Source organism: Heterocephalus glaber, unplaced genomic scaffold (genome assembly GCF_053883595.1).
Source record: "Heterocephalus glaber isolate CG9 unplaced genomic scaffold, H.glaber_assembly_v1.0 deba00001292, whole genome shotgun sequence".
In the NCBI taxonomy this organism is placed as follows: Eukaryota; Metazoa; Chordata; class Mammalia; order Rodentia; family Bathyergidae; genus Heterocephalus; species Heterocephalus glaber.
The window spans coordinates 37297-109385 of NW_028258242.1; the positions used below are offsets into that span (position 1 = coordinate 37297).

Sequence of the window (72089 nt, forward strand, 5' to 3'; positions counted from 1 at the left end):
TGATTTTTTGTATGTGGTATCAGATATGAATCCTGTTTACTTCTTCTAGTTGTGAATATAAAAGTTTTCAATATCATTCTCTGTTCTGTTTGTGGTACTTTGTAATAGTTCAGTTGATCTTGAATGAGGATTTATTTCTGGGCTCTCTCTTGAATTATGAGTCAATGTGAGGGAGGAGATTACAGCATGGCAAAGCATTTGGGCATTTGGGCATAGTCTGTTTTATGGCTTGCGTCTAGATGTCCACTCAAAGCCTTAAGTGGTTCCCTGGGTGTTATTTCTTGATACTCAGCTATCCTGGTGGCCAGAGGCTCCTGAATTCATTCATGATCCAGGAGGCTTGGTATTTCTCAAGATGGCAACAGACCATGGTGTCCACACGCTGCTGGTTTTGTAGAATGTAGAATGCAGGATTATGGGACCAGAAGTCTTTAAACCAGACACTAGGCATGAAGCTCTGTAGAGGTGATTTTATGAAGCTGTGGAAATGAAGCCAAAGGTGCAATGGAGAACACAGGAAGTCAGAGAGGCCAAGAACTTAAATATTTGCCAAGAAAAGTTCCCAGGAGTAAGCAGCATCAGTCCAAAGGAGAGGCTGTGTGGGCTGCAATGGGCAAAGTCATAGTGGTGGGGCTGCCTGAGCCTGATGGACCTCACTAACACCATGTGTGCTGTGTACAAAATCAGAGTGATAGGCCCTAATGAATTTGCATATGATCATAATATATATTTAAAGAGTAAGTTGTGATAGACTAAAATGAAAAATTGAAATGTGTTAAAGTTAAAACAGTTACAAAGACAAAAAGTGGGAGAAAATATCTGCAATGCATATGTTGCAAAGAAAATATGGTTTGCTGGGTCATTTCAACAAATATGCAATTAAAAGTTGGAAAACCAATGGTACATATTTCATAAAATACAGCAGTAAGTTCCTCTGCTGCAAAACAAAGAAGTAGCTGAATAAATTTTAAACATTGAGTGAGAGCTCTCCATATCAAAATCTCTAGCACTCTGGAAAAGAAGATCAAAGACAATATCAGAAAATAGAAAAATTTCTTCAGTTGCTATATAAGCTCAAACAATATTATCAAAATGGCCATATTTCCAAAATTGATGCACAGATTTAAAACCATCCCAATGAATAAAACCAAATATCATTCCTCACTAAAAAGGAGAACACAATTCTAAAATATTTATAGAATCAGAAATGACCCAGAGTAGCAAAGTCAATCCTGGGTAACAAGAGCAAAGCAAGAGGCAGGCATCCCAATCCAGGACTTCAAGTTATACTACAAAGCTCTTATGGTAAAAACAACATGGTATTGGAATAAAAACAGACATGTGGCTCCATGAAAGAAAATACAGGCTGTAGAAACAACCTCAGGGACTTTCAGCTATCTGATGTTTGACTAAGGAAACAAGAGCATACTCTGGAGGAAAGATATCCTCTGTAATAAGTGTAATGGGTAGCCTTGTTATCCATATGCAGAAGGTCAAGTCTGGACCCATATCTCACACAATGCACCAAATGAAAATTAAAATGGAGAAAAGATCTAAATGTTAAAACAGATGCACATAATCTGCTGGAAGATAAAATATATAAACTTCTTGAAAACATGAAAATAGGTAAGTACTTTCTGAATACAACATCAATTGCACATGATACAATACAAAGAAAAAAAACAATGAAATCATCTCAAAATTAAATCCTTCTGAATAGTAAAGGAAGCAACAAGTGGACTGAAGAGAAAACCTTCAGAGTGGGAAAATGTTTTGGCAGCTAATCTTTAGACAAAGGACTAATATCTAGAATATATGAAGAACTAAAAAAAAAAATTAGACCATCCCCAAGTAAGACCCAATCCAAAAATGAGAAAGTGAAATGAATAGCCACTTATCTGAAGAATTACAAGTGGCCAATAAATATGTGAAAAATGTTCAACATGTCTGGCCATTAAAAATGCAAATTAAAACAATGCTGTGATTCCATGTCATATCGGAGTGATTAGGTATTATCAAGAAATAAAATACTAACTTTTGGTGGGAATGTCAACTAGCACAACCACAATCAAAATCAGTATGGAGATTACTAAAAAAAATTTAAATTCCATTTAACCTAGCTATTACCCTTCTAGAAATCTTCCTGAAATAGCTAACCACATCCTATTACAGATGATATGTGCATATGTGTGTTTATAGCAGCAGGGTTCATAATAGTTAAATCTTGGAAGCAACCTACATGTCCATCAATAGATGAATGGATAAAGAGTTTGTGACCTGTGTACTCATGGAGTAGAGCACCCTGCCATAAAGAAAGATAACCCCAAATCATTTAAAGGAAAATGAATGGACCTTGAGTTAAGTGAAGACATCAGAATCACAGTCTAAATATCACATGGTTTCTCTTATGTGAGAAATCCAAAAGACACACGAAAAAAGATAAAAACTGACACTTGCAAATAGGGAGATGGGTGTTTTGCTTAGAATGGGACTAAGATGGAGGGATGAGAAAGGAGTTCAGGGAAAGTGAATTAAAAGAAAAATAAATATATTTTATGTACATGTATCTACTTAACAAGAAAAATGCAATCATTATATACTGCAAACACACCATTGAAAATAAAAAGCAAAACACGATAACATAGGAAATGAATAATTTGACAGAACAGAGTGAAGGGCAAGTGCTTACAGCAAGGGTCACAGACTCAGGAATCTTTGTGGTCTGCAATGAGATGCTTATGACCTAATTCTGTCCCAGAAATATTAATGGATCAGAGTGGACTTCATGCAGGGTAGTCAGGATATGGTCCCTGTGTGGACAGCAGAATAACCCAGCCTCCCAGCTCATGAGTTCCCTGCTGCCTGTGTGCACAGCCCTAAGTTCACAGTCAGTCCTAGTACAGAGGGGGCAAAGGACAACAGAGCAGGTGTAGGACAAAAGCACAGGAAAAAAAGAACACATTGGATCTAAAGAAGATAAATAGAAAAGTTTGAGTGCCACATGCTGGAAGAGAAATCTATTTGCTTTGCGTCAGACAATTCATGGTTGATTTGAGAACACTAACACAAATGTAACCAAAATTTATGAGTGAAGATCTCTGCATAAAGAAGTACATTGGAAAGTGTGGTCTCGGGTTCATCACAATGGCAGAAATGATCAGCAGATGCCTGGCGGGAGCTTCCACATAGTGCACTAAGAACATTGGACCAGGTGAGATGTGGAGCTACTAGGAGCTTGCAATGTCCAGGAGGGGGAATTCTGTGAAGATCGTGAGGCTGTCCATGTCTGCAGCCTGCTATGTGACCTGTAGCCAATGGGCAAAGTAATAAGACATTATCACAGATGAATAAAGCAATTTGTTTTGAGATATTTTCCAATTGGTCTTTTGATTTCTTACTTGGTTCAATGGAACACAAAATATGTGGTGTCTGAGAGTTTAAGTAGCAGACAGAGAAAGGACGGGAACATGTGTCTGTCACTTCTCGTCATTTGGTTTCTCAGCATCACCCCTTAGCTCTAACTCACCCTCCTTTGAACTGATGTGTAACAACCAAGGTGGATTCAGTGAATGTTTGTCCTCTCTCACCTGAAATCATGTCTCACCTTGTTAGCAGTGGTTGTTAATGGGTCCATGCAAGAGACCTCTTTTTTGCTGCAGCAGTGACTACCTCATGGTAACTTTCACAGTGGGTAGGCAGAGGGTTGCATTGGAGACTCCACAGGGGCTTCCATGGGTTGTCTCTCCATGTAAAAGAGGAGACAGTTCTCTTGGATCACCAGGGCCATGGACAAAGCCCTCCATGGAGGTCTGAGGCTCAGCTTTCAGAAGAAACTTTTTCTAACCCTGTACTCCACATCTGCTAGATATGCTCCATGTAATAGTCTCTCACTGTCTACACTAACATGCACAAGACAAAGAGACTCTCATAGCCATACTTTGGTTCTATGTTATGCTACAGGGTTTTTTTGCCTTTAAGTACCAAAGATCTTTATTCTCAATTCTGAAATTGATTCAGTTATGAAATAGCAGATAATACTCACTGTGAGAGTAAAAGTTCCACAAACTCTATTCAAGCCTTTAGTTAGTATTATATCCCACTCTTATTGTATGAGATACATTAATCAATTGGAAATATACAAAAGATGAAAGCAAAAAGGGGAAAAACATTTTTACAGGCAGATGATCCAGCTACCTTAACAGTAAATTTTCAAATTTACATAGTCATGGAACTGTCTAATTCCAGTGAAAAGCAAAAGATCAATTCAGAAATACTAAGTCAGCCAAGCATGCAAAATTGAGAATATTTTAAAAATGCAAGTCCAGGTTGCCCAAATACATTCCTCTGGTGAAGGTAAATTTGAAGATGCTGAACAGAACCAAAAGCATGAGAAGCTAAAAGAGACACATCAAAAATCATCAGTGATTCCCTGGTTTTATAAATGAGGAGAGTGAGCAGACATGAACTAGTGAAGATCATATGGGGAGATTAGGTACATGTTATTGAATTCCCAGGACGATTTGTAGTTATACTTAAGATACAAGGAAATAAATACCCAGAAACATTAAGTACATTGATTTAAATAAAATAGCTCAAGACTGATGAAGAGGGAAGAGGTGGAGCCATTAGTACAGCACAGCAACACACCACATATATTTAAGAGTAAATGGAAAGAAAGAATCTTTCATTTTAACACTCCATTCAAAAACACAATCAGTATCTAACTCTCACTTATAAGAAAATGTGCTACCTTTAAAAACATTCATTCACCACTCTCCTACACTTTTTCACTGTTTTCCTTTTTCGTGGTGCTGGGGCCAAACCTAAGGCCTCATGCACATTTGACAAGTTCTCTATACTCAGCTACAATCCCAGCCCTTTTGCTTATCTTTTAAAACTGAGCACTGGGTTTTTTAATGTTGTATGTACATTTCAACTGTAGGTCTAAGGAATAAAGAAAATCTGTATTTTGGTAACAGTGTTTTTATAAAATGAAAGGCTCTCTATTAAAATATGCTTTTCACAGGGAAAAACAAATAAAAAGACAAATGGATCTACACAAAGTAAATGTTAACTTTGGCAGATTTCAGTGTAGGACAGTCCTTAAACAAGCATATTTGCCCTTATTCCCCCACAGCTGTTCAACTTCCATGCTAAGAATTTAAAAAATATTCCTGAGATTTTATTATGTTCAGATTTGTTTTTCATTCCACATCATCTTCAGCCAAGCTGTGAGCTCTTACAGTTCTCTAATTGTTGAGAGCTTAGTGAGAACCATCTGGAGCACTGGTGGTGGAAGAGTTTGCTGTAACACCTGCAGGAACTGCTGTGGCTGTCCACACACAGCAGCTGCATTTGTCAGATGGTCCACACCCTTCTCATATTCACCTTGAGCTAGTAAAGCTTCACCAAGCTGTATTTCTTCAAGGAAGAATTTTTGAACAGCTTCATCATCTTTAAGGTCAGGTAACTTGGAAAGCCCAGCTTCCTCTGGCAAGTTTCTGTTTCTTTCTTCGTTCAAGATGCCTGTTCCAGAAGTTGGGATCACTTCGCCTCTCTGGTCAAAGTAGATGCAGTACCCGGTGAAGAGGGCCCCCGCACTGCCCGGCCTCGATAGTGCTGTTCCAACCCACCATGTTCTCTCGAATTCAGCGTGTGGCACCGCGGCGGACTCGCACAGGAGCTCTAGCCCACAAACCTGGAGAGGAAATCATGCCACCTGCAGCCAAAGCCCTTTGAAGAGCGCACTATCGTTTTTGAAGAAGAAAAATCGGGAATTTATTCACCTGATACAGCACTAGTTACTATGATTGGACACATGACTATCAGTTACCTCTGTGGTGTCCTGAGTGTGTGGTTAGAAAATTTGGATCATCCTATCAACATTCTAGAATCACATATGCTTAATAAAAACAAAATACTTGCTGAGAATACCATAGTTGATAATTGTAGCACTGCTGATTCTATGTGCGTGACAAATAGGGAGATGAACTTTATATTCTCTTTTACATCTCTATTCTTCATTTACAGAAAATTTGCTGGTTAAAGACTCTGTCTTACTTCAGTCAAGTCACTAATACTTTCACTGTGGTAAAATGTAGCTCAGAATATTAATAAACCTATGCAATTTAAAAATATTAATTTAAAAATTTTATTAGTACATGTTTGCAGTAGGTATGATTGCACTTGCATAGGGAGTTGTTACAGCAGCATAATATATTTTAATTCAGTTCACTGGCCCCCCCTCCATTTTCCTTGCCTTAGCAAGAATTCCATTGGACTTGTATAACAAGACTGCACCAAAAATCCTAAAGGCAGACTTCCAGTCTGACCTTGTGAGTAAATTCAATGAACAGCAGAACTTACATGGGATGTATGGGCAATGGGTGATGAATTCAGAATATTTCTTTATTAGAGACAATTTAGGTTTATTAAAGAAGCCACAGCATAACTAGAAATTCATGAAATGCATACATTGAGGTGAGCACATCTAACATGGAAGGAATTATACTATACTTACAAGAGAGCTTGAAATATGGTTACATGATTAGGTATTTAAACTCTGTCAATCATGAAATGATTGGGATATTCACTTCTAAGGTGCTCTGGAGTTGCAAATGACATTCTGATTGTTCAAGATTCTAGGATCACGACCATTTCCTCTCAGACCATATGTGCCTTTATACCTTTTGTATATTGAGATCTCAAGTGATATTTTAAGTAACTGCTTCACAGTAAAGTATAGAAACCTACTTTAATATTTACTTTCTCAAATTACAATATACAAGTTCTGGTCAAAATATACTGTGAATTTCTAATTTTAAAAAATTACAGTAAAAGTCACATTGCCATTCCTTCTCATCAAAACACTTCAACTGGATTCCAACACACTGATCCCATCATACCTGCATCTTTCTGAAGCAGTTTCCGAAGTCTACTTTTGTGAATGTCTTTAGTTGTAATGTCACATCTACCTGATGACTTGAATCTATTCAACATGCTTTCCATTCATGGTTGTTTTGATTTGGGACCAGAGCTAGAAGTCACAGAGGACAGATAAGTTATCAGGTGGATAAAGATGTACCATCATATTTCTATGAGCCTGCCTTTCCATTGGATAATGTCCATCAGGAGCATTCACTGTGTATTTGATCACATCATAAAGACACAAAAGAGGAATTGCAGATCTACTTATGGAAGTGACAAGAATGACGGGATCATATTTCAAATGAGTGGTGTATTCTGAGGGTATTAATGGCAATATGTCTTTCTCTGTGAGAATTTTTAAATTAAGAATTCACCATATATTTTGATCATTTCATGTTTTTAATAAATTCATGGTATATTTAGCATGAGTTTAATGAATATCTTAGTTGGGACAAAAGGCAGTGGAAATTGCTCCCCCCCAAAAAGAATTGCTAATCATTATGCTTGGAAGTGATATTTAAATTCTTTACTATTCCTATTATAAATAGTATCTATGGCTAGTATTTTAATTAATGAGGGTCTCAAGATTTTTCTTGGTAAAACAAAGGGTTGCACATGGGTCTTGTGAAATTTCCTCCAATGTATTTTTTCCTAAATCTGAAATGCTGCATCCAACACATGTAAACTATTACATGGGCCTGAAGTAACAGTTTGTGATGGAGAATTGCAACAGATATACAGGCAGGAAAAATTGAAGGATTTCTTCAGAGCATAGCAATTTTTTTTGTTGGTTTTTTTTGGTGCTTTGTATTTCACTGAACAAAAACTATTCTAATATTATATAAATAAATGATTAATTAAGCCATTGATTGAATCAATCTATTCCAAAAATTTTGCCTTTGGGAAAGTGAATTTTTGTAGATCTACAGTAAAAGAACTTCCCTAGACACAAGATATTGCTAGCTAACTGACACTGTTAATTTGTAACAAATACTGTTGATCATGGCATCCTGCAGAGGTTGGTGACAAACACTCCTGTGTTGTGTGTATACAAATTTCTTGGCCATATTATTCCACAATGCCATGATAGTTTTACAGACAGTTTCTTTTTGACCAAAGAAGCTAGAATAAGAATTGTATAAGGAAATTTGAATTTTCATGTTGGTACTGAACTTCAGTAACAAAATTGCCTAAAAGACCCTGCATTGTCCTTAATCTTAGTTATTTAAAAGCTAAAATAAGAATAATACATATTTTTCCAAATTTGAAAGATCCTTGAAGAAACTTTTTTAAAGTGTTTATAAAATTACTCCTTTAAAAATGGGTGTTACTATTTATAAGAGAGCAACAGTAGAATAGAAAAGTATTCTGAATTTTACCCAAAACAAACAAATTACAGCACTTCAGAAATTGCTGCATGTATTTCAGTGAATTCCTGTGTTTGAGCACTAATCTGTGTACTGATGTTTTGCTTAGGGAGATTTCCTTATTGTCCACAATCCACTAAGAGATAATTTGATAAACAATATTCTTATTTATATGAACTATAACATTTAATAAATAGAAATGTTAGACATTAATAAATTAACATGTTAATCATTTACTCTAATAATGGAGAGAAGAATGGGAAGTTAGTTTTTACTGAATAGAGTATGTTCATTTGAAATGAGAAAGTTTATGAATGAAGGGAATGTAAGCACGTCTCTGACACAAATCCTAAAATTTTCTAAAGTGAATATTTTAATATAATTTCTCATAACCTACAATAAGATTCCTTAATGTAATGATGTGATACATCAGGCATTCAATGATATGTTGTTATATGGATTCTATAAAATTTATTTTTTCATGAATACAAATTGGAAAAATAAAATATCACTTTGAGCTATGTGCTTTGACTTTCATAGTTCCTAGGTCCTCTGCCACACCAGGCCATCCACTCTCTTCCTGTCTCCTAGGACCAATCAGACCAGAGCTTGTATACAGTGTTCATTTGTAATAATTTTTTTTCTCATAGAAACCTTGTAAGAAGGGAGAACAAATTCTCAAGAGGTGGATTGGTCAACTTTCCCATTGCTGGAACAAAATACTCACCACCCACAACATAGAGCAAGAGAACTTTAGTTTGCCCTTAGATTTTAGATGATTCAGTCCATGGTTCGCTGGCTCCAAGCAAAAATGGTGATGCAGAAGTGATCTCAGAGGAGAAGTGCTCACCCCATGGCACCCAGGAAACAGAGAGGAGGCTCTGGGACAAGTTTTTCTGCAGTGAGCACCTCCAACCCAGCCCTACCTCCCATCAGGACAGTCAGATATTGAACTCCCCAGGATGAACACACTGATGAGCACAGCACACATGGTCCAGTCAAGATCCAAACATATGAGGATCTAGAGGGACAGCTTAGATCTAAACTATAAAATGGTTTTTGATGTGGTCATAAAACTATGAGTAGGAGCCACTGAAAGTATGACCAAGGTGGCATTTAATGCATCATGTGTTTGTTTGTTTGTATATGTCTGTCACTGAAGGTTACACACACGCATGTTAGGTGTCTCAGATATATTTACAAATCTCATTGTTTTATGTAAAAATACACTTATTAGTTTTTTAAATGATGGAATTAGGCAAAAAAGAGTTCATTTAAGTGCAGTTTTCATAGAGAACATATTTCTTCTCTAGAACAAAGGAGGAAAATCTTCAGATGAACTCTTCAACAGATCACTGAGTTCGGTTCTGGAAGGCAGCATCCAAGGAGGCAAGACAGCCCCCGGTGGCACAGGGCTTTCCTGTGAGTGAGATCATCAGTCCACCACCATGACCCAGCCCCGTCAGAGACCCCCAGATTTGTTAACATGGAAGCAACCTAGGTATTCCTCATCACATAATGGGAGAAAAACCAAGCACATACACTAGCAGAATGGAAATATACAGTCTTAAAAATAAGGAAATCATGGCATTTGCACCAACATGACTGAACTCTGAGGGCATTATGCTATGTGAAACATGCCAAGCTTAATCATTTCTGTGTGGAATCTTATGAAGTTGAATTCTTATATCTAGAGAGTAAAACGATTGTTACTAGATCCTGGGAGAGGGGGTTCAGTGGGTAACAGGGAAATATTGATCAAAATGTACAAAATTTCAACTACACAGAAAGATTAGGCTTTAGTGATCTATTGCATGGAATGCTGAATATCCAGTTGTAGTAATGCATGACATATTTTCAATACCTGAGAAAAAGTAGACTTTGAAAATTCACCCTTTAAAATGATAAGTAGAATAGATGATAGATTTGTTAATTAGTCCCATTTCAACCTTCCACTTTGGAAACTTTAAGGAATGACAATGCATCTTCAAATGTCTATGATCATTGTCTATGAATAAGTAAATGCATAAAATTAATCAAAACAAAAAACTAAAAATAAAAATTTGCTAGTGTAAAATACTTCAGTAGTATAATTGAAGAAGTCTAACATTATTATATTTATTGAAAATGCTAAAAAAACCTAAACCCATAAATTAACTATGGAAATTAGAAATCAATCTTTTTGTTCATTCAACTCTTTGGAGGAGAATAAATATAGACAGAAAAATATACATAAATCTAAAAAAAGACCAAAATGTGGCAAAATAAATTCATATTCAAAATTCAGAATTGTTAAAACTCAACCTTTGCAACAATGTCATTAAAATAAAAATTAGAGGGGGATTTTTTTCCTTGAAACCAGCTATGCAAATGACCCAGATAACATTTTTTTGTTGTTGTTAAATTCTTTTATTGGTACATTTTAGGTGTACAACACAATTACATTTCTCATTGGGAATTGTACCTTTACATAATGCATCTTGGTTCTTATTTTTCCCCATTCCTAGCCCTCCCTTCACCCCCTCCACCCTTCCCTATTTACAAAGACTTTATTTCCATTTTTTCCATTTCTCAGCATTTTTTCTTTCCCATCTTTCCTTTCCCCTGCCCCTCCCACTACCCCTACCCCTTTGGACCTTTTCTTCCTATTTTGCATTATCGATTATTCATTCTATTCATTGGTACATTTTAGGTATACAATATAATGACATTCATCATTGGAAATTTGCACCTTTACATAATCTCTCTTGGTTCTTATTTTTCACCCTTGCCCAGCCCTCCTTCAACCCCTCCATTCCTTCCTATTTACAAAGATTTTGTTCCTATTTTCCCATTTTCTCATATTAATCCCATTTCCTTCTATCCTTTCCCCTACCCTTCCCACTTCCTTCCCCTTTGCCCCTTTTCTTCCTATTTCACAGTACCTGTTATACATTTTAGTATGTTAAAAAGAAATGTGGATATGTTAGTCATCTTGGTTGGAGCAAATATTTGATGACAAATACAGAAATTAAATCAGATTTGCACCTTATATAAATATGTAATTGTCACCTATACCTACATAAAGATAGAGAGCAGATGCAGACTCCTCAGTGATGAAACATTGAAAGTTGAGGCATCTCAGGCATCAGAAGAGGGTGAGCTACATCCAGATGTTCACCAGGATGTGAGCTCTGGATGACAGGAGGTCCACGGTGCCAAGCAACACTTGCTTCTGTGAGGAACAAACAGTAAGTACGGAGACTCAGGGAGCCTGATGTGCCTGTTGTTCCAGTGGTGGATTGGAGTTAAGCGGGCAGCAGTGCCTCAATGCTGAGGTTTTCTGAGACAAGGCATTTAAACAAAAATCTAGATAAATTTGGGATTTAGTTATAAGAGACAAAATTGCCAATGATGTAATTATTTTAATGACTAGGTTGGAGGACAGGCTCTTAGTAATCAGAAAAAAATTTTTTCTACTTGCAATCAATTCATTTGTATGCACTGTTTCATTAGAAAAATAGTACCACACATGCAAGCATTTCCTGTCACTCCCCAGGTAAGTCCCAGGAACAGTTATCTTTTCATCTGTCTCCACACTACAATCTGATAACTATTTCTTTTTATGCACAAATTTCAGTAAATAAAGCTTGAGGTTCATCTATAAATCAAGAGCACAGGGAGAAACCAAAGCTCCCAAAATAAAATTTTTGAAGGTCAGTTGTTTTGTATTCTAATTTTCACGGAGCTAATGAAAAGATATTTAGCAGATGTAGCAAAGGGATCTGTGAGGATCTCAGTGCTGATAGACCCATTGTGTCCTAAACTCCTTGTCACTTATCCCAGCCTGAGTAGAACAGAAAGTGCAAAGAGCACAGTGCAGACAGCAGGGTCTTCTCACAGGTCCACTCAGTGCGCTTCTCCAGGTTGGTCAGATCCATCACCTGAGGTTCTCTCAACAGCACAGGAGACTGCTAAGTTGGAGCACATAACTCATGTCTTTTTTTCATCTTAACTTATCCCAAATATTTTCAAAACATTTTGTCAATATAGACCAAAGTTCTTGTTTTTAATGAAAGGGATATAAAATATAAAAAGTACTGAGCAAGAAAATTGGATATACATTTGTACTTCACCATAACAAACATATACAGAGACATATACAGACAACAAAAACACACAGAGGTATCTAAAAATACACAGTTCACAGGTGTTGGTCACAATTTGAGAAAATACGTCATTAGTGAATAAAACTACTTTCCCATGATAGATGAGATTTTTGTTTTGGTCAAGAAATTTTTCACTGAAAGCTCAGGGAATCTCTTGAACATTCTTCACAGAGCGGTATTGATCCCCCTGTTGTGTATACAGTAGATGATGTGGCTCACAAATGGGGTCACCATGGTGTAGAACATGGCAGTTGGAAGGAATTGGCTCCCAGTGAGCAGCCAATGGCAGAAAGTATCACATGGAGGGAAGGAGGGGGGGGAGAATAATGTGACTAAAGGTAAAGGAATTGAGTGGAGTGGAGAAGGTGGGTATAAAGGAATTGAGCAGAGTGCAGAAGGTGGGCCCTGGTCCCAAGAGATTGGTCTTTTGAATGAACCTCCTGTTTTTCTAAACAGTTCATTGTGGTGAGAAGTATATTAAACTTTTCTGAGAATTTTACTCCATAATTCCCTTACATCTCCATAGGCTGAACTTCTTAAAGATTCTATCATCTCCTTACCCCTACATTGGGGAACCTGCCACCAGGTTGTGAATCTCTCAATCACAGCATCTTATTTGTCCAAAGCGTTTTCATATTAAGCTTTCTATTATTTATCTTTAAACAAATTTCATTGATGTATCAAGTATATTATTTGATCCTCTAGGGTTAGACATTTATGTTCACACTTTCAGATGGTTAGTTTTAACTTGCCACTAGGCAAATAAGGATTTTAAAATTAAATTATGGCAGAAATTAAATAAGAAAACAAAATGGAAGATAATGGGACCTTAAAAAAATTCATAATCCTGATCTTGTAGTCTTCAGTAGCATTTAAGTTTAACATTTGCTTTAATAAATGAGCTTCAGACAGGTATATAACTAGGGCTTCCCTAATGTTGGAAACAAATGCCCTAAGTTGCCCACAGTAGACTCTCTACTATGGATCTCCAGGATACATTTGAACTGTGAATTATTTAATGATCCACCATATATGTGGGCAAGTTCATATTGCAATAAGTGGAAAGATATTTGATTAGTACTATTTTCTCCATATCTCTAATTGAAAGAGAACGTTAGTCTATAACTCTTAAATTACACTAGAGGATGAAGAAAAATTTGGCTTCAGACATAAGCTTATCTAAATGGGCATCTTAATGCAAAATGCTCCTAAGATGGCTTTGCATAAATATAAATAAAGTTATAATAAGAAATCTATCTTAAGCATTGGATAGTACAGCTTATCAACCTTTTGCAGAGCCTACAGTTGCCCAGAAAACTCCAATTCTCTTGCTAAATTTGTTTCAGATAACAGAAATTTTTTGTGCTATCTTTTGGGTGAACAGGGCAGAATGAAGTGGTAGAGAACACCTCCCGCTGTTGAATAAATACATCCGGTGTGGTGGAATCTCTGCTTAAAGAAACCCCTAGCTACTTTTGTCAATAATGCAAGTACTTCTTCTGGCTCATTTAGTGTGTATTTCTATTTTCTTGGTTGATATATGATGCTCTTGATGAGTTTGCTCAGTCGCTTAATTATGACCTTCTCCCCAGGCATTCTAATTTTCTGCTTTGTATGCTGTGTCACTCTAAGCTATCTGTTACATGTCAGATGGTCTCACTATGTTTATAATAAAGATGAAAATAAGAATATAAAGAATTATCCAACTAATTTGACATGATCAATTGTAAATTCCAAACTAGGACAAAATACATAAATTATAATGAGGATAGAAAGTGGCACCAATGCTCACATACTTGGACAATCTTTCCAAAGTGAGAAACTGAGAATCATTAAGCTTGTGTCAACTTTACTTGGATGAGAACCATCTGTGTGATTAGTTAATCTTACTTCTGTGCATCTGGCTGGGTCTTAGATGTGTTCCCTTACAGTACACATATGGTCCCTGGTTCCTTCCTTTCTGAAGCTATTTCCCTGCTATGTTTTCTGGCTTTGTCATAGTCATTTGCTATGAGTTCCTTCCTTAAAACCAGATGAGCAAGAAATGAATCCTGTAAAACCAAGAGCCAAATTAAACCTCTATTCTTTTAAATTTGTGGGTGTCATGTTTTGTCCCAGAGATAGGACCTTACAGGAAATAGTTACTGCAAGTGGAGTTTTTCTGTGGGTATGCCTCACCATAAGGTTTAGAATTGAATTGATGGAGGAGTTTAGAAAGATTTGAAGATGAAGGCTAGGGAAGCTCTAGAATGCTGTAAGCAGGGCTTGATAGTGATTCTTGTCAAAGTTCAGAAGATCAGAGTGCTGGTGAGAATGTGGACAGTAAAGACTAGGCTTAGGAGGTTTCACTGGGAGTGAAGATAATACGAAGAATTATACTAGAGGACATTCATATTGTACACTGTCATGCTCTTATAAGCTTGCATTTTTGCTGGATGGCACTTGGAAGCAGCAGTCACCATATTTTGGTCAGACTTCATACAGACACTATGGAAAGGGGAGTTCCAGAACAGCTTCAGAAAGTAGGAGAATGATGGCATTAGGGTGTTAGAAGTGAGGAGGAGGATTCTGAGAGTAATTAATGGTGATGTGATTTTATTATAGTCAGTCTTAAAACTTTTCAACTCCCATTGTATGTTTAGATCATACCTTATCTATAGCATAATTTCATCTATCATGTAGAGATAGAACTTTGTTACTTCTGCAACTTATATCTACTGTGAGGAAAATTGCTATAAACAGTACTTTACAAGTTTTTTGTGTTGAGGTATGTTTCTTTTTCTCTGGAGAGTGGAATTCTTCACTTGAAATAGAATTCCTGAGTTATAAGATCATGCTATACTTAATCATGTGAGGAACTGCCACAGTTCGACAGTGTCTGCAAGTTTTCATTACTATTGTGAGGTGAAGAAGGTTCCAATTTCTGCATGTCTTCCCTACCACACGTTATCATCTCCACAGAAATAGGCATTTCTCAGGGTGTGGAGAGTTACCTCATTCTGGCTTTAGCTTAAACTTTCAGATTGAGAAATCATTTGAAGCATCTTTTTATGCACTCTTAGACATTTATAAATCTTCCTTGGAAAATATGTACTTAGATCTTCATTTACTTTAATTGAATGCTTTGATTTTCATAATTTAATTATAGGAGGTTTTATATATTCTAATTTTCAATTTCTTGTCATTCATTTATTTGCCAATATTTTCTCCCATTATGTGGATAGTGTTTTCAGCTTTCTTTAATTTTTAGAATTTTTAAAATTGAAATTAAACATCCCTAAAATAAAATCTCCCATGCTAATCATGTGTAAGTGTAGAGCTCACGAGTGATATGTGCATTCACATTGGAAAGTCTTCTTCAGAATTCTCTTTGTCTTGCCAAACTGAAAGTCTATAACTATTTAACCATGCTCTTTTGCTGCCTTTGTCAACCTTCTTTCAACCACCGTTCTATAGTATTTTATGTCTGTTTTAATTTGAGTGTGGTAGATTATTCATATGAGTGGGATTGTACAATACTTGTTCTATTCCACTTGATTAAAGGAGGTGGACATGCCTCATGTAGCAAATGACCTCATTCCTTCTTTTTTCCCCTGACCAAAACTCTTCCATAAATGATTTTATTCTAAATCTTTGTTTTCACATCCTTGAGTTGCAAACATAAGACCAAGAGCTTCTCAGTTTAGCACTGATTTCCTGAGACTTTCTCATGCTGATAGATCTCAGTAAAGTGGTCCCACTGAGCCTCTTCGATTTTAAGCTGAACTTCAACTCTGAGAAATCTTTTATCTTCTATACTACCATGGTCACACACTGCAACAAGTGGTGCCTGATATGAGGAAAACATTTTAGAAAGAAAAAGTGAGTATAAAATAACAAGGCAATCTACTGCTGTTCATCAGCATAGACAACTGACACCCCTAAGCCTGGAAAGGAACAAAGACATCCAAATCTTCACCTTAATCTTAGTGAGGGGACATACATGAACAAAGACTATCCTGGCAATTCTACAGTGAGGTCTATGGCTACACTTTTCAATACAGTGTTCTTTTAACTGCCCAGTTGCTATGTGAGTGGGGGCAGTTGTTTGTTTTCCTTTTTGGTCTTTTACTTTTGTTTCCTCTACTTTGCCTATATAATGGATCAAACTTTATCTAAAGAGAAAAAACAATTTAAGCAGCATTTACAATACCGCTCAAAAATCTAAATGTAAAGCTTCTGAAACTCAATTTATTGAATTCTTATTTGTTATCCATCATAAATGCCCTTCGTGTCCTTTGGAGGGAAGTCTAGAGGTGGAGGATGGCAAACCTGTGGGACAAAAATTAAGCTAGTCTTTAGATCCTGTAAAAGTTGTGCATTGTTGTGTATGGCACCTCTGCAGGATCGCTATTTGCTCTATTAAAATAAAGAAAGCCTCATTTACAGAGCTTCTTCCTCTTCCCTAAGCTAACTTTGAAAGCCACCTTTTACCTCCAACCCGCTAGGGGACCAAAAGAGGTGGTCAAAAGGGGGTACTCTAAATTACAATACTGTATGCCACTTAAAACTGTTTTTCCTAAAAAATACTAGAGATAACAAAAGTCAAGCCAGTAAATTATGCTAAATTAGTGTAAATTCATCAGGAAAGAGGAAACTTCATCATTGTTTTTACAAAGGCTAAAGGACGTCATGATCAATATGTCTGAGTGTGCACATTGACTTAAATGCAACTGCGTTGTGTGTTTATGTGTTGTGTGTGTTTGTCCATCTGTCTGTTCAATCTGTGCTAATAACTGTTTTCAACACCTGCAGCTGCTTTGTTTGAGCTCAACAATTTTTCTTTTTTTGACTCTTGAGATTTCCATGGGAAATGGTTTATGTAAGATTTCAAACAAGATCTTATTCAAATGCTTGTGTGTCACATAGGTTAATAATGGGCAAACTAGATCAATTAATATAGGTAAAATGTCTTTAAGATCAATGGCATGTTTTCACTCAAGGTAGCCTATCAAACATATTAAAATGGGTTTATAAATACAATCTTTATTTATTATCTGCATACAATAATTTGTTTTCTCCTGGATATTCAAGACATAAACATGAAAATGAATCCAAATTTGTACAATAGAGAAGGGACTTTTATGAATTTAAAGTAACAACCTACAGTTTCTCAACTCCATCATGCCCATCAGCATGTATGGGCAGAACTCTTGTAAGAGTATAAAGTCTCACTTTTGCTGCCTCTGGAGTCCAGTTTGGATCTGAATAAGTAAGTTTATTTCTCCCAATATTTTGTAACTGCATGGAGTGGGAACTAGGAAATTTACTTCTCACGATTCTCCCCCATTTTGGGGTGGCTCGCTCTCCCTACAGATTCTTTCACCACACAGAACCTGTAGAGCAACAAAAGTTTTGTTCTAAAGAGCACAAAACTGATGCAATGGGAGATACGACTGACACCTGAAGTGATAGACAATGTCATGAAGGAACCAAAGTAGAAAATTGAGCTGTAAGTACTGCCATTTGGAGATTTGAACATTTTTGGGAGTCAAATATATGAATGAGTTATAAGGTTACACAGAGGAAGAACTGAAGATTAAAGGGCATTATGAGAAACACAAAAGTGGAAATCAACTGAAAATAAAAAAACAAAATTTAAAAAAACAAGTATAGGGAGGGAAAAAGTTGTTCCTGGGATATTGCTCCAGATGTTCTCCTGGACATAAATACCAGTTTCTACATTTGCTAGAGCCCATTGTTTCAAATCTTAGCTAATTGATAAATTCAATGTTGAATTCCAATTTGAGTTAGCATTTTTATTTCACTGACATGCTTAAAATATTTCATGTTCATTGTAAATTCTTAGACTACAATTACAGGTTTAATTCACTCTTTTGATGTTTTAATGAATATAAGAAAAGTACTCAAGCTTGCTTAGATAATTTTTACATTCAGCCAAATTTAAAATACAACAATCTGAGACCAAAAAGCGGGGAAGCAAACAACATTTTAAATTTTATAAGGCCTTTGCAAGGTTTTTCATAGATAGATTATGGTAAATAGGATAAAAAAGAAAATATGGAGAGAGATAAAAATAGATATTTTTTTATGTGAGATGATTTAATATGATAAAGTTTATTTTTCCTTCCAGGAAAGGAAGCCAGGAATTCCAACAAACCTAGAAGGTTCAATATGTTGAGAAAAAGTTCATAGAGGAGTCAGTTTATAGAAAGAATATGTCTTCTTGGTTATTTTGAACTTTTGATCTTTTTGGTTTTGTTTCTTTTAAAAGCTCTTTGTTACTCAAGGATGATTAGGAAGCTAAAACCCTGACTCTCATCAGTTATTTCCTTCCTTGTCTGGTGCTTTCAGACAAAGGCTATAATTCTTATTTCTGGGACACATACTAAATATGAGCTTTTCTCCATGAATAGCACAGGTGCCTGGACTGGTCAATGACAGAAGCAGGGCAAAACTGTCTCCTTGGGCAGTTCTGATCTGGCTTGTGGCACTCATTATTGCTGACTTCAGAGTATATTAAATATATTTACATTCCCCAAATGCACATATCTTCAAAGATATAAAACTAAAACCTTCTCATCATACTGGTGACTTCCATACTATCACTAATTATGGTGGTAAATGTTTAGGCTCAAATGTCTGGCTTACCCTTGTGTTCCATTTATTTGTGATAAAATACATATGTCAATCCAACATGAGACAGCCAGCAAGAAGATGCTAACACTTTTTCAGGGTTATGCTTATGTGATTGTTATGTGATTATGCATATGGCACACACAGGTTACATACAGGCTTAAGCACTGTATAGTCCAAACAATGTCACATGAAATGTCTATAGACAGGTAGGTTCATCTTATATTATATTATATTATATTACAAATAACAAAGTTAGATAAAAATGTTATGTATTATAATGATATAATCAGGATTGTAATGCTTATATGTTTTGTTGACCTTAATATTAACTTTGCTGTATAAAACTTTATAATTTTTATCCATTAACATTCTATAGGAATCTAACTTCTAAGACAACCACGATTGTTCAAAGTTAATAATCAAGTATTCTGTATAAAATTTTATAATTGCTGTATGTTAATATTCTATAGGGATTCAACTTGTAAGACAATCATGATTGTGAAAAATTAACGGTTCACTAATTAACCCCTCAATATTTTCACTGACTCAGTATATGTCGTGGAGACTGTACAAGTGCATAATGGAATGATGATACCCTCTTTCATATGTTTAACATTTACAAGGACTTGTCAAGCAAAACACTATCCTCTTTTATGTTGTATATATATCCTGTCACTCTAACCTTCCTGGCCCTCTAGAGGAAGGCAATGCTCTGGATGGTGCTCTTGTTTCTCATCAATTCTTTCATCAAGGGGCTGAATTCCTTGTCCAATCCTTACACATCACTGGTAATCAAGTTAAAATAAATGGTTCATATATGTACCAACTGTCAGAAAGAGTTAAGATCTATTCCTCAAACAGGAGACCACACAGATTGAAAGACAATAAAATTTAACAAATAAACATAACTCATCATAACCCTCCTGATAAATTTAAATCTATTCATGTTTCTATAGATAGCTGCTCTGATTACATATATGCTTCCTTACAGTATGCTGAAAGTATAAAAATGTGAAACATCTTTACTTTCATGTCTTTCTGTAATAGCACTACCCACACTAATCAAAACAAAATGTGGCCCTGCATATACTTCCAATTCCCTATTCACATCCCTGCAACTCTGGCATGTTATATCCTTTGTCAGTATATCCACAATACCACACAAGACAAGCTACTATAGAGCAAGACAATGAGCTCCTCAAACCCCAGTTATTAAAACAAAAATATGGAATATAGTAGAAAGACTCCTCCAGAAAGAAAAATTACACAAAGCACATTGTATTTTCAAGTTTTAAAAATTGTGATTCAGAGGGTTTCACAGCAGTATGGAAGCATAACTCACCCCTGAAGCTGAGTAGACACTGCAAAGCATGAGAATTCTCTTCACTTCTAAAAATGCATTTCTTTCAAGGCTCACATAAATCACTTACAATTCCAAAATTACAAAGATAAATAGACCCCTTATATTTCTGAGGTTGCTGAGATATACACTTCATGTAAGTGGTGATTTTTGGGCTCATCCTCTCACCTCACCTGTCTTTGACATAGTTACATAGGGAGATCCAAAACCACCTTTTTTCTTTAATGACATATCTAATACAGTCAGAGCTTAGCCTCCACCTCCTGGCCACTTAAGGGACTGTGGGAGGGACTATGGCCAGTGTGCCTATTCCAATGGTCATCATCTGTTACCCCACACATGGTATATCCTAGCATAAAAAGTTTCCATTATGTATAGCCATGAATACTACCAACAGTGGTTATTGTATTCATTTCTAGCCCCAACAGCATATGAATAATTTTAATATCTCTGAATTAAACATTCTTCATATGATGGTACATAGAATATAAGCCCAAGCTTGGCACCCCACCAATCTCATCCAGGAGTGGATGGGAAATTTCATACTGAAATACATCACCTGGGTGCTTGAACATGTCAGACAAATTAACTTTCTAGGCATTTTGATTGCAACTATTATTGCTGCCTCTACATTAACGGCTAATATGGCTATGGCATCAGTCACCTTGATTCATTCTATCTGAACTGCTCAGAAAATGAATGGCTATTTAAAAATATTACCTCAGAATTACTGACTCCGACTAGTACTGACAAAGAAATTCTGCAAAGTCTTGGTGTCCTTGAGGCACCTGCCATCTGTTTCAGTGAACACCAACAAGCCCTATGGACAGGTAGTTGACTTAGTTGTGAGGCTGGGTTGTGCTCAATGTGCATTACTACTGCTGTTTTTAATCATTCTGAATCTTGGGAGGAGTTCCAGTACCACCATGGTGCTTTCTTACAAATCAGGAAAGAGACATTACTATTCTCCATGGCTGAACACAACTTCAATTTCAGAAGCTTCAAATGGAGTCTTGCAACCTTACTTTAGATCATTGCAACAATATTACCTACCAGTTTAACACTGGAAAGTGTTTCTCTGGCCTCAACATTCACATTGGGGTTCTTATTACTATTGGAATAATCTTATTTTCTACTCTTTCTTGAAGTCCTAAGAGTGTTCTGAAATGTGTCCCAATGGACGCGCTATGCAGAAGCCCTGATCGCCTTGCTACAAGAAGCCCAATATTGCTCTGCTCTGTAAACCCTCTCCTCTGCTCAATCAGAGTTATAAACAAGGGGGAAATATGTGGAGACACTGGCTGGAGGAGTGATGGAAATGAATGTAAAGATGAAAGGACCCTTGGATAAATATCACAAGGCTCCTGGAGTGCACGATTAAAAATTACAGCAAATCTGCAGGGCAGCAGGTAAGCAGCATTAACAAATTGTTCTTAGAGATTTTCCCAGTATTGTGCTTCTTGGATCCTAATAAGCTTGCTCAACCTATATCCACATGCATCACATAACAGACCATACTGTTCCTTCCCTTTTTCCTGACTGAAACTCCTACATGGATGTTTTTCTTCTGTACCTTTGTTCTCACATCCTTGGGTTGCAAATAAAAGACCAGGAGTTTCTCAGCTTGGCACTGATTTTCTGAGACTGTCTCATGCTGATGTGTTTTAGTAAAGCAGTCCTTTTTGGCCTCTCAGAATATAAGGTGATCTTCAACTCTGAGTAATCTTTCATCCTCTGTGATGGCATAGTCACACAGTGCAAGAGGCAAAGTGCAAAGCTCACTGAAAAGGAGACAAGTGAATAAGAAAGAGAAAGAAAGCAAATACCAGGAAAAACCCAAATATAGGAATTTATGCATCTCTTTTAATAATATCAATATATGTTATCTCAGCTCTGCAATTAAAATACATGCATTGGAAGTCTGGATAAAAATTACTCATCCTTATGTGGTCTGGAAGAAATACACCTCATTGTAAAGACATACAGAGGCTCAAAGTGTTAGGATAAAAAATACTATAAGCAAATAGAGCACTAAAGCATGCAAAAATATCTACATTCATATCTAGCAAGGTAGACTTCAGCTGAAAACTCGTCAGAAGAGACAAAGAAGGCCATCAAATACTGGCAAATGTAAGAAGTCTTCAAGAAGGGATAAAAATCATAAATATATATGCATTTAGCATTTACACACCCACTTCATAAAGCAAATATTATTTGACATTAACGTTGAGTACATCCACAGTTCCTTATCACAAATACATAGATCACATAGGCAAAAAATATGAAATAACCATCCAAATTAAACTATACCAAGGATCAAATGTACTTGCTAATAGCTACAGAACTTGTTGTTCAATGTTAGAAGAGTGCACTTTCACTTCAGTATGCCATATAACCTTCTACAATAGACAGCATATTTTTGGCCATTAAGTCTCAAAATTAAAAAAGAAAATACATTGAAAGAATCTCATTCATCCTGTCAGAATGAAACTCCACATCAACAGTAAAAGAAACTATAGCAACTGCACAAACATAAGAGGATTAACTATGCATTCTTAAAAGATTAAAGGTGTTTTGAAGAAAATGGAAAAATTACAAAAATGCTTCCATTAAGTGATACTAGAATAATTATTTATCAAAATCTAGAAGACACAAAATCAGTACTAAGAGAAAAGTTTATAGCTGTGTATGTGCACATGAGAGAAATGGAGCAGACCCAAGTAAATGACAAAGTGATGCAACTTTCAAGGTCCTAAAAACAAGTAAAGGTGAAATCCTTGCTCATATATTCCACATGCCATTTATGGCCACACACCAACTCCAAGACCAGCCTGTATTTATTTCTCTTGACATTGGGCAGCGGAGGTGCCAATCAACCAACTGACATGATTGTGGATAATTTCAATGCCCCAGAAAGTCAGCAACTCCAGAGAGAAATAATGCCCTGGAGCAGTAGTGCTCACCTTAAGAGAAGCCCACAGCTATTATAGACTACAAAAACATTGTGGAGTTTTACAGCAAAAGTGACTCCTTCATGGCAGGCTAGAGTTGGAGAAAAGATTCAGTGCAGTGTCCACCACTTTGCCAGAGTGTATTTAATTAAATATTATTTTGGAAGGAGTTAATTAAGCCACAGAACAACTATAAAACAACTTCACTTCATGGTTTTCATGGGTACCTTTCCACAGTGACTGAGTGAATGAAATTCAGGAACTTGAGACTGTTAAAAAGTTTAAGAATCTTTATATAATTAGGTAACTCTATTATGGCTATGGCATGCTGTCCTATTGTTAGTGTAGTTACAGTTGTTCAACTTAGCAACTATTTACTGTGTGCCAATATTTGGATTGTCTTGGTGTTTAGTATGATTATAAATATTTTTTATAATTAGCAGTACATTACTTGTTCTTAGGGTATGTCAATCTACAGTTTGTCTTTGCTGCTATTGTTGTTGCTGATTGCATTGTTGTTGTTAAGGTTGCATAGTTTTCAATATTAATTAGGTTTTTTATGACACAATCCTACTCCTTTTTGTAGCAATATCAATACTGTGACCTGTAAAATTAGGTGCTGGGACAAATACATGCAGCTTCCCACCAAATAAATTCAGGCAATCAAATCTAGTGTGATTCACAGGCCTACAGTTAGCCACTATCAGAGTGCCTCACTGAAAAGCAGATACTAACTGAAGAGGTGTCTGTACTAGTAATGCTGTATTCCAAAATGATCAACCCACAAACCTGAACACACACACACACACACACAACAACACTTGCCCCCCATCCCCACAAACCCACAGAAACCCTATCCCCAATAAATATTATGAACATGAGAAGACATGGCAACAAATGCCTCCAACTGGCCTGAACCCAATGGATAGGTCACTGAGGGTTGAAAATCAAAGCCACAGGCAAATTTGTATAAAAGGTACAGAGGTGATAAAAATATAAATATCATTACAAAGCTCAAAGAGTTCATAACTAAACAAATAAGGGATGTAATATGTAAAATGATAAATGTGTTTACAGAAGACACCAATAAAAGCTAGCTGATTTAAACAAAAAGACAAAACATGAATGGCCACTATAGCAAAGAATTATAGTCCATGAAGATGTACCAAAGGGAAATTCAGGAAACTTAAATGCTATTGAAAGCATTGGCAGCAGAAGTGACCACTGTGAGGACTAAGGGTGAGGACTATAAAAGTTGTCTGTTGTTGGGAAGCAATTGTTCAGAGACACCTTAAAATCAAAAGAACATGAAAACTGGATACAGCAACTGCTACATGATGCAAATAGGATTAACCTAGGATTAATTTGAATAGTAAAACATCAGAAGACAGCACAAAAACATAGAAAACCTACTTACAAAAATAATAGCAGAACACTTTCCAAATATGGGAAAAAATTGAGCATACATATACATAAAGCTTGTATCACCCAAAATAGCTGCAATCAAAAAGGACCTCCTGAAGACACATCATAGAAGACACATGTTGGAATCACTGAATTCCAACATAAGTACTGAATCTTAAAAGCTGTTAAAGAATACCAGCAAGTCACCTATAAAGTTAATATTATAGCTGGCTTATCAACAAATACTTTAAAGGCCAGGAAATATTGAAGTAAAGGGTTTTAATCCCTTAAAATACACCTTCTAACCTATTATGGTATATCCCACAAAATATCTTTCAAAATTCATGGAGAAATAAGGTATTTCCTTGACAGAGACCATCTTAAATCTTCATGACCACCAAACAAGTACTACAAAAATTTTCAAAGATGCCCAGCTACAGACCTCGGTGTCTGAGCCTGCCCATGACGTTCACCTCGGGAGTCGGCCTGTGAGAGTATCACCTCGATTCCACTGCACCTAGGACAGAGTAGGTGAGCCAATACCAGCATCCAGGAGAAGGCTCCCTGCCACCATTCCACCACTGCTATGGTAGAGGAGGTGAACCAATCCTGCACCCAGGAGGAGGCTCCCCTGCTGCCACTCCACAGCTCCTAGGGCTGAGGAGGTGAGCCAATCCCAGTGCCAAGGAGGAGGTTCCCCTGCCACCATTCCACCTCTCCTAAGGCAGAGGAGGTGAGCTGCGCAGGCGGCAGCAGCAGCACACCCCACCCCCATGGAAATGAGGAGACATGTAAACAAGCCTCAAAAGCAGACTTCCAGATCACCTATATCAACCCCAAAGGGAAATGAGATAGATCAATCTAATACTGAACCCCCTGGACCCCATGAACTGGCAACAAAAGAGGATCTGGAAAAAAAGAAACTAGAAATAATTTCTCAGGTAACAGCAAAGATTGTGCCCATACTGCAAGGCATGATTAATAAATCTAGAGAGGACACAGATTAAAAAAAATAGGGGATCTGAGGAGCATGATGAAGTCCCAACATAGGATACAAATGGAATTTATAAAACAGATGCAAACAGATTTCCAGGAGATTAAAAACTCCATGGAAAGTCTATGCAGCAAAATGAACCAATGTGAGGATAGAATTTCAGATATAGAAGATAAGATTGCAATTAGTGACCAGGAAAAGAAAATTTGCTTCAAAATTGTAAGGGAACATGAGAAATCAATCCAGCAGCTGCTAGATGATGCAAAGAAGAATAACATAAGACTGATTGGAGTCAACGAAGAAACAGGAGAGAGTACAGATGACATAAAAAAACTGTTCACAGAAGTGATGGCAGAAAACTTCCCAAGGAGGGGGAAAGAACTTGACATACAGATAAGTGAGGCATATAGGACTCCAATTAGCCTTGATCAAAAAAATCTACATATAGGCATATAATAATTAGGATTCCAGAAACACCACAGAAGAACAAAATTCTACAATCAGTGAGAGAAAAGAAGCAAATCACATACAAATGAAAGCCCATCAGAATCACAGCAGACTTCTCAATGCAAACCCTCAAGGCAAGAAGAGCTTGGAGTGATGCATTGCAAGCCCTAAAGGAAAACAGCCTCCAACCCAGATTGATGTACCCTGCAAAACTATCTTTCAAAATTGATGGAGAAATAAGATACTTTCATGATAAAGAGAACCTTAGGAACTTAATGAATACCAAACCAGTACTCCAAAAAATTTTAGACAATATCCTAGGAAAAGACAATGAGGATCACAACCCCAGGAAGCCCAGCAGAATGAATCTGTTGGGCATGACAAATTAAATGCAAAGGGGGAGAATCCAACAAAAAGAAAAGGTCATGACAAGGCTTTTCAAACTTTTAACTTTGCCGAGGATTTAGCTCAGTGGTTCTGGCGCCTGCCTCGCAAGTGCAAGGTCCCGAGTTTGATCCCCAGTACCAAAAAAACCCAAAAAAATGCATGTATAATTTAATCTTGTTATCGTACTGATTAGTATTTTTATGATTCTAGTGTTGCATACATTTCCTGGTATTGTACTGGCTATTTATCATTTTCTTATGTCTACTTTTTAATTGGGTTTTTCTATTAATGAGCTACAAGAGTTCTTTATATATTCAGGTCATAGGTTATATGCATTGTAAATATGGTCTGTTTAATGACTATTCATTTTAACGATGTCATTTAAAGTTCTCCATTTTGATGGTATCTCATTTATCAATGTTTTTCTTTTATACATCATGTTTTTTGTATCCTAGGAAGTTCATGCCTACCCTGAATTCAGAAATATTTTCCCTTATAATTTCTTTTTAAAGTTTTATAGTTTTAGTCTTTCATATGTAGGTTCATAGATCCTTTCAAGTTATTTTTATGTATGGAAATAAAGGGTTGAGGTTAATTTTTTATATATGGATACCAAATGTTCTAGTGCCATTTGCTGGAAACACTAGCTTTTCCTTGGCTCTTGAATTGAGTTTATGTTGTATAAAATGTAACTGTTAAATAATCTTTCAAAACTCAGTGGACCATAGATGTGTGGTTCTATTTCTAGATTCTCTGTTTTATTCCAATGATCTATATGTCTTTCCTTACACCAGCACTGCTTTGATTACTGTAGCTTTAGAAGAAGTCTTAAAATTAGGTACTAAACATCTTCCAACACTGTTGTTTTTTTATTTTTATTTTTCTAGGTCCTTTGTACTCCATAACTTTTAAATTTCAATATCCAATTCTTTTTTTATACCAAGTATACATAGACCTGAATTTTTATATATACCTTGTGTTTTCTAATCCTGCTATATTCAAATACAAGTTCTAGGGGCTCCAAGAGATTTCTTAGTATTTTCTCTGTGGATGATCACTTCATCTACATATAAAGATTTTGCTTCTACCTTGCCAGTCCTATCCTAATTATGTCATTTTATTGCCAGACTATTTCGGTTAAGGCCTCTGTTTCAAAGTTTAATGGACAGATGAAGAGTAGGCATATCTGCCCTTGTTCTCCACCTTAAGGACATTGTATCTTCTCCATTCATATAGGACATTTTTGCTGGAAGTATGGAGTACATGTCTTTAATCTGTTGAGGAGTTTCTGTTCTACTTCTAGTCTCCTGATAGCTTTTACCATGAACAGCTGTAGAAGTTAGTCCAATACTTTTTCTCCAACTAGTGACAGGATCATATGGCTTTTTTCTTTCTTGTCTTAAAATGATGACTTCTGGGGGTGGATCTTCCAATGCTGAACCATCACTGCCATCCCTATAATAAAAGCAGTTTCTACATACTGCCAGATCTGACTTCTAATAGTTTGTATTGTTAAACAAATTTCTATCTATCTTCATGTTTTTTCTTTTATTATCTTTATCCAGTTTTAGGATAAGCACAATGTTGATTTCCTACAATGAGTGGAGAAGTGTTCCTTTTTTTCTCTGCTTTAAATGTTTGATATAATTTATCAGTTAAAATGTATATGAGCCTGTTGTCATATAGGTAGGTTTTCAAGCTAGGAATATACTTTCTTAACAGGTGCTATTCAAATTTTATATTTTCTCTAGAGTCAGTTTCATTAATTTGTCTTCCAAGGTACTTCTCATAAGTTGTCAAGTTTATTTCAAAACAGATTTTTGTAGTATCCTTTCTATATCCTTTTAAATTCTGTAAAATCTCTGATAATGTCTCCTAGATCTTCATATTGTAATTTTTAAAATGTATTATTTATATTGTGTAATAGGAAGTAAAGGTATAAAGGAGCAGGGGAAGTGGGAGGGATTGTGGAAAGGGAAGAAGGGAAAAAGAAAAAATATGAGAAAAAAATGGAAACAAAGTCTTTGCAAATAGGGAAGGGTGGAGGAGGTGAAGGAAGGGTAAGGGAAGGGGAAAAATATAAGAACCAAGATACTCATGTAATGGTACAAGATCCCAATGATGTATTTAACTGTATTTTATACCTAAAAGGAGCAATAAACTTAATGGGGGGAAAATTTTTCAAAGGTATCCTGGAAAGAGAATATAAAGCTGCTGAGGACAGAAATGTCTAATAGAATGAAAATAAAAAAGCAAAGCATGATCAGCAGTTATGTTAAATGGTGAGGGTGATTTCAGAAACAAAAAACAAAGGAATGACAACAATAACTCAACAGCTTTCAATAATAACTCTCAATGCAAATTGGCTTACTTCCCCTATTGAAAGACATATTGACAGAATGGATCAAAAAATGAATCCAATTTAATGCTGCATACAAGAAACCCAAAATAAATTCATATATTAAAAATCAAATGATGGAGAACAATATCCTATGGCAAGCAAACCCCCAAACCAGTAGGAGTACCTGTTTTATTTTCAGAGGAAGTGGACTTAAAGCCAAAACTGGTCAGAAGAGATGAAGAAGGTCAGTATACATTAGTTAAAGGAACAATTCAAAATAAAGAGATAACAACTGAAACTACATATATATCAAACAACAGTGCACCCAACTTCATGAAATAAACACTACTGGATGTGAAAGATCAGATAAGCATCAATAGAACTATGGTGGGGAACCTCAACATACCATTGTCACAATCAGACAGATCTAGTAGAGAAAAAAACATCAACGGATACCAAAGTTCAACCAACCCTTTGAACAAATGGACTTAATTGATATATACAGAGTGTTGCAATCAACAACAGAATAGACATTGTTCTCAACAGCATATGTAATGTTCTACAAAATAGACCACATAAACCAAGGAAGCATTAATAAATTAATGTAAAATAATCAAATTATTTCATGCATATCATCAGATCATAGTGCCATGAACCTGAAATTAATAGCAAAAACAAACACAGAATTCATACAAATGGATGAAAATTAAACAACATGCTCATCATGAATCAACTGGTTAGTAAGGAAATAAAAATTAGTCACATAAGAAAAACAGACTACATAACCTAATGATGCACCTCCAGTCTCTAGAAAAACAAGAACAATCCAATCAAAAGTAGTGCATGAAGGTAGTTGAAAAGACAAGAGCAGACATTAATAATATTCAGACTATAAAAATAGGACAGAATCATTGAAATGAAGATCTGGTCCTTTGAAAGAATAAAAATATTAAACTCGGCCAATTGTCTTGTTACTTTTCTTGTTGTTGAGGCAAAATACACAAGACTCAAAGTTTAAGGAGGAAAGGTTTATTTGGTGTAATACGTAGAGGTTTCATTCCATAGTCAGCTGGGTCCAATGCAGGATGGCATGGCAGAGGATAAATATTCCACAGCAAGGAGGCAGGTGAGAGCACATTGGCCCTTTTCTATCCTTTATATTTTATGCAGGCTACCAGCTCTCTGCCAGGTGTAATACTCACACCCTTAATCCTAGCCAGAAGTTTGTCAAATCAATCAGTGGAGTGATTTAGTAATCACACATCCTTGATCCCAGCATCACACACTCTAGATACAGCCACCTCTGAAAAGCAACTCTCCTTGACTGCAAGAGGCTTGTGTGTGTGTGTGTGTGGGGGGGGATGTAGGCACAAACCATGACAGGAATCTTTAAAAAATGACAGAAAAGGCATAAATCTATTTAAATAAAAATGAAAAAATGAAAGCCTGGCAGACTTTGCCAAAATCCATTATATTATTAGTGACTACTTTGAAATCCTGTACTCCAATAAATTGAAGAATCCAGAAGAAATGGACAGATTCCTGGATGTATATGAATTATCAAATCTCAACCAAGAGGATATAAAACTCTGAATAATCAAAGAGTAGGCTATGAATTTGAAAGAGTAGTAAAAAAATACTACCATCTCAGCAAAGCCCAGGTCCAGATAGATTCAGTATTGAATTATATAATAATTTTAATTAGTTCTAATTCTGATATTCCTCAAAATCTTCAATGGAGACATGGAAGGAGTACTGCCAAATTTATTTCTGGAAACTAGTATTATCCTAACTCCAAAATCAAACCAGGATCCAACCAACCAATGAACCAAACAAACAAACAACTAAACAATCAAACAAAAACCTACAGGCCAAGCTCTTCAATGAACATGGAAAAAAAATCTTCAACAAGATTTTGGAAAACAGAATGCAAGATATTATCAAACATATCATATGACATGACCAAGTAAGCTTCATCCCAAGGATGAAGGGATGGTTTCCACATACACAAATCAATAAATGTCATATATCACATAAACAAGCTAGGACAAAAAATCATATGATCATTTCAATAGACTGTGAATATGCCTTTGACAAAATTGAAAATCCATTCATCATAAGAAAATACCCTGAGGAAAGCAGGTATAGAACGATCTTATCTCAATTTGATAAAAGTCATTTCTGGCAAACATACTGTCAAAGTTGTATTAAATGGGAATAAACTTAAAGCTTTCCCTCTAAAATTTCCTTCTAAAATGACCTCCATTATCACTTCTCCTATTCAATACAGTATTTAAACTATGAGCCAGAGAAATTAGGCAAGATAAAGAAATAAATGGGATATAGAGGAAAGAAGAAATCAAGTTATCTTTATTTGCAGATGACATAATTCTGTCTACATTCAAGGCCCAAAATATATCATTAAAAGTCACTTAGAAATAAAAAACCAAATATAGCAATGTACATAGATCAAAAATTAAAACACAAAAATCAATATCATTTTTATACAACAATAATGAAGTCACTGAGAAAGAAATCAGGAAAACAATGCCATTCACAATAGGATCAAATAAAATTTCATACTCAGGAAATAACCTAATTAAGGAAGTGAAACACCTCTACAACAAAACATACAGTACTGTGAAAATGGATGTCAAAAACATCAGAAAATGGATAGCTATTACCTTTTCAAAGATAGGCATTTTTACCAAATATGGTAAAATGGTGACACTTCCAAAACTGTAGTAAAAATTTAATGAAATTTTAATCAATACACCAACAGCTTTTTTCCCTGAGCTAGAAAACACTTCTATATAGCACAGGAATCAACAGAGTATGGAGATATCACACTCAATGGGAGAAAATCTTTGCTCTCTGCTCTTGTGACAGAAGATTAATATCTAGAACATATAAAGAACTTAAAATCAATCCCCATAATGTTATTACTCCAATGTTTAGTAGACAAATGAGCTGGCTACATAGATACTTTTCAAAAGAAGTTAAAGTAGGGAAAAAGCATGTGAAAACACTTTTAACATCTCTAATCATCAGAATTGTAAATGAAAATAAATTGAGATTCTACCTCATCCTAGTTAAAACAGCTATCATTAAAATTACAAACAACTGAATGCTGGGAAGAATGAGGGGAAAAAAGAATCCTTCTACACTGTTGATTAGAATGTAAACTATTACAACCAATATGAAAACCAGTATGGAGATTCCTCAGCGACTAAGAGGGACACCACTGGATACAGCTAAAGCACTCTTGGGCTTATTCTTGAAAGGACTAAGGACTGTATACTATAGTAATGCATGCATACTCATGTGAATAGCAGTACAATTTTCAATGGCCAAACTGTGGAAAAAGCATAGATGTCCATGAACAGAATAATGGATAAAGATAATGTATTATATATACACATTAGCCAAAAAAAGAATGAAAACATGAAATTTCCAGATAAATGGATGGAACTAGAAACTATCATGTGAGTGAAATTAGCCTGATGCAGACAGTTAAATACCATATGTTCTCTTTGTCAGGTAAAAGTGCCGAAGACCAAGACCAGACCAGGCCACAACAAGCCTTTATTAGGGGAATAGATCTGCTGGGCTGTCTCTGAACAAAGGAGAGACAAAAAGCAATATGGCTGCGGCAGGGAGAGTCTTTTATAGAGACTGGGGTGGGGCTTGTAGGGGCTGAGGTGGGGTTGAGTGAGGTAGTGATCAGGGAGTGGAGGAGCCGGTGACGTCACTAGGTGGTAGGGGGTGAGCGAGTATTAGGTTACTCTCTAGGTGGGACCAGGGGCATGCTGGGAGGAAGGGTTTATTCTTTGGTGGGAGCAACCATCTTGGCATGACATCACCCAGGGGAGGGGCAAGGCACCATAGGAAGAGGGCAGCTACTATACATAATAGCTGCTGAGGTAGTGGAAGACCTATCACTCTTATGTGAATGAATGAATTAACAAATAAAATAAAGTAGGGAGGAGATGAAACCAGAATATAGGCTGCTGGAAATTATAAGGGGATGGGGGATGGATACAGGGGCAAGGGATTGGAACTGATTAAGATACATTTCATGTATGTATCAACTTCCCAAAATAAACCTCATCATTATGTCATATCAAGGTATACCAATAAAATCTAATAAGAGGGTACAGACTGAAAGAAAATATTTGCAAACCATGTTCTGAGAAAGGTCTAAGTCCAGAATCTATTTTTAGCAGTGAAATTCAAGAGGAATGAAAACAACACATACAAAAAAAGGGCAAATCAATAGGATAAATGGACAGTAAATGAACAAGGGAAGTTGCTTCAACATGAATGGTGTTCTGCAAATGTAGATTTAAACTATCATGAGGTAGTGTGACTCAAAAAAAATATGTTAGCAATACCATGTGTTGGTGAGGATGTTAATGGATTGGAACTCTCACACACAGCTGAAGAGAATGTCTGATGGTGCCACTACTCTGGGAAATGTAATCTATTTCTTATTCAGTCATGCACATGCTCCTTAAATGACTCAATAACCCTACCACTGTCAACTCGACTTTACATGTAGCTGAATTGGCTAAAGGTGGCTGTGAGTCACAGTGACTGGCCTGGAATTTGCAGGAGCTGATAAGATTTGCATGGGAGCATGATGACACCATCCACATGGCTATAGTGAAAACAAGATGAGTAATAGTGAATGAGTCCCATTTAATTTGCCAGAACACCAATTCAGAGCTAGAGGAGGTTGGAATGTATTTTCTAACTCTGATGTTTTTCAAATACATCAGCCTGGATATAGATTTACATATAGTTTAAAGAAAATTAGTTATAAGTATCATGTTATGCTACACATATAATTAACCAGCATAAAAACTCAAAATATATGCAGTGCCTGACAGTGCACATGTTTTCCTAAGAACTGTGTCAAGCAAAAACTTTCTAAACCTCCCTGTTATCTGAGGTTGATCAGAAAACATTTTTAATCATGGAGGTGTTGGGAGCAATGCTACATAATTCTAGGGATAAATCATTTGGTTAGCCTAGTTCTCTTGCCTACAGCCCAGCTACAGAATAACTCCAGTTTGGCCTCCGGTCACAACTGAGACTTCAGGGATCCAGTGATGCTGTGATTCTCCAGGACAAGAAACATCCTGGGAGAACAAACATCTGCTCAGTTCCTCATTGTTCTTGGACTGATTAACATCTTGTTTACCCAAGATGTACTGAACTCTCTGCAAGCCTTCCGTTACACCTTGTTTATCCCAATGTGAACTATTGAACTCTCTGCAAGTCATCTGTTACATTTGTTTCTCCCGATGTACTGAATAAAAGGTGTGGTAAGCTGCAGGCTTTGTCTTTGCTGCCCAGAGCAGCACTGATCAGACCCAAAGCTCAGCTTCTTCTCGGTCTCATTTTTCTACCTTTCCTGTAATTCACCGTGTGCTGCCATGGCTCGCAGGAGACCAGGACTAACTGCAGAGGTTCTGGTAACGTCCCCTTCCCCTGTCCCCTACATGGAGGAGTTGGAATTTTTGCAGCCACTTTTGGGAAAGACTGTTTCAAGGGGCCTCTTGCCAGACCCAGGGCTGGAGCTGCAGAGTCAGAATGCACGGTGGCTGGAGCTCTTCAAGCAGTTGTGATGAGTTGTGTTCTCAGGACAGTGAAGAGATACAAGGGAGCTCAGGTGCCTGGAGGTGTTTGGAGCTGGCATTTCAACGCCTGCATTTCTGTAATGTGGAAGAGTAAGTCACTGATTCCTTAATAAATAAAATTTTTGACAGATGTTCCTTGATTCGAGGTGTTATGGGATTCTAAACATCCTGCAAAGCCTCATGTGCTAAGGCTTGGTCACCAGCCTGTGGTGAGTTGGAGATGGTGTAATATGTAGGAGCTGAGGGTCAGTAAGGAAGTTAGGACAGTGGAGTTGTGTTCTGGAGGTCATTTTGGGGCCTGGCAGCTTTCTCTCTCTTTGCTTCCTGGCCACCATGAGGTGAGCAGCTCTGCCCTGCCACACACTCCCCATCATGATGTTCTGCCTCCACATGGGCCCAGAAGTCATGGAGCCAGTCAACCATGGCCCAAGACCTCCAAAACCATGAACCCAGACAAACTTTGACTCCTTCTCTGTTATCTTGTGCATTTTGTCACAGTGATGGAAACCTGACTAATTCCAGCACAGGGGAGGAAACAACTTAACAGGCATGGGAGGAATGGCATAGAACCTTCCCCTTATTCTACAATAGAGTGTCTATCTCTCTTGTCCAATACCTGAATGTCAAAGGTGATACACATTCAATAGAAGTAAAAATGTTTCAGAAACTACAAAATAAACAACAGAGATGTAAGAGAAATTATAACTTTTCCAAAATGTCAAATAAAGAAAAGTTTTAAAGTAAAAACAGGCAAATATAAGCATTATAGCCCAGATTCAAGTTGTTAAGGCCACATGCGAAAGAGAATTTCCCAAAGAACAAGGAACAGAGTTGAGAGTGCTACTCTTTTCCCAACTGTAAGCAGATTAGCCAAGGGTGGAAACTCAGAGGTGGGATTTGAGACAGACTTTTCCTGGTGTTAATTTTTATATTCATGTTCTATTTTTTATAACATTCTGTTTTAAAAATTATATTAATCAAAAAGTGAAATGATAAAACAAACACTTATATTCACTTCAATCAACTAATTGGAAATATATTGTTTCATCTAGCCATCTACATGTCCATACATAGATATAAAAGTTATTGATAGAGTCTTTTAACTTTTAACCAAAGTACTATTAAAATCGAATTATCAGTTAAATAAGTTAAATAAGGCTTAAATAAGTTTGACATTCCATTCACTCTATGTTTATCAACACAGGTTTTCATGCTTATATGTAATCTTAACAACATAAAACACATAGCTGTACATAAAACTGTATTAAAGTTTACGTCTTTTAGCATGAAATATGTAAATTTATACCATTTGATGATATAATATTTTGCAATAATGATTATTGTGATTACAAGAGAATATCTTGAAAACATCACATAATTATTTACTTTCTTCTTTTTTGGTTACTGGAGATTGAACCCAGGTCTTTGCACTGAGATACATCCCCAGCCCCAGTCCCCTTTTTTTGAGACAGGACCTTGGTAAGTTGCTAAGTTTTCTAACTAGGGTCCACCATAAAATTCTCTTCTCAGATTGCAATCTATTCTTTACTTCTGTTTGACAATGCAATTATTGGAAGAAAAGTTTGTTTTCTCTTATCTCTAGGCCATTACAATAAAAAAATTACAGTTGTACAGTTCATACTTCTTTTTCAACTCACTTTAAATTGATTAGCAATGAGTGTCCATGATTGGGTTAGTAGTGATTTGGGCTAATGAGGTGTAGAAGGATATCCCTAGCTGAGTTCTTGTTTTCCTGTTTTTCCACAGGGACAGTGGGGATAATGTAAGCTATAGAACAGATTTCAGCATGACCCCGATATATACTGGAAGTGTTTGCTCAGATTTAAGGATGGGCTTCTTGCTGTTGGGATCCCTTGCCATTTTTCTTGCAGGAATCTGGTGATGAAAATCTTGGAACTAAAAAGTCAGGACAATCTCAGACTGGATTGTAGATTTTTAAATTAAGTAATTGTATAATATGTAAAAATGTTAATATAGTGTAAAATGTACACATTAAAAATGATTAAACTTATTATTAAATAAGTGAAACAGACAAATTTTAATTATTTATTATATTAAATAAATGGTAGAGAAATAGTTTGCCTTGGCTGTATAAAATAATCCTGCCCAAGTGCTGGTCTCTGACCCCTGCAGGTTAGGTGGTGCTGAATCTGACTCATGATTCTGCCCCATGACCCTGAGCTCTGTCCCTATGAAGGGACCACAAGGCCTAACAGGCAGTAAAATGCCACAAAGCAGCAGAGAGACTCAGCATTGGTGGGGCATTTTTCACTCCTCTAGTTTATCAGCTATAAACCTGTTTTTCCCATCTTCCTTAGCAACAAAGCATGAAAGAAAATTGTCCTGCTTTAAATAAAATTTAAATGTGAGATTTCCTTGATAGTGTTATACTGAGTACATTGTGAATTGTGAATTATCTTAGCATTGTAGATAGACAGGGATGAGTTTGGCTTAGTTAACGCCTTTTAGTTTTCTGCTTATACTGGAAAACTGAAGTAACTGCCAAGGAGAAGACTTACAGGGGTGGCACACTTGGCTTTGGCTATATGCATGAGAGGCTCAGTCACAGAGCCACTGAGGAGGTTTGATTCTGAGTCATTTCCAGGGAAGTCTGCTTCTAGTCACCCTGGTGCTGGTCCTCACTGACTTTCTATCTCCTAGGTGGAAGGGCAACTCACCTGGACCTTCCTGCACTCACCAGCTCATCCTGGCACAGCCAGCCATGCAAAGCAAGCAGCAAGCCTGGAGCCTGCACTTCCTGAGATCCCGGCTCCTCAGGCTAAGGAGAAGTTGACAGAGCACCTTACTCAGTGATGTGGCTGTTTTCTAATACATGACAAACACCTAGGTCAGGAATTCAGTAGAAGGAAATGGCTAAAATAAATTCCCCCCCAACATGAGCAAATTCTGGATTCTCTATGCGAAAGTCATAAATTTGACTTAATATAAACCTCCAAGAGCAAAATGTAGGAAAATTATAATTTTTGGAGGACACATGATGATTACACAACTTGAGGTAGAGCATAGTTGTAAGTTTTAATCAGAATGTTGTTGACTCTTTTCTAATAGGCCTCACTTGAAAACTCCAAACTTCTAAATGTGGGTATAAGGCAAAATGTGTAGTTGATATGCAAATAAAAATGTAAGTGAAGATATTAACTTTTCTTATGATAAAACTGCCTTATTCCATTTTTTAATGTCACTTTTATTTTCAGAGTATGAATATATAATGTAGATGAACTGAAATTGAGAACCTCCATGGACTCTTTCCTTTAAAATTTTAATTTTATTAGCACATGTTTTCAGTACATGCATCTTTTTATTAACTTTATTGGTACATTTTATGTATACATTATGAACACATTCATAATTGAGAATTTGTACCTGTAAATGATATATCTTAGTTCTTGTTTTTTCCCATTCCCCTTCCCTCCCTCATTATTTATAAAAGCAGTGAAATGAATATGACACACATGTGTAAATACCAAATTGTCTCTTTGGTGTGAGAAACTGAAAGTGTAAATGAGGACCAAAATGTATAATAGATGATGTGAAATAGGAAGCAAAGGTTCAAAGGGGAAGGGGGGTGGTGAGGGAAAGGAAAGAAAGGAAAGGAAAAAAAATATGAGAAAAGAAGGAAAAATGAAGTACATGCCTTTTACAGTCATTCTGGGGAGTTGGCACATGTACATAATACAGCTTCTACTTTCTTAATCTCCTTCTCTCCCTTCTCCCTTCTCCTCTAGTTCCCCTTTCCCCCTTTTCGTTCTTGTTGATATCATCAATCTTAGCTCAGGTCTATGGCACATTATGTCCACACTGACTGAGGTTATGAGGGCCTTGTACCTGGCACATCTTCACTCTCCCTACTTCCCTATAGCCTCATCCTCACCCCTTACCCTCAGAACCCTGGAACCATCTGCAAGACACCCACACCACTGTCTCCTCTGTACTTTATTTTTCTCTTAGTGTGTACTTTGTCTCATTCAGATGACAGATACCATATGGTATTCAAGTTTGTGTGTCTGATTTGTTTCACTCAACATTACATTTTCCAGGTGCATCCATTTTCCTGGAAATGTCTCAAATTTGTCTTTTGTATACAGAGAATTTTGAACATTTGAGAACACAATTGACACAGAAGATGTTTTATTTTAATGTTTTTTATTCAGTTATTAAAAGGGTTAGTGATATCAAAATGTCTTTTATATTATTGTTGTAAATTTCATCCTACCTTTTATGATGATTATTATGAAGAGTTTTGTTTTCACCCAAGCCTGATGATCTATGAGGATAAAAAACCTTCTAGAAGACTTAGTGATTCTTACTAATTTTTCAAGAAGAAAAGCTATCAGAAAATAGTTTCATTCCACCTGTGTAAATAAATTACTATGTAAAATTTGTTTTATTTATACTATATGATTTAACTAAGCAAAGATGTTGTTATTATGTAGTTCCTATCAGGCAAAATAAAGGAAAAGGGAACTTCATAGAGACTGTTGCATTTTTAAATGATTTTGTCATTTTGAAATTTCTAACAAGTACACATTATATTGAACAAGATATTAGCTTTTACAGGGACAGAAAATATTTACAGAAGTACTACTAAGCAGACCTTCAATTAAAATATTTTAGAAAGTAGCATTGTGATTATGTAAGTTATGAAGTCACATAAAAGCACCATTAGACCAGAAAAAAAAAATAAAGCCAACATGTCTAGAACAAAATTATATAATTTTGAACATTCATGTTTCCTTCTAAGGAAATATGGTTACATGTGCCAAGTTCATGCAGAAAGGGAATTGACTATAAAGGGGAATGCTTTTTGTAAACACTATCAAGTCTATATTTCAGCCTGAATTTATTTTATCAAATTATGTTCTGGGTAATAAAGAATATGTTCATGATTATGTTAAAAAGGTCATATTTTAGAAGTTATAGAAGCATTCCTATTTCATTTTTTTTTTGGAATATGAGATATGACAAATACAGTGATGTTTAAACTTTAAAAAATGTATTACAGTATCAGAGATCTCCGCAGTAGCTGCTGATCTCCTGCTTGGTGCTAAGGCACAAGGCTGAGAAAAAAGCAAACAAACAAAAACCTGAAAGATAGAACTAAAGAGAAAGAGAAACCAGGGAGCCGGGAAAACCACTGCTATTGCAAACCAGCAAAGGTGCTGGTCAGTCCAAGCCACTGTTTTTTATTGGTAATCAATTGGGGTAAATGTGAGCTACATGCTAAAGGGAAACTACTTGTGAGGAGGTGCAGTTATGCAGTTACTATGGATACTAATGCAAGCAAGGCTTGGAAAAGACAAAGCATTCTCAAATTAGGAACATAATAGACAAAATACAGGGTTGTAATTAGAACCTTGTCCTTTTAGTTAAGAAGGTTTTAGTCATGGGAATGTGTTGGTAGTCTCTCTAGAGGGAGACCTGGAACCCTGGAAAGCACCAACTTTTAAAGAAAGAAAAGGAGACAGCCTGGGGGATGAACAGCAGTTTAATTTCTCTGGCACTATTTGACCATCACAAAGGAAAGAAGCAAGGCTTTTATACATGTAGGAAAGCAGCTTAGTTATTCTGGCTATCATCTTTCTGATTTTAACCTCTGGTGACAAATGACTTTAAGTGACTCATAAAAGCTACAGGCGAATTCACAAGTCCCCTGTTTCCGTTCACCAATCCCGTACATCAAAGAGCACACCACAGTCCTCTTCTTATCAGATGGTACCAAGACAGCAGGGCGACTTTAGCTAAAATCAAGCCCACCTGCCCACCATAAACATCATAGATGTGCATACTGAGTCGTATGTCTCTCACCACCTGTAGAGTCATTGGGTCACGGTCCTCTGATCCCAGAAAATGGTAAATAAGAAAACTAGGAAAACCTGTTTTTCTCCTGTGAGACTTTTACAAGGTCTCTTAAAGTTTTCTGACATTCTTTTAACAAACAGACTTGTGGAATTTCCCATAAACGACTTAATTCTCTTAGTTAACAAACTTCTTGTGATCTATTCTTACAACTAGATAGCTGAATTCTACCATTTCCCACAGGAATGGAGTGTGAGTCACTTTGACCTCTGCATGTAGGCTTTGGCCAGCTGGTCTCATTTCTCAAAACAAATGTGGGGTTAATTCTTTACAGCCTACTTTGAGCATAATCAATTAGGCATTACCCCACATTACAGTAAGACACATCGGCATTAATCTCCCTCAAAATCCCCCATCTCCCCTCTCCAGCTTCTAACATCTCATTCTTCTTGCCACTTCCTGAAGCAGCTCCAAAAGTCCTCTTTTGTGAATATCCTTAGCTGCTCTTTCATGCATTGCTTCAAAACCTTTACCTTTCCTGTTCATTTTGACTTTGGGGGAGAGCCAGAAGTCACACAGTGCCAGATCTAGAGAATAAGGTGGATGAGAACACAGCATCATGGGTTTTTTTTTTGCCTCTACCTTTCCTTTGCATCACACTGGGCAGCAGAACTCATGGTATTTTTTATTATATCTCATAAAGACACTCAGAAAAGAGGACTGTAGAGTTGCTTCAGAAAGTAGCAAGAGCCAAGGAGTGTGTTTGAGGAGAGGGGGAGATGTGGAAGTCAACTCATATCAATGTGTCTTTTACTGTGATGAAGTTTTAAAATTTAAACCATCATCGTATATTTTGATCCCTCAATGTAGAAATATTTCTTCAGAGCAGATGTTCACCATTCATTCTTTCTTTCTTATCTAACCACCTTTCTTACGGGTTTGTTATTCCCAATCTTATTATACTGTATATATAAAGGAAGAATAGACAGCATCTACCTTCAAGGTGTCAGTATTAAAATAGTATACAAAACTGAACATAGTGAAAGCATATAAAACAAAAAGAAACATGTGTGAGAAAGGCACTGCCAATTTTCACTGATATATAACATCCCAAACTAAGCTAAAGGGAAAGCAAAATTTTAAGAAGAAAGAGGATTTTCAATATCTCTTTAGTTCCACAGAAGGTTTTCTATTGACAAGAAGCCAAGATGAATGTTTTAAGAAATACTATGTATTCAGGTATGGTGGCCCACACCTGTAATCTCAGCACCATGGGAAACGTAAGCAGGAGAATCACAAGTTCATTTCCATTCTGGGCAACATGACACTAAGCAAGATATTGTCTATTAGTACTACTACTACTAGACTGGGGAAGCAGCTCTTTGCAAAGGCCCTGGAGTGCTAAAAATAAGTATTCCATTGAAGAGATCTTTTTCATATTAATTTTAGATCTGAGTCTCTAACTAAATTAAAGACTAATATAGTTCATGATGAATCACATACCATTGGTTTCCAGAAGTTTCTTGGCACTAGGCTCCTTGGTTGTCTCCCTAACCTGTGTTTGCTAATTTCTTCCATCCAGAAAGATCCTGGCAGAGGGGAGATGGGCATCTACAATGTCACCACTATGACTCAGTTCATCCTCATTGGGCTCTCTGACCTCCCTGAGGTGTGCTCCCCTCTCTTTATGGCCTTTGCCATCATCTACCAGGTCACCTTTGTGGGAAATGGGGCCATCCTCTTTCCTATTGGAACTGAGGTAAAGCTGTACACTCCCATGTACTACTTCCTGGCAAACTTGTCCCTCTTAGACATATTCTGCCATCAACAACTGTTCCCAATATTCTGCACAATCTCTTGACTGAGGACCACAGGGTTTCCTTGGTTGGGTGTGCTCTACAGCTGTATTTTCTGGTGGCCTTGATGGGGACTTAAATCTTCTTGCTGGCTGTCATGGCTTATGACTGCTATGTAGCCATCTGCTTCCTCCTTCACTACTCTGTTATAATAAACAAGGCTACATGGGCCCACATGGTGTTTGGGACCTGGGCAGCCAGATTCCTCAATTCTGTCATCCACACAATGTCCACCTTCAGCCTGTCTTTCTGCAGGTCCAATCTGGTGAACCAGTACTACTGTGATATCCCACAAATTGTGGCCTTGTCTTGCTCATCCACCTACATACAGAAATTCTTTCTTTGGTGATAGGAGGAGTCTTTGGGACCAGTGCCTTCCTGACCACCTTGATCTACATCATCTCCTATGGCTACATCATCTCCACCATCCTGAAGATCCAGTCTGCAGAAGGGAAGGGCATAGCCTTCTCCATGTGCATCTCCATTTGTGTTTTTCCTTCCTGTATTCAATTAGTGAAACAGTCACATCACTCATGAAGTGTTTTTATACTATTTACTGATGTGTTTTTTCTCCTTTTGATTGTCATCACTCTTATTCACTTTTGAAACCTACCAGATGATAGCCTGATCTATGTGCCTGGGACTCTAGTGCTATATGATAAGGACTTTGAGATCCAGTACCATGGCATCAATTAGATTTTTCAGCACTCAATATTGTTCTGCTATGTGCTCTCAACAACATTTGCTTTGTTCCTAGTAGGTTTGTGTTCACTGCCTCTTAATAACTTTAGATAAAGAAAGAAAATCTCTACAATTTTATTGGTGAATAAAATGAAGTACTCATACTACATTACAATGGCAAGTTTGAGATTTTTGTTGCCTTTATTTATTCTCAATAGAAGTTTGCATAAAGTATGAAAGAATCAGATTTTCATTGAATAAAAATAATCCATAGAAATTTGTTAAATGTAAAATTAATTTGTAAAATTAAATAAAATCTTAAAAACAGAAGCAATTATTCATTTTAGATATCAGATAGTCGAATATTTATTTATTATTTCATCGTGTAAAAACATTCCCAAATATTTCAGAATAGAGAGATGATACTGGAATTGCACAAGACAAGAGAACAGCCATACCATAATGAGAATGTTGCATTAGCATGTGAGGTATTTGTTTTATCCTTCACATCTGTACATCCTGTGTTGATGAATTACTCGGTGTATGTGCATACTACATACCTCCTGAACTTTCGTGGTGAGTGATAATGAGTCTATAGACATGTATGTGTCTAAAGGAAACCAAGTGTGTCACTATCCAGCCTGTGAGTGGTTGTGCTTCCAGGGAAGCTATGTGGATCTCTTGTCAGAAGACATATGTAAGGAATGGCCATGACTCTTTTTGTGAATGCAGTAGTAAATCAGGACACAGACTGAGAAACACCTGAAAATTTTAACTCAAGAGGATCCAAGAGGCAAAATGTTGTCAATAGATCTGATCCACTTGAAAGATGTATTATATTTTTATGTCATGCATTTAGGTACCTAGAACTTGGTTTGAGCTTAAATTTAGTTGAGTCAAATTCCTGGTCCAATTATCTAAGAAAATGAATCTCATTTCCCAAATTTATTACAACTTTTAGAAAATTTTCAAGGGGATATCCTTCCATAGAGAGGGCTCTCTCTGAACTCTTACTACACACTCTCTGCCATCCTTTGTCCAGCAATCTGATTAAACAAACTAGTAAGGATCAGAAGTGTTTTCCCTATCTCCTATTGGTGCAATTCATGAACAAGGCAAAACAACACTGCCTACAGTATTCTCCATCTAAATTCATGGTAATTTTAAGCTGTTCAGGCATTTTAAACCATTCTGGTCTATGGAACAATTCTGCTCTGGAATGAATGATGTGTCTCCCTAAGTCTCATATGTGGAAACTGAAATCCTTTGTGGCAATCCCTGGAGACTGAGCACTTGGGAAGTGATTAGGCCATCAGGGTGGAGCACTCTAGTGGAGTGGCCAAGTCTGTGTGTGAAGTATGCAAGAGCATAATTTCTGAGAACTTGGTCCTATGGCATTAACTGATGGCAGAGATATTTTTCCCAATTTCAAAAGAGTGGAAGGAAAGATCTACATTCCTAACTACTGCAGATGGAGGGAAGTGACACTGGTATCTAATTATACTGCTGTTGGATTCTGTGGCCACCTGTCCAATAAGACCACTTTCTTTATTATTACTCTTTGATTTGTTGGTTGAATTTTTCTTCTAGAAAACTTGGAATAGGATTGAGAACTACAAGAATCTTGGTTTTGGGCAATCACTAAATTCACTGTTTCTTGGCTTTGGGGTTAGTTTTCTCAATGGCTAGAATTCATACTTTTCAGCAATCTTTTCAGTGTGATTTTTTGAGGTGTAATTGCCATGGAGACTTAGCCAACTGGAAACTTGGGCTTCCAACAATGTTCCTTCAGCTATATCACCTCATTTGATGCCAACCTCTGAATTCTCTGGCCTACTAGGTAATTTCACTATATTTCTTTACTGAGTTGCTCTGAGTTTAATCTATTAGATCATTTCTTTCATGAAAATTCATCTTTTTTCTCATTAAAAAAAGATTAGGTCAATGTGTTTCTTTTCTAAGTCTAGGTAAACATATTCCTAGGGCAAACGGACATCACATTGTTTAATATAAGTACCTTTTAAATGACTAATGACTGATTTTCAGATACATACCCTGATACAATTTACTAAAAGAAGAAATGTTATCCTTGGTTTGTTTTGTCTTTGATATCCCTGCTTATAGGTCATTTTTGCATTCATGAAGCATGTCTTGCAAATGTTATACATGATATTGAAAAATATACAACAATTTGAAAACCAAATAGTACTCTGTTGCATATGACAATCCACATGTCACTTAGAACCTTCATTTATTTCCCTGAGCCATAGAGATATTATGACAGATACCACTGAAATCTGGAGAATCATTAGGAGATACTTTGAAATTGTGTACTCTAATAAATTGGAAAATCTACAAGAAATGAATAAATTGGTTAAATTTATAAGCACATCTGACCTTACAAAATTGAACAAATAAGATATAAAAATCTAAAAAGATAAAAAATAAGCAATGAGGTTTAGGCAGTAATAAAAAGTCTCCCCAAAAATAAAAGCACAGTATTAGATGTATTTACCAGTGAAGTTAACTTGATCTTTAAAGAATAACTAACATCAATACTTTCAAATGACTCCATGAAAAGGAAAGGGAAAGAATGTTTCCAAATTTCTTTTATGAAGCCAGTCCTACCCAATACCAAAACCAGATAAAAACAAAACAACAACAACAACAAAGCTGAATACCAACATCCTTGATAATACAGACCAAAATCCCAACTAAAACTGAAATAGAAGCCAAGAACACATTATAAAGTCATGCACCATGATCAAGTTCATTTTATCCCAGGGATACAAGTATGACTTAACACAAGAAATAATAAATGTAATATACCACATCATAAAATTCCCCTGATCTCAGTAGATGCAGAAGAAACTTTTAAAGTATTAAACATCCCTTTGAGATAAACACTTTAAATAAATGAGGCATGGAAAGATCTTACCTCATTATAATAAAGGCAATATATGGAAAACTAAGACAACATCATACTACAGAAAAAAACTGAAGGCATTTCCTCTAAAATCAGAAAGGAGACAAAGTACATACCCTTACCACTCCTTTTCAACATAGTAACTGAAATTTCAGCCAGATAAACTGGGTAAGAGAAAGAAAAAGAAGAAATAAACCTCATCAGGTGAAATTAAATCAGTTATACAAGAATGCATGTATATTCTTTTTTAATGTGAAGAAGAAACAATATCACTGAAATGTCCTCACTACATAAAGAGATCTACAAATTCAAGACAATTCCTACCAAACTCCAAGAACTATTTTTCACACAAATAGAAGAAAAGATTCCAAAGCAGTGTTAGACTGTAAATTCTATTGCAATGCTATAGTAATGATACTGGCATAATAAAAGACAGATCATACCACAGGGTTCAACAATAAAAACTGAATATGGTCAACTTGTCTTTGACAAGGGGGCTACAAACACAAACAAGGAAAAGACAATTTCTTACATAATATCAGGAAATAATGGCTACCTGAAACATGATAATGGTATTTGACCTTCATCTCGTATTCTTTATTAAAAAAACTCAAAATGGATCAGAGATTTAAATTTAAGGCCAGAAACTTCAGAAATCCTAAGGAAAATTAGAGGAAAACCTTGTTGACATTGGTCTAGGTTTTGATGTTTTAAAGAAAGAGCAAAATTACAGACAACAATAACAAGAAAGACCAATGGGATGACACTCAATGGAAGAGCTTCTGCACAGTGAAGGAACTGTAAGGTGAAAATAAAACATTTCTAGGAAGGGAGAAGATATTTGGAATCATCACATGTTATATGAAGTTAATATAACAGACAAGTAAGATAATAACACAACTTAGCAGTAGAAAAACAGTCTATGCAACCAAGGGACAAAGGATATAAAGAGATGTTTTTTCACTTACCTTTGGCCAACAGGTATATGAAATTGTGCTCAGAATCCTTAATCATCAGAAAGGTGAAAATGCAAACTCTAGTGAGAATCATCCCACAACAATGAGAGTGACTGTTATTAGAAAGAAAAAGCACAAAAAGCATGATCAAAATATACTGTTTTACTTTTTAAATTTTTTACAGTAAAAAATACATTACCACTAGTCCCTTTCAAAATACCTTTTCAGCTGTCTTATCCATCATTCTTGCCACTTTCTGAACCAGCTCTGAAGTCTGCTTTCATGAGTGTCTTTTCAAGGTGTGATCAAAAATAGGATAATGTTGGTGCCAAATGCCATCCAACAGAAAGGCAAGCTGAAAAGAAAAGATGCTGTGTAGTCATCCATCTGATTCACTGGATGTTGAAAAAATGAGATTTGAGGCTCTTTCCCAAAGTCAAAATGACTAGTAAAGGTAAATGTTTTTAATGAATTGAGGACAAGGAGGCAGACATAACAACAAGAGGGGTTAATGCAATGCATCTCACTTTAATATATTTTTTAATTTAAACATTTATTGTATTTTTAGACCACTCTGCATATGTAGAAAAAATCAAAATAGGAATGCTTCTGTGACTTCTAAATTGTGATCATTTCAACATAAATATAAATATATACATTCCACAGAATATAATTTAATGAAATACTTTGTCTGAAAATATAGACTTGATTGATAATATATAAAGCAAATGTATTCCCTATGTATTCAGTTCCATTTCTCCATCAACTTTGCACATACAACCATATTTTCTAGTAAAGAAATATGCATATTCAAAATTATATATTCTAGATATGTTAGCTCTATACTTGTTTGCTTTCTAATGGCATTTGTATGCATCTTCATAACTTTCATAATAATAGAGCTATTTTGTAAAGGACTTAAATTTAAGGTCCACATATTAATATTTCTGAAAGTGAATATCACATGATCAATGCTTCATAGAAAATTCAAAGAGTCAACACACGACAGGTCAGTCCACTGCAGACGGGCAGGTCTGTGCGCACACTGCTGAGGTCCTGGGTCACGTGAAAGACACTGAATCACCCCATTGCAGACAGGCAGCCACCTGATTCCACATTACCAAAGCACAGAGGGTGCCAGACCACCAGACCGAGGTACTGAGTCCCACTGTTCCTGGCCCAGAGGTAGGGGCTTCTGAGCTGTTGTCCCACTGCTCCTGGTCAAGAGGAAGTGGCTTCCCAGTCACCATCCCTCCCACTGCTCCCAGCCCAGAGGAAAGGGATTTTGGGCCACCTTCTGTCCCACTGCTCCTGGTCCAGAGGAAGGGGTTTCCTGGCCACCATCCCTCCGGCTGCTCCCAGCCCACAGGAAAGGGCTTTTGGGTCACCATCCCTACCACTGCTCCCAGCCCCTGTCCCACCTCACCCAGCTCAGAGGAGGTGATCCATGCAGGTGCTAACGGTCCACCGCCCAAGTCGAAATGAGAAAACACATAAATAAGTCTCAAAACCAGACTCCCAGATCACCTACAGCAACCCCAAAGGGAAATGAGATGGAACACACTGATACTCAACCACCTGGACCCACTGAACTGGTAACAAAAGGGGATCTGGAAAAAAATGAAATCAGAAATAATTTCTCAGATAACAGGAGAAATTGTGCCCTTAGTGCAAGACATGATTAATAAATCTAGAGAGGAGCTGAGGAACATGATGGAATCTCAACATAAGAAACAAAGGAAATCCATAAACAGATGCAGATAGATTTCCAGGACATGAAAAACTCCATTGAAAGTCTACACAGCAGAATGAGCCAGTGTGAGGACAGAATTTCAGATATAGAAGATAAGATTGCAATTAGTGACCAGGAAAAGAAAAATTGCTTCAAAATTAGAAGGGAACATGAGAAATCAATCCAGCAGCTGCTAGATGAGGCAAAAAAGAATAACATAAGACTGATTGGGTTCAATGAAGAAACAGGAGAGAGTGCAGATGACATAAAAAATCTCTTCACAGAAATAATGGCAGAAAACTTCCCAAGCAGGGGAAAAGAGATTTATACACAGATAAGTGAGACATATAGGACTCTAAATAGCCTTGATCAAAAAACATCTACATATAGGCATATAAATGTTAAGATTCCAGAAACACCACAGAAGAACAAAGTTCTCCAAGCAGTCAGAGAAAAGAAACAAATCACATACAAAGGAAAGCCCATCAGAATCACAGCAGACTTCTCAACACAAACCATCAAGGCAAGAAGAGTTTGGAGTGACATATTCCAGGCCCTAAAAGAAAACAGCCTCCAACCCAGATTGATGTACCCTGCAAAACTATCTTTCAAAATGGATGGAGAAATAAGATACTTTCATGACAAAGAGCACCTTAGGAACTGCCTGAATACCAAACCAGCACTCCAAAGAATTTTACACAATAGGCTAGGAACAGACATTGAGGATCACAACCCCAGGAAGCAAAGCAGAATGAACCCATCTGGCATGACAAGAAATTAAATGGAAAGGGGGAGAACCTAACAAAAAGAAAAAGTCATGGCAATGACAAGTAAATATGTTTCAGTTATAACCATCAATGTTAATGGTCTCAATTCACCAATCAAAAGAAATAGACTGGAAGAATGGGTCAAGAAGCAAAATCCAACAATATGCTGCATACAAGAAACACACTTCATTCAAAAGGAAACTCATAGACTGAAAGTTAAAGGGTGGAAAACAATACTGCATGTGACAGGAACCCAAAAAAAAGCAGGAGTAGCTATCCTCTTGGCAGATCAAGTAGATTTCAAACCAACATTAATTAAGAGAGATGAAGAAGGACACTACATCCTTGAAAGGGAAGAATCCAAGAGGAAGAGATGACCATCATAAATATCTATGCACCAAACACTAGTGCACACAACTATATAAAACAAATACTAACAGACATGAAAAGCCATATATGCACTAATACAATTGTAGTGGGGGACCTCAACACCCCACTATCACAAATAGATAGATCAACTAGACTAAAAATTAGTAATGAAATACTAGAACTCAATCAAACTCTTGAACAAATGAACTTAACAGATGTTTACAGAGTCTTCCACCCCACAAAATCAGAATACACATTCTTCTCAGCTGCACATGGGTCATTCTCCAAAATAGACCACATACTCACACATAGAACATGTTTAAGGAAGTGCAAAGGAATTGAAGTTATCCCCTGTACATTATCAGACCCTAGTGAGATGAAATTGGAGATCCATAGCAAAAGAAACTCAAAAAATTTCATAAACACGTGGAAATTGAACAACACACTTCTGAATAACCAATGGGTCACAGAGGAAATTAAAGAAGAAATCAGACAGTTCCTTCAATTAAATGACAATGACAATACAACATATTGGAATCTATGGGACACAATGAAAGCAGTCTTACGAGGGAAATTCATAGCAGTGAATACGCATATTAGGAAAACAGAATGAGCCCAATTAAACAACCTGATGCTGAACCTCAAACTTCTAGAAAAAGAAGAGCAGGACAACCCCAAAGTTCATACAAGGGAAGAAATTATGAAGATCAGAGGAGAAATCAATGCAATGGAGACTAAGAAAATGATACAAAAAATCAATGAAGCCAAGAGTTGTTTCTTTGAAAGAATCAACAAAATTGATAAACCTTTAGTCAACCTTGTCAGAAAAAGGAAAGAAAAGGCCCAAATCCATGCAATTAGGAATGAAAAGGGTGAAACTACAACAGACCCAGCAGAAATCCAGAGGATCATCAATACCTACTTCCAAAACCTATACGCCAATAAGATGGACAACACAGAAGAAATGGACAGATTCCTAGATACATATGAATTACCAAAGTTGAATGAAGAAGACCTAAAAATTCTGAACAACCCCATATCAACCAATGAAATTGAAAACGTAATTAAAAACTTATCACCTAAGAAAAGCCCAGGCCCTGATGGCTTCACTGCTGAATTCTACAAGACATTTAGAGAGGAACTGCTGCCACTACTGTTGAAACTCTTCAATGAAATTGAAAGGGAAGCAATACTCCTAAATGCATTCCTGGAAGCAAGCATCACCTTGATCCCCAAAGCAGAGAAAGACCCAACTGAAAAAGAGAACTATAGGCCAATCTCACTAATGAACACAGATGCAAAAATCCTTAATAAGATACTGGCAAACAGAATGCAGAAGATCATCAAGAAGATCATACACCCTGATCAAGTGGGATTCATCCCAGGGATGCAAGGATGGTTCAATATATGAAAATCAATTAATATAATACACTGTATCAATAGAGCCAAGGACAAAAACCATATGATTATCTTAGATGCAGAAAACGCATTTGACAAAATCCAACATGCATTTCTCATAAAAACCCTACAAAAAATTGGAATAGATGGTCTCTACCTCAAACTGATAGAAGCCATCTATGAAAAACCAAAAGCCAATATCATACTAAATGGTCAAAAACTGAAATCCTTCACACTAAAATCAGGAACAAGACAAGGATGTCTACTATCACCACTCTTGTTCAATATAGTTCTGGAAACATTAGCCATGGCAATTAGACAAGAGAAAGAAATAAAAGGAATAAAGATAGGAAATGAAGAAGTCAAATTGTCATTATTTGCAAATGACATGATACTCTATATAGAAGACCCCAAGAACTCCACCAAAAGTCTTCTAGAGTTAATAACCAAATTCAGTCAAGTAGCTGGTAACAAGGTCAACACACAAAAATCAATAGCTTTCCTCTACACGAATGACAGACTGCCTGAGAGAGAAATAGGGCAAATAATTCCTTTCACAATAGCATCCAAAAAAGTGAAATACCTAGGAATCATCCTAATGAAAGAAATCAAAGACCTCTTCTCTGAAAACTATGACACTCTGAAAAGAGAGATTGAAGATGATATCAGAAAATGGACAGACATCCCCTGCTCCTGGGTAGGAAGGATTAATATAGTGAAAATGGCCATACTTCCAAAACTGCTATATAGATTTAATGCAATTCCAATTGCTGGGGATGATATTTCAACATGAGTTTTAGAGGAAACAATCCATATTCAAACCATACCACATGAGGAAACATCAAAACTCAAAGTAGTTTCTACTGATCCACATCACTTTCACACTCTCCTCATGTGAAAATCTAGATTCAACAACCATAAGTTGGGGACTACTAATTCACTGTTTCTGAAATGTTGACAGGTTATGTCAGTAATCACCACAGAATCTAATCTTGCTCTATATTTATCAATAAAAACTCAACCTGTTTGCATTTAGATGTCGAGAACATCTACAAAATATGAATAAAGGAATTTCTGAAAAGAGCAGTTAGTGCAGTTATTATTTAAAATTATATGGATCGATAATATGGTAAAGTGTGCTGCTGTGGAGACTGTACCCTTCTCCATAATTCATTTTCCTCTTATCTCTTGGTAATGGATCCTAAATCCCAAACTTGAAGCTGAAAACAGGGTTGGCCTGCCACACTGGCCACGTGACTAATTGTGGGCCAGTGGGGTGCAGGTGGAAGTAATGAGTCCAGCAGGTGTCAGGCTCCTGGTCACAGGCTGCCTGCCCTGGTCTGCCACCCTGTCTTGCTCCCCAGTAAACAAGAATGCAGATATGGAGGACCAGCTTCAGCTGTGGGGACCAGCATATGACCGGACATGGCAGGGTAGAAAGCACCAAGTCCTTGTACGGTCTTGAAGCAGGGCCTTCCTACCCATCTAGGTCTATTATATGACAAAGAAACACATCTTTTCTAAGCGACTATTTCGTTAAGCAGCCATAATTTTAGATTTCTTTGTCACAACACTTTAACCTGTACTCAGTTTTACCATTTTTCCCTCATTTAATCTTTAAAATAGGCAGACGTTATGAGTATTATCTCCATGTTACTTACTCCCAAGACAGTGGGCTGGGTAATGACTGAGATACTGAGCTCATACACAGGGGAGGAAAGCTTTCTCAATATAAAAAGCATGCCTTTTAAACCACCGTATGATCTTATTTGTCTAACTTTATCCCCCCTCCCTTTCCCAGGTAATTTGCTCTTGAATAGTTTTTCCCTTTGGGCCTTAGGCATCTGGCTCCTTTATGACTTCCCTAGCTTCTGTCTTGCTCTTTCAGCAGTTCTCCGCAATCATTCCTGAAGTCAGCGTTTCCCATAACTGCAGTGATGAGGGGTCTTTGATTTGTAATGTATACATTTTCAGAATATATAATTGAAAAAATCATTGAGGAGGTTTCACTACTTTTTTCATGAGTTCATGGAAACTAAACAGAAATAAACGTGATTGCATTAAAGAGACTAATTCAATGAAATAAACATTCTCTGCTTCTAGTAGGGTTAGTGATCGGAATCTGGCTTACTGCGCACATTGAAGACTTCTATTCCTGGCTCAGTCTTCTCCACCGCACATCCTCAGTAACACATCAATGCTCTCTAAGGAAGCTTCCATCTCAGTTGTTTCTCTCGTAACCTCTGAGGTCTATTTCTTCCACCTCACCTCAGTCATGTGCTCCTTGGGTATATATTGGGTACTGATATAGTCATCATCAGCAACTGAGCTCTTAGATCTACATTTCAAATATTTTAATGTCTACCCTTAATTTTCCCTACTTCTAAGATATTTTCTCTAAACCACATCTTCTTTAATTCTTCAACTTCACTGAGACAAACCATGGACTCCACCCTTTCTATCTGTGCTAGTTAGCTGCTTTTGTAACACAATAGCTGAGATAATCAACTTACAAGGAGGAAAGGTTTATTTTGGCTTGCAGTTTGGGAGGTTTGAGTCCATAACCAAATTACTCTGTTGTGTTGGTCCCATGGTACCACTGTGCATCATGGTGGAAATACCTCAAGACGAAGTGAAAGAGCAAGTGACCCACATCCCACAATTCCCCTTGGGGACACATTCCCAGTGACTGGACTCACTAGGCTCCACCTCTTAAAGATTTCCACTACTATCCAAGAGCATCAAGCTAAGGAATAAGATTTTAACTTAAGAGCCTTTGGGAAATATCCAAATTGAAACTACAGCATTCTACCTCTGGCCCATAACGGGCCATGCAAAATATTTTCAGTCCACCCCCAATGTCTAATCATTCCAGCATTTGTCAGAAGTACAAGTTCAAAATCTCTTCTGAGACACAAAGCAAACTCAGCAGTGAGCTCCTGAAAACAAAACAAAAAAATAATGAGTTGCATATTTCTAAGATATAATGGTAGAAGCAGCACAGGGTGAGCATTCCCGTTCCAGAATGGAAGAACAGGGAAATAGTAAGGATGGGTTTGACCAAAAAGAGACTAATCTACCCAGAAGGGTAACATTAAATCCATTCATTAAGTCCATGTCCAGCATCTGGAGCACCTGGTGAGAGGTAGCCTCCCAGGGGCTTGGTCAGCCATTCCGCAATGGACTTGCTGGCTGCAGCACACACAGTGTCTCTCCTGGGTGGACTCTGCAGGCTGACAGCCCCTTCTCTCTGGCAGGGGTTCCCTGTTCCCGGCATCTCTATTTCCTCGGGATCTCCACTGCAGCTCTGATCTCACTGTTGCAGCCACACGTTATGCTATCAGGGGCTGCTTGCAGAGACTCTGAAGCCAGGACACAATGTCTAGCCCACTAGACCTGATGCAAGCCTCCCTGACTGCATAACTCTTGCATCCTGCAAGCCCGTAAACCCAGCACCATGCAGACAAGGCCAATATCTATCTGCTGTTAGTGCGAGTCATACTGGGGCCCATTTGAACTGTGGCTAAAGCAACCTTTGAGTCCCTTGCTGGCTTACACAGTCCTAGGTGGGCAGAGGACCTTGGAACTTTTCTCTCTAAAACCCTGCCCTGGAGTCGCTGAAATAATTTGCACTTGCACATCTTTGAGCCTGGGGTCCTGCTGGTTTCTGAGATAACCTCCAGTCATTTTTCTTACTCTCCTGGTACAAAGTGCTTGACTTTTATCATTTTATTTTATTTTATGCAGTTTAGGGAATTGAATTCAGAGCCTTTTCTCTGAATTACATCCCTGGGGCCTATTTTTATTTTTTATCTTGAGACAGGATCCCACCAAGTTGCTAAGTTGCCCAGCCTGACCTCAAATCTGCCTTGTACTCCTGCCTCAGCCATGCAAAGTGTTGGAATTACAGGTATGTGCCGCAGTGCCCAACTTTGGTTTCTTTTTAACAATGCCAATCTCTTTTAGCAGCTATACCCTACATGGCTGCACCTTTAAACCTGACTAATTTTGCCAAGCTGTGAAGTTTTCAAATCTTTCCACTCTGCTTTTTGCTTCTGTAAATTTTGCTAAAAACAGCCAGTAATAGCTATGCTGCTGCCTGAGTACTGTGCTGGCTTGAAATTTCTCATGCCAGATAAACTCATCTGTTACCTTTAAACTCTGCCTTCCAGAAAGTCTCAGGGCACTGGACAATGCATCCAAATTCTTTGCCACTGTGTAAAAAGCATTGAACTCTCAACATGGTCCAGTTCTCAGTATGATCCTTATTCACTCCTGAAACTCAGTGAGCATAACTATAGCTGTCTGCGTTACTGTCAGCACTCTGTCAGCCCTCATCAGAGTTACCTGTTAAAATCCAGTCATAACATTCCAGGGGTTCCCTGGCTCCCTCCTCCATACTTTTCCAAACTCATCCTGGAAATGTTTCTCTGTGTCGTCTTTCATATCATCTCAGGTACATTCACAGCAATGGCCCCACTTCTCAGTAGCAAATTTCTGTGTCAGTCAACTTCATATTACTGTAACAAAATACCTGAGATAACCAGCTAAAAAGGACAAAAGGTTTATTTTGGTTCACAGTTTTGGAAGTTCCAGTCCATGACTGGGAAGACCTGACACTGGGACAGGAAGTACACCCTGGAGCACAGTTGCTCACCTCAGGGTGGTCAGGAACTCAAGAGGCCAGGGTCTTCTTAACCTCTTCAAGGGCATTCTCCTCCCATCACCTACCTGGTCCCATCTCTTAAAGGTTTCTGCTCCTTCCCAATTCACCAAATTGGGGGCTCGGCTCTTGCAGAGACTTTGAGGGCCAAGGATAGAACATCTTCCTTAAATTATAATTCCACCTCAGCAAATATCCCTAGCTCACTTGCTTATTGCTCTGCTGCTTTATCACCTAGTACATCCCTAACAACAGAACCGGTAAGTGATTTGCTTTCCTGCGTCTGCACCTAAGGAAATACTACCAGAGGAAGTCACACGGTGCTTGTTTCACTCTAAATTCACAATGACAAACTTCAAGCAAATCTCTGGTTCTGCACATTAGTGCAGCTGTGCTTTCCTGTGAAATTTATTTCTCACCCTCTAAACTAATGATTTCACACTTTGTCCTGTCTGCACCTATCTGCTATTTCCTCCTATTATAGCAAAGTATCCCTCCTGTTTTTTTGTTTATTTAGGTTGGACACTTTTCATCTTTGTAAGAATGTGACTCTTTTAACACAGCTATCCCATCATCACCTCTTTCCTTTTTAAAAATCTCTGCTTCAGCCAATCAGAATACTGTGTCAGCAGCCTCCTTTTCTATAGGATCTTTTTCTCCTTTCTGGTCTTTATGTTTCCTACCAGTATCAAACCCGCCAGAAAGTTCTTCTCTGGGTCCTATATTATATACCCCCTAGTTTCTTTTGTTTGTTTGTTTGTTTGTTTTGTTTTTTGAGACAAGGTCTTGCTATGCAGTTCAGGCTGGCCTTGAATTCACTATGTAGCCCAGGCTGGCCTCAAACTTGTGATGATCCTCCTGCCTCAGCCTCCCGAGTGCTGGGACTACAGGCATGTGCTGCTAGGACCAGTACCCCCTTATTTCTACACAATTCTTTACTTCCCTTCCATTGTCATATATTTTGCAAGGATTACATGTGGTTTCCATGCTTATCTTATTGGACACTAAAGCATCTTTCAACATAGTTTAGTGCTCTCTCTTTAAACAACCCTTTTATCAATATTTATATAACTGGGTGTCTTAGTTCTTGTCTTGTGAGAGGAAAGGATAATTTTGGCTCATAGTTTGTGGAGGTTTCAGCTCATAGTCTGGCTTTAAGGCATGGCGGCATGACAGAGGAGCCTGGCAGAGAAGAATTGCTCAGGAAGTGGCAGGCCGGAAGAGGATGTGGTTAGAGATAGAGGACAGAAGGAAAACTATTGTTGCAGGCCACGCCCCCAGTGACTCACCTCCTCCAAGGAGGTTTCACTCCCAACTCACGTTTAACTCATCACTGGGCTAATCCACTGCTGAGTGTCACACAGAAATGCTCCAATCACCTCTGAAAGCCCCACCTATGAGTGCATGAGGCATTGGGAGACATCTAGATATGAACATAACACTGTGCTGTATTGGTTTTCTTCTAAATGTTTTAGCTCTTTTTTTCTCCATTCAGCAATTAGAATTCTGTGTGGTGCTCAGTCATTGTTGGATTTAGCCTTTATATTTTCTGGCTATTTAAACCTAGCACATCCTGTGACTTTGAAAATTATCTTTATGCTATAAATTCTTATATTTATATCTACATCATGGACCTTCTTTTTGACCCTCTTCTTATAAAGAAAGGAAGAAATTTTTTCACTTTTACATAATTAGTAAGCAACCCAGAACTAACATATCCAGAAATAAAACTATTATGTTTCCTTGCAAGACTGTTTTCCATCCAGTCTTCTCTCATTTCCACTCAATGGCAGTAAAATCCCATCGGTTGCTCAATTCAGGAACCTAGTAGTCCTCTCCAAAAATTCCTTCTCTTTCGATTCCACTTCCAGTTCAATTCTTGTTCCACTGGTTCTATACAATACATTTCAGGATGTCTGCTGCACTCTATTCTCATTGCTTTTACCTTAGTGGAAGTCACCATCATCTCCAACTTTGTTCGAATTATCTCCTCACTTGTCTTCATAGTTTCACTGCACTCTTAGAATCTTTTCACTAAACCCTTATCTGATTGTGCTATTTTCTACTGTAAAACTCTAAGGAAATCTACTCTAGTTTCAAAACCATTTCTGAAATGTACTTTTTCAATTTATTGATTTCTACTAATCCATTTAGCAGTAGGTTTTTCTTTCTCATGACTCCCTATCAGCCTTCATGGTGTACAAGTTACTTGCATGGCTTATAGTATTTAATATAAAAAAGCATTTTAGACTTTGCTCTGATTTCCACTTAATTTACTAGGAAAAGTGCTAATGAATAGAAAACTTTATGGACAATTTCTTTGACAAATAAAACTTCAGCTTTGTTATTCAAAGTGAAAATTAATGCAAGTTTTTTTTCTGATTATTCAGGTCACATTCCTATTGCAGCTTTTGCTTAGCTGTGAAATAGGAGCAAAATCCAGTGTGTGCAATAGTTTTCATACCACTGTTAAATACTGTACTGTGCTGTTTATCTATTCATTCTAATTTTTTACTTCAGATTGAATCCCGCCAAGAACCCTAGGGGACAGGGTTAAAGCCAATATGGATTAAAGTTCTTAGAAAACTGTTCATGACACAGAGTACATAATGGAGTGTATATTCTGCACAAAGCAGGATTAAAAATTCAATTTGATTGATAATATGTTACTGAATGTTATACTGGAATGGTGCTGCTCTGCTAATAGCAATTAAATATCTGCCTTGCTTATATCAAAAATTTTATAATTTGGTTGAAAAGAACTGTCTAAAGTCGAAACTGGACTCAGCAGGACTGCAATTTTATTTCACTACTTTTCAAAAAATACACTTATCTCTTTGTTAATAAGTGTAAACAACATGGACATTAATGCTTCAAGTGCCATTTTTTAATTGAAGGTGTTTTACCCAAACTAATTTGACCATGTCTTTCTATCATAGTAAAAAAAAAAAAAAAGAGTTTGGAATGATCTCTTCCTCCTACATTTAGTTATGAGTAAACAAAATGTTATAAAACACCTAGAACTTTCAGGTGACTGCAGCCATGGGACACCTGAGCAGCAACACCCTGGTTATTGTTCCTCAATAACCAGACCCACAGAAACTGTGAAAAAAAAAGAAGAAAAGCAATGTCTATTGTCTTTCTAAGTATCTAAATTTGAGTTACATTGCTATGCAGTAACAGATACTGACTACACCGGCCATTCAAAGCAACCATCTTGGAAGTAGAATCTGTAAATATCCTACTGCTGCCACTGGAAAAGATACGATGCTTCATTGAGCCCCATCCAAATGGCAGATTTGTGAACCAAGTAAATGATTATTTTTAAGAGACAGAGATTCAGCATAATCAGTTGTCTAGCTGGGACATATAGTGATAAAGTCATATGTTCCTACTTTCAGCAAGTTTACTGTAGAAAGGCAGAAAAATACATTCACACAGGTGATACGCTGTGGTGAGGAACTGGGTCCTGGAGTATAGAGACCTGTCTGACCTAAACACAACTGCAGGAACTCCGAGATGGCTTCCCAAGTGAAAAGTATCTGAGCCTTTGAAGAAAAGAAAATTTTATTTTATTATTTGTAAATGTGGCATGTCCATATAAATAAGTATTATCTACTGTTTCATTCCTCACCCTTCTTGGAAATCCGAGTATATACCTTTCCATAAATATTGTTAAATTATAACTATGTTCATACAAATGCAGTTTTGTACTGTTGGTTGTATTGTAGTCATAGAAGAAGTCAATATTTGACAGTAATAAAGACCTTTAGAATCTCTGATTAAATTAAAACATATTCTAGCTTTTGCTAATCATCATCATAGATGTGGACAAGGCATTTCAGCCCACTGTATCAAATCCAAGACATTTATGCTGACCGTAGGGCAGGATTCCAGGTATTTATTGTTGGAATCTTTCTTGAACTCCTAAGGTTCCCCAGATTCTCCTCTCTCTTTCTCCCACTGGCCTTTCTAGGCCACTCCAATCTTCCTGGTTGGTATTAACAAGTGTGAGGAAATCAATCTAAGGAGCAAGCCACCATAAGTACTCTGATCCCAAAGCAGCTTACACAGGTCACCAAGAAAAAGAGCTACCATTTCTCAGATACAGAGTTCTTCAAGATAGTGATGAAACTGGGTAGACATGCAACTGTACACTTATCACATGCACTGCTCTTGGAGAGGTCCTTGTCTTAGTCACTTTCCTCTTCTCTGGAACAAAATTCCCAACACTGGCAACTTAAAGAGGAGAGGTTTCTTTTGGCTCACCTTTTAGAAGTTTCAGTCCTTGCATGGTCAGCTTGCCCAGGACAGAAGTGGCATGGAGGAAGGGCCTGACCAGAGGAAATCTACTCTGGATTTCTAGAGAGAAATCAGAGCATGAAGAGAGCAGCCAGCTCTGCTGCTCCCTTACAGTTTTCTTCAGATGATCCAGATTCCTGGTTTCTCCAGAACTTTGGGGTCTCCCCCTGCACCTTCAGTTCACACTCATAACTTCACACACTGCCCTCTCAGGCCTCCCTGGCCTCCCAGGACTTCTGAAATCTGGGTGAAGCCTTCTGACCCCATAACTCTTGTATTCTGCATGAACCTAAAACCAGCACCATGTGGATGATGCCAGGGTCTGCCACCAGCTGGAGTAGCCAGGCATCCTTCTCTCTTGGCTGTAGGGGTATGACCAATTTCTCCTCTGTTCCATCTTTGCAGGCTGCAACTTTACTGGAGCTTCCTTTCTGGCCAAACTCACAGTTTCAAATCATTCTGCTGGGATCTTTGCTCTTGATTGTCAACATAAGTCTGGCTAAAGGCTCCCAACAGTAGCCATGGCACTGCCTCAACATTAGACTGCTTTGAAATTCTTTGGCCAGATTAATTAGTCCACCACTCCTATTCTTAGTCTCAGGTAAAGTCTGTAAACTCCAGCAAAATGCAGACAAACTTTCTGCCAAGGTATAACACATATTGTTCAACAGCCAATGAGGTCCTTCTTCCCATCAGAAACCTTCTGAGCCTGGTCTTAACTGGCAAAATTTCTATCACCCTTCTAGTCTAACCAGAATCTCCTATCAAGTACAGCCTAAGGTGCTCCAGCTCTACTTTTTCAGCTGGCATCTCCAAACCTTTCCAAACTCTCCTGACAAGCCAATCCCAAAGGCTCCTGAATCACATGGCCAAGTATAGTCATAGCAATGATCCCACTCCTCTGGTACCAAATTCTGTTTTAGTCACTTTACTTGTTGCTGAGACAAAAGTACCTAAAACCTACAAGTTAAGGGAGGAAAGATTTGTTTTGTTTTGTTTTGGTTTTTTCCTCACTGTTTGTAGAGGTTCCAGTCCATAATCAGCTGGCTCCAAGGCAGGGTGGGAGGGCAGACAGGCATTGCAGAGAAGAAACAGTTCATGGCAGGCAGAAGGTAACAAAATAAGCAAGCAAGGGTCAACCACAGCTCTTTCTATCCCTTATATCTTAACCAGGATACTTAGGGCAGGCAGCACTCACACCCTTAATCCTGGTGTCCTTGATCCTAGCATTGAACCATGAATCAATCCCAGCATCACACACTCTAGATCCAGCCACTTCTGAAAAAGCCCCATTTATGACTGCAGGAGGCTCTTATGGGACATCTAGACACAGGCCATAACACAAACCTTTGCTAGAATGTGTGCCATGCCAAACCTGGGGGTTCAATTACTAAAAAAGAAAGAAAAAGGGGCAATGAAAACAATACGAATCTGTGAAGACAAATTATAGAATTGCAATATTCTATTTCTAGTTGTAATTTCTCTAAAGGTTATTTTACATAGTAGATGCTGAATCAATATTGTTAAATAGCTATGTAGAATAGATGCTTACATAGAATAAAAAATGTAATTGTCTTTCCTTCTGGGACCCAGACTTTCAAAATTCTCTTAAGACTCTTCTGATATTAAGGAACAGAAAATCACCTGGGAATCTTATAATTCTCGGAGAGGAATGAAGTAGAAATAGAAATTTCAAGTGGAAAATTAAGTTACTGTGCATGTCTCAGGCAATATATTGTCTCCCAGAAGTTGACACTTGCCTATATTGGGTCTATATATCTCTATCACTAACCCCTACCACACTCAGGCTTGGCTGATTTTTATATGTGCACATATTCAGACAAGGAGTAAAACTTTAATTTTTATCACCACATCCCAGGTGTAGCATATTCTATTAAAATCTTTCAGATTTTACATTTCTGGGGTGGGAATCATCCTGACCCAACTTCCCTTTTCCAACAACTCCAGATAATACTGGCCAGCCTATGTGGGTTTCTCTGTTAAATATTTGCTTGTGGCTCAGCCATCATTGTCATGTGTCTTTTTTTTTTTTTAGTCTCAAATAGGAGAAAAGCAAAGTTCAAAAGTCTGTTTGTCAAGGGGTAGCTTCTTTATAAAAAATGAGAGAGGATAGGGTGGGTAGGAAAAAATGCCAGCCTTGTACTCTGAAGTCATTTGCCGACAACATCAATAATCACCACACCACCATCATCATCAAGCACGATCATCCTTATAAATCTGACATTGACTTTACACTTAATAGAAGGGACTTCATGAGATGGACATATTAATGCATCAAGTCAAATAGCAAAGTGAATGAGTTTATGACTACTGAAAAGCTAAATAACTGCTTAGCTTGCGATACTTTTAGAAGCACTATATAATACAACAGGAAGTTGGAGACACCATTATTAACTGAAGAGATTTCAAAGGAAACAAAAACAGAAACACAAGGATTATAAGAGAAAAGAAAGGGGTGAGTTAGAAAGAAAGTAATATAAAATCAAACAAGTGCATATTTGTGTGGAGAGCTGGGTATAGATGTCTATAAAATATCTATAAAAAGATACATTTCAAAAACTTTCAGAAGCCAGGCATGGTGGTGTATGCCTGTAATCTCAGTATTCAGGAGGCCGAGCAAGAGGATCACCATGAGTTTGAAGCCAGCTTGAAATATACAGTGAGTTCGAGGCCAGCCTGAACTACATAGTAAGACCCTGTCTCAAAACAAACAAACAAACAAAACCCCCCACAAAACTAAAACAAAATTAGTTTGAGTATCACTTAATGATAGCAGAAAGTCAGACAGAAAAATCATTTTCATAGAATTGTATATGAAGGAATTTTTAAAATGAGTGATAGGAAAATGTCAATATTTTGAGTTTATATTAACTCACGAAACAAGAAGGAGGGCATGCTATTCATAGAGAACTTCTATTGTAATAATCTATACATATTTATTGTATGTCTAGTATGGGCCTAGTGCACATTGGCCTTGTGTACAAATTTGCAAATGTTCAGTGTTCTTTGAATGTAAAGTTATCTAGAAGGTGACACAAGTATCTGAGAAAATTTCTCTTATACTCTTTTTCTATAATTGTTAAGGACAGACATAGTTCTGTGGCAAATCTTGAGCTAATATAATGACCACTGAAAAAAATACTAGCTGTATCTGTGCCCAAAACATTGGTATTAGGAAATATGACAAGTTTTTGTTTATTACATAATTATAGGCAGTCAATAAATGAAATGTTTAATAGGCAAAAGTTCCCTAACACCATGTTCACAATTTGAGGAGGATATAGATGTTTCTAGAAGGTATTTTTGGATATGGTGAACATTTAATTCAGTGGACTTTGAATAAAGCAAATTACCCTTCCTTTTAGAACTGACCTTTATTTCCCCCTTTATTTTGTAAGAGAGCTTTAAATTTGGTGCCTTGTAATCAAAAAAAAAATCTTTATGTATGGAATCCTTTTCCAAACAGTAATGTTTGATGTTAATGTTGGATATTGGTGATGGATTCTTTGTAGAGATGGATAATTGCTTTGTTCTCCATTGCCATTGCCCAGGTATGGATGGTGGTTGTGCAAGATCTAAGTTCACTCCAAAATATGTAGGTTTCAAAGGACCTCAAAGTCTCAAGACATTTCTGCCAGTACAAAAGTTTCATCAGTCCTCATTTCTTATGCTTTCCATCATTCCACACTGGTATTATGGCTCAATGAGTGTTTGCTTGTACAGTAACCTCGCACCATACTTGCATGGTGGTACATATTTGCTTCTCCTCTGATATGGTTGGTGGTCAGAAAATATGTTGAACTAACAGTAAACTGAGGCCAAGTAACTGGCATGCTCACAATAACAAGTGTTGAAACTTAGAGATTGTTTCTCTATTTTACCATGCTGGCTATATCCGCATGGCCTTGGAATAGGTCATAGGTATATGAGGCAGGAGATAAGGGTTCTCACAAAGGCAACAAGCATGAATGTTCATCTATTTTATGTATCACTATACACACACACACACACACACACACATACACACACACACACATGCACAATCAACAAAAATAAGCTCCCTTACTTCTACGGATAATGTCAGGACATGCAGAATACTCCTGGGGGATTGTCAATAATTAGACAGATAGTAAAGCAATGGTCTATAACAAAATAAAAACTAGAATCTAAAGAATATTCTTCAATATTGTGAACGAATGATGATTCATTCACTAAGAGTATGCCACTAAGAGTCTGCCAGTGTGACAAAAAATAAAGACTGCTGATAAATGGCTTTCAAAATCATATTCAAATTGCTGATTTGAGAAACTAAATTATAATAGTTATCTTTGTCAACATTTATCATTAAGTGAAATAGGCAAACAATGAAACAAGCTGATTTCAAACTATTATTTAATGATTCATTTTTTTCTAAGTAAAGTTATAGACTTACATTCAGTATCACTAGACCAATGTGCTCTGAATTTTAAAAAAAATCATAGGTATCACTTGTTACCTATTATATTCACATCTTAAAATAATTTTGATACTTTGACATATCCCATACCTTGAGTTTTTAAAAAAATGTTTAAGAACTTTGTTTTTGCAATAATTTTAGGATCACAGTACAATTTAGCAGGAAGTATAGTTCCCTCATTCTTCCATTCCTCTTCACAAACACCTTTTCAAACAATTGCCAACCCCCTCCACAGTGGTACATCAGCTACAATCAGTGAACACACAGTGACACATCATTACTGCTCTGAGTCCTTGGTCTCCATTAGGGTTCTTCATTGATGTTTACATTCTGTGGACTTCAATAAATATATAATGCCATGTATTCACAATACACAGAATAGTTGTACTGCCTTAAGAGTCTTCTTTACTCTCCTTATTCCTGCCTCTCTCCCTCCTAATCCCCAACAACCACTTTTCCTTCTTATTGTCTGCATAGTTTTGCCTTTCCCAGGGTGTCTATGACTGAAAGATAATGGTATGCTATGATCACCCATGTGCAGGTTTTTGTGTGAACATAAGTTTTCAATTCACTTGGGTAAATACTAAGGAACATGGTTGCCGAATCAAATCCTGAGAGTGTGTTTAGTTTTGTAAGAAGTGGATACACCATTTTCCAAAGTGGCTGACCTGTACTGCATTCCCATAAATCACAGATGAGAGTTTCCACTGCTTCTTGCCAAGTTCCTTGCCAGCGATTGGAGTTGTCAGTATTTCAGATTGGTCATTCTAACAGATATGCACAAGTGTCTCTTGTTGTTTTAATTTGCAGTTCCCTAGTGATATATGCTAATGAACATCTTTTCATTTGCTTGGTTTCTGTATGTGGATCTTCCTCAGTGACATCTATATTTAGATTATTTTTGCATATTGACATTCAGTTGTTCTAGTGCTACATTAAAAGACTATTTTTCCTCCATTATATTGTCTTTGCTCCTTGGTCAAAAACCACATTACTATGTTTATGTGGGTCTATTTCTGGACTCTACACCCTTTATCTGTCTCTTCTTTTGTCATTGACATACAGTGTTGATTACTAAGCTGCATGGCAAATCTCGAAGTCAGATAGTACCAGTAACCTGTTCTTCTGTTTCAATATCTTTCTCTATCCATTCATTTTTCTCTTTCTCTATTTATTATTTATCTTAATCTTTATTTTTTATTTATATATCATTTATCTTCATCTTTATCCATTTATTTTTAAGTTATATGTTTTATATATAAACTGGAACTATTGTGAGCATTTTTGGCTCCTGTGTTTATCAGAAACAAAAAGGCAGATACTTTTTCTATCTTTGGTTTGATTTTATTTTTTTCTTTCTTAGCATATTTATTTTACTGGGGTTTTTTGTTTTGGTTTGGTTTGGTTTGGTTTGACTTTCTTCAGAGGTTGCCCTGCATTGTGGGTGTCCAAACTTTTGGCCTGTCTGGGCCACATGTTGGTAAGATACAAGCTCTCTTGGAGTTCCCTCTGGGGCTTGTGTGTTCCACCCCTATGGACTTGTTGTTGCAGCACACACACACCCTTCCTCTTGTGCTGAATCTGCTCACTTCCTGTGGTTTTCCTTAGTGACACTCCGTGTTCCTCACACCCTCAATTTCCTGGGGTCTCCACTGCACCTTTGGCTTAAGTCCTGCAGCTTCACACACTGCCTTTCAGGGACTCCTTGTCTGGTCTTCCGGGCCTTTCTTTGGGATCTGAGTGGAAGCCGTCATGACCTCACAACTCTTGCATCCTGCAAGGCTGAGGAAAGCAGTATCGTAGGGACAATGCCAAGGTCGGCCACCAGCTCAGAGCTGGAGCCTCTTGGGTCATGGTGGGAGCAGCCTCTAAGTAACCAGATGGCTGAGAAGGGTGAAATGATTCCCAGGGAACCAACTCCCTAGGCTGCTTTTCTCTAGTAGGGTGCCCAGAGCCTCTCTTCTCAAATGAGGGTTAACATATTTGCATCCTTGAGCTTGTGATGGTTGGGGTCTTGCTGATTGCTGAGATGCCCTCAAGGCATCTTTCTTCTTGTCTCAGTTTAAAGTGCTTCATTTCTTTTTCATGGTACTAATCTCTTTTAGCAACCACACTTCCTTTGGCCCCCAACTTTACATGTGCTTTTCTGGGGGGATCTAAATGTAAGTATTTCAGACATTATGGTCTACTTCTTATTTTGATCCTCATTAAAGGCAGCCACCAGTACCTATGCCATAGCCTGAATATTGACTTACCTTGAAATGTCCTCCACCAGATCAATTAGTCCACTCACCCTTTAGCTACCACAAAGTCTCAGAATATGGGCAAAATGTGACCTTTTGTGTGTGTGTGTGTGTTGTATCAAAAATGTCCTCTACTCCAATTCCTGATGGAGAATAAAACCTCATGAACCTCCCTTTTACTGTCTGCATTTCTATCAGTATCTTCATCTTCCTAACTCCAACAAGATTTACCCGTCAAACTCTGGTAACCATATTCTAGGCCTTTCCTAGCCCACATCTCTAAACCTTTCCAAACTGTCCTATAAGCCAGTCCCAAAAGCTTCTGAAACATAGTCAGATATCATCACAGAAACAACTCCTTTTCTGTGGTTCCAGTTTTCTGTTTTAGTCAGATTTTCATTGCTGAGATCAACTTCCAACACATACAACTGAAAGGAGAAAGTGTTTATTTTTGCACGTGGTTGGGCCCCGACTGGCTAGCTCCACGGGCATAGTGGAGCTCAGCTGTTCACTTCAAGGTGTCTGGGAAATAGAGCACAGGAGCAGTGTGGCTGAGAGGGAGGGGACAGGGTTAGAGAGACACCCCAAGGCCATGCCTCTACGTCCCATCCAGACGCACTCAAAAGTGTGCTTTGCTAATCCCCTAGGCAGCTAGCTCCCGAGCCAGCTAAGTGGACAGTAATGTAATAAGACCATTAAGATAACATTTTAAACTTTCTTGATTCTTGCTCAAGTACCAAAACATGATGTTTGTTGATTTGGTTCAAAAAAAAGGCCATAACATATGGCTATGGCATCACATATAACCCTCTTCACTAAAAAGCACAGAGTAAGCACAAAATGCTGCCCAGTGAGCTTGAAGAAAGTGGCTCATCCTGTTTCGCTATATTTAAAAAAAATCTCTACGAGTTAGTAAATTCTTTTTGTAGTAGAAGCACTCTGGGGATAGACTCTGCTCAATGAAAACCAGTTCCCAGGCTCTGGGAAAATATCAGTCAGGAAAATTATAAGATGGGTTTTGTGTTACTTAACAGATCTTTGTAACAAAATAGCATTTTGTAGACTGCCTTACTGTGTTTTTAATAAATAGCTATGAATTTAAGAAGTTAGAAAATTTCAGAATATAATTTAGCATGCACATCAGGACCATCTGTGAAGCTTTTAAATCTATACATGTCTAGGTTGTGCCTATCAAAATTTCTGATCATGAAGATCTGAAATAAAACTTAGATACAGATTTTTAAAACAGACCTTAGCAGATGCTATTCAAGCAGATGAGCTGGGCCAATTTGATAGGCTAATGTACAGATGTCACCTAAGTGGGAAAGCCGTCACGAATTTCTCCCTGCTCTACTCACTATTGGTGTGGACCACAAAAGAGATGAGTACAAATGAGGTGTCGCATGGATAAAGTGACATCATATCATGAGCGGGGGGTATTAAGTCACTTTAACCCAAATTTTAATCTTGGTTGGCTATTTAATTGTACTATGGTTTCCTCCTTTGTAAAAAAGGAGACAAACTACATATAGGGTTCTCGTAATGATTAATAATCATGTAATGAATGTGCCTTAATACCTGAAGGAGTTGGTGATAACCCTCTCCTATAATAGCTCACTTCTGAGCATGGCACAAATCCAATACAACATGTGATTGCACATGGCTGAGAATTTGAAGCTCACCATGCAAATATTCTAATTCAGCCAGTCATGTCTACAGTAACAGAGTTGGGTAGAGTTACACAATGAAATTGGTTATTGTTGTTAAAACGGTTGATCACTAGATTATTATTAGTAGTAGTAGGCTCTTCCTAAGAAAAATACCAGAGTTTGTTTTTGGAATTCTCTATTAGCAGCATTTGTTATTTTCCTGCACACACGAAAAAAATATGTGTGTGATCTTATGGTGCAATGATCTTATCCAGAGAAATGTCCGTTGATTTTTTTCTTCTTAGCCTAAGTGGATTTTGCCCCAGTGAACACATATTTTTGTTTGTCTATGTTCTTTCACACTCTGAACTTCATCCTATCTTGAACCAAGCTGTGATGCTTTGCTAAATTTTCCCCATGAGAAAATGATTCTGAGCTTGCCAATCCATCAAGGATGATGACTGGGTAGTATGTGAAAGAAGATACAAAGTGTACTTACCAGAAAGCTGAAAATAGAAAGCAATGTTTTCCACTTGTCACCATAAAAGAGCATGACAAATTCATTGTTATTCTGACTTCACAGGTGTCAGCTATTCTACATACAGTGTCACATAGGCTCTATGGTTGTCACTAGCAGTAGGACTCGATGTGTCTTTTTTTTAATTTTTGGCACCAGGGATCAAACTCGGATCCTTGTGCTTCTGAGGCAGGCGGCAGAACCGCTAAGCTAAATCCTTGGCCCTCAATGTGTCTTTAAAAAACACCAAATATCACTGCACTGCCCAAAACAGAAATGCTTATTACTCCTCATTGGGACAAGAACTATCCAAAGGCCTGTGACATGCTCACCATGTGGCTGAACATCTTTAGCAATGAGGCTGTATGTGTTGTTTTGGTACATATTGGACAGGTACATTTGCTTCTTTCAATTCTGCTAGCCAATTTTTCTCTAAAGATGTGTGGCTAGTTGTAAAATGGATTCTATTAAAGAACATTTCTTCATTATCCAAATGTAAGATGAAGCAAGTAAATTCTTCAAGGAAACAGCCATGTGCCAGGCACTGTGCTGACTGTGAGGACACAGGGGTAGGTATGGTCAGACCCTCTTATCAACATGCTTACCATCTATGAGGGGCAAACATGCTTTGTGCTAAAGTGGAGGTACAGATGGAATGCCATGGTCACCTACATGCAAGAGTTAAGGAGGTTTCACTGATGAAGTAATAGGTATTTATGTACATAATCCAGGAGAAATGTGGTGGGGCAGTGAAGTTTAGCAAATGAAAGTAGCCAGCATAAAACCACTGAACTGGTTGATTAGTGTATCAGAGTTTTGAGTTGGAGCTGATGTGGAAAAAGATAATACCAATGGGGAAACCTGGGGTCAAGTCCCGAATGTTCTCCAATCTATGTAGAAGACCTGTATTTTGCCCCGAGAATGACAAGGCGCCAGTAGAAAGGCAGTGAACATATCTGCAGAGGAGGCCTATAGCAGTATGAAAAATAAGGCAGGAATAATATTAGAATTAATCCCTTTGTGAAGGGCTGTGATACTGTTATGTAACTTTCACTCCCCCAGAGCGATTCCTACAAATGTTGCAAGAGGAGTATGTTAAATTGCACGAGAAGAGAGCATCACCATTTCTGTAACCGAGGACACACAGTACAACATTCCAAGGCAGGTAAGATTCAAGTCTGCCTGCAGGGACACTTCTCCTTAGATGAGGCTGGCACTGTTATGGCACTCCAGGGACAGGAAATCATGTTTCACAGATGGACTCCTGTGAGGCGGGGATTTCTAAAGTTAAGGAACTGAATGCACCATCAGCTGTTTGATCAGAAATGCAGTATCAGGTGCTGCCAAGAAAGCTTCCTGGTACTGTGTGCTGAGCCTTGTGATTGCTTCCTACTGATTTCACACAGCTCCGCCTTTGTCCGCAGCTCATCTATCTGCTTGAATTCAGACCAAAGCAAAACACAGACTATCCCATTAAATTGTAGAAAGTTGTTCTCAATATGTTCAAAGCTTTGGGTTTCAGAAGTCCCTGAAAAATGACACAATATGTGGGATGACACTTAGGAACCACTAGTGGGATCCCAATCTTTGTACTTCCTTAATTGTTTTAATACTTGTACGAATGCATTTCAGAAAAGGAGAATGAACTTATTCCAAATGTCTCTGAGAGATGGACCTGGAGTATCTGGGAGAATTGTAAGCAAATCAATTTTATTTATTTAATTATTTAATTATTTATTTATTTATTTTGTTAAATTCCTTTATTGGTACATTTTAGGTATACAATACAATTACTATTTCTCATTAGGAACTTATACCTTTACTTGATACATCTTGGTTCTTATTTTTTCCCCATTCCTAGCCCTCCCTTCAGCCCCTTCATTCCTCCCTATTTACAAAGATTTTGTTCCTATTTTTCCATTTTCACATATTTATCTCATTCCTTTCTATCCTTTCCCCTACCCCTCCCACTTCCTTCCCCTTTGCCCCTTTTCTTCCTATTTCACATGACCTATTATACATTTTAGTCTTTATTTACACTTTCAGTTTCTCACACCAGAGAAACTATTTGGTATTTATACACGTGTGTCCTATTTATTTCACTTAAGAGTATCACCTCAATGTGCATCCACTTAGCTCTAAATGTCTCTAATTTCTCATTTTTTATGGCTGAGTAGTACTCCATTTTATAAAAAAAAAAAAACCCACATTTTCTTTATCCAGTCTCCAGTTGATGGGCATTTGGGCTGTTTCCAAGTTTTAGCTATCACAAACTGTGCTGCTATGAACATGGGTGAACATATATCACTGTGGTATGATTCTTTTAATTCTTTGGGGAAGATCCCCAGCAGTGGAATAGCAGGGTCAAATGGGACTTCCAGTCCTAGTTCTTTGAGGTATCTCCATACTGATTTCCACAGTGGTTGCACTAGTCTACACTCCCACCAGAAGTGGAGCAGGGTTCCTCTTTCCCCCGCAGCCTCCCCAGCATTTGTTATTGGTTAAATCATTTTTATTTTAAGGAAATAAAATATTTCTAAATACTAGAACAACTATTTAAAAAGTTCTCTGTTTGGAGCTTTATACATTAGCTGTATGTTAGTCTGATCACAGGCTCCAGTCTGTGATGAAATTTCTTTATAATTTTAAACAATTTTTGTTTCATTGGTGAAAGTGAACATACCCATATAACCAACATTTAGTTCTAGAAATAAAATCTCATTCACTGAAGATAGAAAAGTGATAAACTAAATATAAAACAATAATGACTTACCCACAATGGCAGTGAAATACCTGTCCTTATTGAGATTATATTTTCTTATAGTTTTTGGTGTTAACCTTTCTATTGGGAAATATTTGTAGATCTTAGGTTGCTGTTCTTATTGTCTCTAACTTGACAAAAAGATGAGTTATTTAGGCAACATTTGCTTCCCTGGATACTTCCTGAAATAAATGTCTTTCATCAACTGTGAAATCCCAGAGTGTTGATAACTATCTATGGGAAATGATGGAGAGGGTGTTTATTCATTGCATAGATGACAAAAGGAACAAATTTAGGGTTTTTTCCCAACCTTGAAATGAAGCTACATTTTATTCCAAACAGCT

The 72089-nt window shown here is 37.3% G+C and overlaps 2 pseudogenes across 1 annotated transcript; one reads left to right on the forward strand and one right to left on the reverse strand.

Annotated features, from left to right (window-relative positions):
• Window positions 1-5204: 5204 nt before the first annotated feature.
• On the reverse strand, window positions 5205-5636 carry LOC101713337 (mitochondrial import receptor subunit TOM20 homolog pseudogene; annotated as a pseudogene).
• Window positions 5637-34162: 28526 nt separating this feature from the next.
• On the forward strand, window positions 34163-43443 carry LOC147828117 (olfactory receptor 5V1-like; annotated as a pseudogene). Its single transcript, XR_015451240.1, has 2 exons — window positions 34163-34700; window positions 37293-43443. The product of XR_015451240.1 is annotated as an olfactory receptor 5V1-like (transcript).
• The last annotated feature ends 28646 nt before the right edge of the window (window positions 43444-72089 follow it).